This window comes from Pleurodeles waltl, chromosome 12 (genome assembly GCF_031143425.1).
Source record: "Pleurodeles waltl isolate 20211129_DDA chromosome 12, aPleWal1.hap1.20221129, whole genome shotgun sequence".
In the NCBI taxonomy this organism is placed as follows: Eukaryota; Metazoa; Chordata; class Amphibia; order Caudata; family Salamandridae; genus Pleurodeles; species Pleurodeles waltl.
Window position 1 is genome coordinate 400,051,599 of NC_090451.1, and position 72,089 is coordinate 400,123,687.

The following is a 72,089-nucleotide window of genomic DNA, read 5'->3' on the forward strand; positions in this document are numbered from 1 at the left end:
CGTTTCCTGTCGCGGGCGCTAGGCCTACCCACACAAGTGAGGTACCATTTTTATGGAGAGACTTGGGGGAACGCTGGGTGGAAGGAAATTTGTGGCTCCTCTCAGATTCCAGAACTTTCTGCCACCGAAATGAGAGGAAAAAGTGTTTTTTGGCCAAATTTTGATGTTTGCAAAGGATTCTGGGTAACAGAACCTGGTCAGAGCCCCGCAAATCACCCCATCTTGGATTCCCCTAGGGCTTTAGTTTTCAAAAATGCGCTTGTTTGCTAGGTCTCCCCAGGTGCCGGCTGAGCTAGAGGCCAAAATCCACAGGTAGGCACTGTTTTCTATGAAAAAATTTGATGTGTCCACGTTGTGTTTTGGGCCGTTTCCTGTCGTGAGCGCTAGGCCTACCCACACAAGTGAGGTATCATTTTTATCGGGAGACGTCGGGGAACGCTGGGTGGAAGGAAATTTGTGGCTCCTCTCAGATTCCAGAACTTTCTGCCACAGAAATGTGAGGAACACATGTTTTTTTAGCCAAATTTTGAGGTTTGCAAAGGATTCTGGGTAACAGAAACTGGTCCGAGCCACACAAGTCACCCCATCTTGGATTCCCCTAGGTCTCTAGTTTTCAGAAATGCACAGGTTTGGTAGGTTTCCCTAGGTGGCGGCTGAGCTACAGGCCAAAATCTACAGGTAGGCACTTTGCAAAAAACACCTCTGTTTTCCTTCAAAAATTTGGCTGTGTCCACGTTGCGCTTTGGGGCGTATCCTGTCGTGTGCGCTAGGCCTACCCACACAAGTGAGGTATCATTTTCATCGGGAGACGTGGGGGAACGCTGGGTGGAATGAAATTTGTGGCTCCTCTCAGATTCCAGAACTTTCTGCCACAGAAATGTGAGGAACATGTGTTTTTTTAGCCAAATTTTGAGGTTTGCAAAGGATTCTGGGTAACAGAACCTGGTCCGAGCCACACAAGTCACCCCATCTTGGATTCCCCTAGGTCTCTAGTTTTCAGAAATGCACAGGTTTGGTAGGTTTCCCTAGGTGGCGGCTGAGCTACAGGCCAACATCTACAGGTAGGCACTTTGCAAAAAACACCTCTGTTTTCCTTAAAAAATTTGGCTGTGTCCACGTTGCGCTTTGGGGCGTTTCCTGTCGCGGGCGCTAGGCCTACCCGCACAAGTGAGGTATAATTTTTATCGGGAGACGTGGGGGAACGCTGGGTGGAAGGAAATTTGTGGCTCCTCTCAGATTCCAGAACTTTCTGCCACAGAAATGTGAGGAACATGTGTTTTTTTAGCCACTTTTTGAGGTTTGCAAAGGATTCTGGGTAACAGAACCTGCTCCGAGCCACACAAGTCACCCCATCTTGGATTCCCCTAGGTCTCTAGTTTTCAGAAATGCACAGGTTTGGTAGGTTTCCCTAGGTGGCGGCTGAGCTACAGGCCAAAATCTACAGGTAGGCAGTTTGCAAAAAACACCTCTGTTTTCCTTCAAAAATGTGACTGTGTCCACGTTGCGCTTTGGGGTGTTTTCTGTCGCAGGCGCTAGGCCTACCCACACAAGTGAGGTATCATTTTTATCGGGAGACGTGGGGGAACGCTGGGTGGAAGGAAATTTGTGGCTCCTCTCAGATTCCAGAACTTTCTGCCACATAAATGTGAGGAACATGTGGTTTTTTAGCCAAATTTTGAGGTTTGCAAAGGATTCTGGGTAACAGAACCTGGTCCGAGCCACACAAGTCACCCCATCTTGGATTCCCCTAGGTCTCTGGTTTTCAGAAATGCACAGGTTTGGTAGGTTTCCCTAGGTGGCGGCTGAGCTACAGGCCAAAATCTACAGGTAGGCACTTTGCAAAAAACACCTCTGTTTATCTTCAAAAATTTGGCTGTGTCCACGTTGTGCTTTGGGGCGTTTCCTGTCGCGGGCGCTAGGACTACCCACACAAGTGAGGTATCATTTTCATCGGGAGACGTGGGGGAACGCTGGGTGGAAGGAAATGTGTGGCTCCTCTCAGATTCCAGAACTTTCTGCCACAGAAATGTGAGGAACATGTGTTTTTTTAGCCAAATTTTGAGGTTTGCAAAGGATTCTGGGTAACAGAACCTGGTCCGAGCCACACAAGTCACCCCATCTTGGATTCCCCTAGGTCTCTAGTTTTCAGAAATGCCCAGGTTTGGTAGGTTTCCCTAGGTGGCGGCTGAGCTACAGGCCAAAATCTACAGGTAGGCACTTTGCAAAAAACACCTCTGTTTTCCTTCAAAAATTTGGCTGTGTCCACGTTGCGCTTTGGGGCGTTTCCTGTCGCGGGCGCTAGGCCAACCCACACAAGTGAGGTATCATTTTTATCGGGAGACGTGGGGGAACGCTGGGTGGAAGGAAATTTGTGGCTCCTCTCAGATTCCAGAACTTTCTGCCACAGAAATCTGAGGAACATGTGGTTTTTTAGCCAAATTTTGAGGTTTGCAAAGGATTCTGGGTAACAGAACCTGGTCCGAGCCACACAAGTCACCCCATCGTGGATTCCCCTAGGTCTCTAGTTTTCAGAAATGCACAGGTTTGGTAGGTTTCCCTAGGTTGCGGCTGAGCTACAGGCCAAAATCTACAGGTAGGCACTTTGCAAAAAACACCTCTGTTTTCCTTCAAAAATGTGGCTGTGTCCACGTTGCGCTTTGGGGCGTTTCCTGTCGCGGGCGCTAGGCCTACCCACATAAGTGAGGTTTCATTTTTATCGGGAGACGTGGGGGAACGCTGGGTGGAAGGAAATTTGTGGCTCCTCTCAGATTCCAGAACTTTCTGCCACAGAAATGTGAGGAACATGTGTTTTTTTAGCCAAATTTTGAGGTTTGCAAAGGATTCTGGGTAACAGAACCTGGTCCGGCAACACAAGTCACCCCATCTTGGATTCCCCTCGGTCTCTAGTTTTCAGAAATGCACAGGTCTGGTAGGTTTCCCTAGGTGGCGGCTGAGCTACAGGCCAAAATCTACAGGTAGGCACTTTGCAAAAAACCTCTGTTTTCCTTCAAAAATTTGGCTGTGTCCACGTTGCGCTTTGGGCCGTTTCCTGTCGCGGGCGCTAGGCCTACCCACTCAAGTGAGGTATCATTTTTATCGGGAGACGTGGGGGAACACTGGGTGGAAGGAATTTTGTGGCTCCTCTCAGATTCCAGAACTTTCTGCCACAGAAATGTGAGGAACATGTGTTTTTTTAGCCAAATTTTGAAGTTTGCAAAGGATTCTGGGTAACAGAACCTGGTCCGAGCCACACAAGTCACCCCATCTTGGATTCCTCTAGGTCTCTAGTTTTCAGAAATGCACAGGTTTGGTAGGTTTCCCTAGGTGGCGGCTGAGCTACAGGCCAAAATCTACAGGTAGGCACTTTGCAAAAAACACCTCTGTTTTCCTTCAAAAATTTGGCTGTGTCCACGTAGCGCTTTGGGGCGTTTCCTGTCGCGGGCGCTAGGCCTACCCCCACAAGTGAGGTATCATTTTTATCGGGAGACGTGGGGGAACGCTGGGTGGAAGGAAATTTTCGGCTCCTCTCAGATTCCAGAACTTTCTGCCACAGAAATGTGAGGAACATGTGTTTTTTTAGCCAAATTTTGAGGTTTGCAAAGGATTCTGGGTAACAGAACCTGGTCCGAGCCACACAAGTCACCCCATCTTGGATTCCCCTAGGTCTCTAGTTTTCAGAAATGCACAGGTTTGGTAGGTTTCCCTAGGTTGCGGCTGAGCTACAGGCCAAAATCTACAGGTAGGCACTTTGCAAAAAACACCTCTGTTTTCCTTCAAAAATTTGGCTGTGTCCACGTTGCGCTTTGGGGCGTTTCCTGTCGCGGGCGCTAGGCCTACCCACACAAGTGAGGTATCATTTTTATCGGGAGACGTGGGGGAACGTTGGGTGGAAGGAAATTTGTGGCTCCTCTCAGATTCCAGAACTTTCTGCCACAGAAATGTGAGGAACATGTGTTTTTTTAGCCAAATTTTGAGGTTTGCAAAGGATTCTGGGTAACAGAACCTGGTCCGAGCCACACAAGTCACCCCATCTTGGATTCCCCTAGGTCTCTAGTTTTCAGAAATGCACAGGTTTGGTAGGTTTCCCTAGGTTGCGGCTGAGCTACAGGCCAAAATCTACAGGTAGGCACTTTGCAAAAAACACCTCTGTTTTCCTTCAAAAATTTGGCTGTGTCTACGTTGCGCTTTGGGGCGTTTCCTGTCGCGGGCGCTAGGCCTACCCACACAAGTGAGGTATCATTTTTATCGGGAAACGTGGGGGAACGCTGGGTGGAAGGAAATTTGTGGCTCCTCTCAGATTCCAGAACTTTCTGCCACAGAAATGTGAGGAACATGTGTTTTTTTAGCCTCATTTTGAGGTTTGCATAGGATTCTGGGTAACAGAACCTGGTCCGAGCCACACAAGTCACCCCATCTTGGATTCCCCTAGGTCTCTAGTTTTCAGAAATGCACAGGTTTGGTAGGTTTCCCTAGGTGGTGGCTGAGCTAGAGGCCAAAATCTACAGGTAGTCACTTTGCTTAAATCAGCTCTGTTTTCTGTGATGTGTCCACGTTGTGTTTTGGGGCATATCCTGTCGCGGGCGCTCGGCCTACCCACACAAGTGAGGTATCATTTTTATCGGGAGACTTGGGGGAACATAGAATAGCAAAACAAGTGTTATTGCCCCTTGTCTTTCTCTACATTTTTCCCTTCCAAATGTAAGACAGTGTGTAAAAAAGACGTCTATTTGAGAAATGCCCTGTAATTCACATGCTAGTATGGGCACCCCGGAATTCAGAGATGTGCAAATAACCACTGCTTCTCAACACCTTATCTTGTGCCCATTTTTGAAATACAAAGGTTTTCTTGATAGCTATTTTTTTACTCTTAATATTTCAGCAAATGAATTGCTGTATACCCGGCATAGAATGAAAACTCACTGCAGGGTGCAGGTCATTTATTGGCTCTGGGTACCTAGAGTTCTAGATGAACCTACAAGCCCTATATATCCCCGCAACCAGAAGAGTCCACCAGACGTAATGGTATATTGCTTTTGAAAATCTGACATTGCAGGAAAAAGTTACAGAGTAAAACTTAGAGAAAAATTGATGTATTTTTCACTTCAATTTCAATATTTTTCTTTTTCAGTTGTTATTTTCTGTAGGAAACCCTTGTAGGATCTACACAAATTACCCCTTGCTGAATTCAGAATTTTGTCTACTTTTTAGAAATGTTGCGGTTTCTGGGATCCAGCATTGGTTTCATGCCCATTTCTGTCACTGACTGGAAGGAGGCTGAAAGCACAAAAAATCGTAAAAATGGGGTATGTCCCAGTAAAATGCCAAAATTGTGTTGAAAAATTGGGTTTTCTGATTCAAGTCTGCCTGTTCCTGAAAGCTGGGTAGCTGGTGATTGTATCACAGGAAACCCTTTTTTGATGCCCTTTTCAGGGAAAAAACCACAAGCCTTCTTCTGCAGCCCATTTTTCCCATTTTAAAAAAAAAAACGAAATTTTCACTGTTTTTTGGCTAATTTCTTGGCCTCCTTCTGGGGAACCCACAAAGTCTGGGTACCTCTAGAATCCCTAGGATGTTGGAAAAAAAGGACGCAAATTTGACGTGGGTAGCTTATGTGAACAAAAAGTTATGAGGGCCTAAGCGCAAACTGCTCTAAATAGCCAAAAAAAGGCTCGGCACAGGAGGGGGAAAAGGCCTGGCAGCGAAGGGGTTAAAGAACACATAGGGCCGGTTTAAGAGGCCCTAGCACCACCTTAATGCTGCCATAGCATTTTTTTTTTTTTTTGCTAAGGTGGCACTAAAGTGCCTTTTACATGTGCTATATTTGCAAAGTGGCACAATGCATGCATTGCGCCACTCTGTAAATCCTTGCTTCACATTATGCCGGCACCAGGTATAATTTATGTACGGGGGTGTTCCCGCATTGGGGGGTTGAAAAAATGGCGCAAGGAAATCGAAGAGATTTCCTTGCACCATTTTTTCAGCACTTTATTGGCAGCTCAGAGTAGCCTTTAAAAGGTAGAATTCCTTGGAATACAATGGCCCCCCTATTTACTCTGCAGGTGTAGCACCAAAATGTTGGTGTTACGTTTGCAGAGTACATCAGTAGTGTTAGGAATTCTAACGCTATTGCCCCCAACCCTGCCTCATGGAGTACTGTATTTTAAATAAGGCACACACATGGTGGTGGTAAAGGGGCACTAAGGGATCGGGTGAAAGTGAAGCTGGACTGAGTGCAGCGCTAATTTTCTTAAATCAGACTTTTAGTTGTAAGATGTATGTCTTTCGTCAACATTAAATCTGTTGTAAAAGTAACTGGAACTGTAGACATTGCATAGACATCTAGGGCCATATTTATACTTTTTGACGCAAAACTGCGCTAACGCAGTTTTGCGCCAAAAACATTAGTGCCGGCTAACGCCATTCTGAAGCGCCATGCGGGCGCCGTATTTATTCGATGACGTTAGCCGGCGTTAGCCGCCGGCGCTGTCTGGTGTGCGTTGAAAAAAACGACGTACACCAGGCAGCGCCGGCGTAGGGGGAAAATGGCGTATGGGCGTCCACAAATGGTGCAAGTCAGGCTGAGGCAAAAAAATCGCCACAACCCGATTTGCGCCATTTTTTTACGACGCCCATCCCCCAATGAAATGACTCCTGTCTTAGCAAAGACAGGAGTCATGCCCCCTTGCCCAATGGCCATGCCCAGGGGACTTCTGTCCCCTGGGCATGGTCATTGGGCATAGTGGCATGTAGGGGGGCACAAATCAGGCTCACCTATGCCACAAAAAAAAAAGAAAAAAAATACTTACCTGGACTTACCTTAATGTCCCTGGGGTGGGTCCCTCCATCCTTGGGTGTCCTCCTGGGGTGGGCAAGGGTGGCAGGGGGTGTCCCTGGGGGCAGGGGAGGGCACCTCTGGGCTCATTCTGAGCCCACAGGTCCCTTAACGCCTGCCCTGACCCAGGCGCTAAAATCCAGCGCTAATGCAGGTTTTTTAGACCCGCCCACTCCCGGGCGTCATTTTTGCCCAGGAGTATAAATACGACGCATATGCATCGGAGTCATTTTTTAAGACGGGAACGCCTACCTTGCATATCATTAACGCAAGGAAGGTGTTCACGCAAAAAAATTACGCTAACTCCATGAACTTTGGCGCTAGACGCGTCTAACGCCAAAGTATAAATATGGAGTTAGTTTTGCATCTAATTTGCGTAAAAAAAACCGACGCAAATTCGGCGCAAACGGAGTATAAATATGCCCCCTAATTTCATGACTACTTGACTACTCTTTCAGAGGAGAAGTAAGAATTGCAGCATCCTTCAGCTGAGAATGTGGATTCACTTGAGAAACAACTTTGTTAGCTGTCTGAGAGGTCAGAGAACATATGAACAGTATGCTCTTGAGAAATAGGGAATCATTTTGTTTTTTCCACTTCTTCTATGGCTTTGACTTTGTTATTTGAGTTTACTTTTTTAATTTATTTTCATCAGTGTTTTTCAATTTTATTTTACTCATATATGACTGAACGTCTTCTGAATGTAGAACAGGAGTTGAATCCCCAAATATTACACTGACATATTGGCAATTGAGTTTAATTCAGATCTCATCAGGAGCCGAAACTGACAAATCACTATAGTCCTTTCTGTTTGGTTGAATGATTTCTTTACTAGAGGATGAGTTATCAGGAACCAGATAACCATTACTGTTTTTATCCAACAAATTAACAGGGCTGACCTGACCACATAATTAACACCCTGAAAGGACAATTTTTTTATTCTGTGAGATGTAGATACTTAAACAAGTTGCAGTTTGTTGAGGCAACAATTGTAAAAGGTGACAAAGTTGTCTACTTGAAGAAGATTCTGAAAATCCATAACAAGGGGAGAATAAGGATTAGCTGAAGATATAAATTCTCTGGAAATCATTAAGCATTGCTTTAATCTCCTTGGAAATATTGTTTGAAAGAAAATTTTGAATATTTAATGATTCTGATTATGTACATGTAGTCTCAGGGATCTTAGCTCCGGTACAGCTAATTGCACCTGCAGCTGGTAAGACAAGATAAACCGGAGGGGTATCTGAAGGTGATTGATCCTTTGAAGTGAGCCCTTGAGAGCTAGGCATCCTTGTTTTTAACCAATATTTTCCCTTACAGTATCAGCATTAACGGCAGACTTTTCTTCTCAGCCATATTTGGAATCCGACTCCTCAATACTATATGAGAGGATTTCAGAGATGGTAACAGGCTGACATATAGTCGGAGGGATAGAATTCAATTAGACTACCACCCTGATCATATTCACATTTGTAACAGCAGTGTTATCACAACTGATGTTTGACTCTAAATTGATGTTCTTAGACAGGACTGGTTTTAGTAGAAATAGTTAGCAGGAATCATGCAACTCGTTCAGACTTGTTTTCTCAAACAAGGACTGGTTGTCCTTCAATGAAGATGGTTTAATCAAAGATAACTTACTGAAGGTTTGTTGTTTGCTATGCTGACATGGTTAGAATGGGAAGAATGCGTTGCCTTCTGGGATGACAGACCTTGAGACCCAGATGCTCCTTTAGACTCCATAGGGGATCAGATGAGTATATTGAGATTGTGTGCATGTGTGCATAATTAAAAACTGATTGTTGATTGTCCTTTTGATCTAAAATCTGATTCAAACAATAACTGGAAAATTATAACTGTTTGTCAATTACAGGCTTAACCTCAACCGACAGGAAAGCACAGTACGCTATTCTTCAGTCCTAGGCTAGTACTGGGCATGTGAAATACCCTTGCAAAGATGCAGGGAAGATAAACCACCAGTTGTGCTCACTTGGCCACAAAGTCCCCAAACAAGATGTGCTTCACCTCCTAAAAAGGTAGTTTATAGTACAATAGCTTGCAAAATAGTTAAAAAACAGGTTAAAACAGGCTAAAAAAATAACCAAAACCAAGAACAAAATTTTTTAATAGAGCAGGATCCAGGTGTCCATGTGACCAAGTGACCAAGTGACTAGGTATAAAGGCTTCAAAAGCTTAAAGGGAGTTGACTACTCACTTACTAGGCATGAGTGAACACACAGGAAAATGTGTAGAAAAAAACAGAACAAATTACAACAGTTTGGAGAGATGCCAAAGTTACCCTAACAGCCAGGTTAATAATCAAATTTATCTGTTGCTCTACTCTACCTGCTGCCCCTTGCCAGGGCCACCCTCACGTAGGTCAACTTGCTCTCCACATACTGTCTCTGAAGCCCAAACCATCAATATGCTGTTATGTTGAACTCTCCCCCATAAAAACAACTGCAATGCTGCCATCTTCATGACATGCTCACTTCCACTTCTGGGGAGATGTGCTAGGCGAAGAAGCTACAACAGAAGCCGAGGGAAGTCTGACATGACGAGTATGGCAAGAGGTAAGTGTCAGGAAACACAGCAAACACCACAAGTTTCCTCTGCCACTGCTGCTGGCCATCGGCGATAAGCAGGAGCAATAAGAGGACCCGCAGGGCACGATCACTCCTGGATGATGTTTGCTTCCTCGTTCACAGTCTGTGATTGGTACTATGTAATGCATGTAGGGATGTAAGAGGGAGTAGAACTCACAAAAGGGTAGGAATGCCTGTACATCATGCCACACTTCAACTTCTTTCCCATACACTCAAAGAATCAAACTCAGGTTTTTGTAACTTCAGTCCTGCTTTACTTTTTGACAAACCCTCCATATTTTGTGCAATTGTAACTTTATTAATAAAGTGCCAACAAGCTTGCAACAATTCACCAGTTCTCCAAGGAGCAGGATGCCAAGCCTTCTTGGGGTTAGATGCCCATCATTAGAACTACATCAGCCTCAGAGTGCAAAAAACAAGGGCAGTGGGTTCTGTAGCCTGCATAAATGTTAACATCTATCATTCAAGTATCTTCTGTTGTCTAATCATGTTTCTTGTTTCTACCCAAGGTTCAACCTATTCCCCCTCATCTCTCTTTGAAGATGGAAGTAGAATGGCAATAGCAGCTAGTGTTGATTCCAGACTTGATTTTTGTAATTCTATTTATCTCTAAACAATGGATACAGACTTCAAATTATTGACAATCAATTTGGTAAATCCCATTTTGTTCAAACTCCACTGCCTTCTGGTTCTTTTCAAAACTATCTGTTTAGTTCATAAATGCCTTTATGTGGTGCTTAATCTGAGACAGTGGTTGCCAGCGGGGCCCACTGGTACTAATTTTTGTAAATCACAACTCATCTTTTTTCATCCAGTTTTGATCCAGGGAAGAGAGAGAATCACAATAAAGGAGTAAAGAGGGAGGAAGGGAAAGGTGGAAAAACAGTGCCAAAAAGAGAAAGCAGTGAAGAAAAAGAACCTGCAATAGTGAGATAAAGAGTCAGGGAGTTACTGGTGGTGGATTAAAAGATGCATGGGATGACTATGTAGCCTTGGTATTAGGCACCGATCCTTCAACAGTGCTGGCCATGGGCTGCTGAGCAAAACTTTGCGCCCTGTCATCTATTCTTTCACAAATTCTGCATTGCCTGTATGGCACCTCGCCTAGCTTTTTGTATTTCAAATTCAGTAAATACATGTCCTTGTGCATTTTATGCTGATGACAAGCTAATTTTCTTGCTGCTCTGTGTTTCAAAAAGTCCTCTTGGTAGACAATCTTTTGCAGTCTTCTCTCACAATATTTGGAACAATCTCCTGCTGAGTTGAAGTCCATCACCACCTACCTCCTTTTCAGCAAAAGACTTGACATTTTTCACTTTAACTTTCCCAGCCCCTACCATCTCCCTATTACTTTCAGCATCAAGAGACCTTAGGATGTTAGTTTGCTTTATAGATATTCCTCAGAACATCTTTAGATTTTGTCCTTGCTTAAAAACAAGGTAGACCACGCCCGATGTTCGTAAGGCATCTGAGAAGCTCCTATTCAGTATACCTAGACCACTTCTGCAACTTGCTTTACATGCCTCATGCCTCATAAGCTAAGACTTAAACCACAGCATCCTAGCAGTCAAGTCAATAAGGTGGGTTCAGCTACTGTAAACCTTCACCCCACCTCCCAGTCAGACACTGATACACTCATGAACAATTCCCCAGTTTCAATCAATCAATCAGGGATTAGTAAAGCACACTACTCACCTGTGAGGGTCTTAAGGCGCTGAGGAGGGGAGGGGAGTGGAGGTGGGGTGGAGGTGCTGCTACTGCTTTACCCTGCTCACCCTAATATTTTAAATACAGATGGCAAACACAACACAGCATGCCTCAACATGTTTGACTGTCTTGTTTCTGGCAAGCGGTGTAGCCATATTAGTGCAGCAACTGCAGAGCTAACAGGGCCCTGGGTAGGAGCGACCTGTTGCATCTCAGTCAAGACTGTCAACTTACACTGCTTCATTATGGTTAACAGTCTAGTTATGCCACTGTTTTTGGTCTGCTGCAGATTAGCAGACAAATCTCTTTTACTCGGATTGTATATTTATAAGGAGACCAGATTTATACCTTAACTACTGCCTGCCAAATGCACAAAACTTGCCCACTGATTACCACATAAGCATTGCCTTCAACAGGTAACTAACACTGGAAGTTAAGGATTAGTGATATTTTTGGGCAACCCCCATCACCACAAGAAGATTCCACAACTAGACTACTGACCCATGAAACACCATCAGGGTCCATAAACCCATGACAGCCACACCTTACCACCGCTCAGTTGAGCAATAACTGCAATGTTAACAGCCATCTGAGCTCTATGGTGGTACCCTGACAAAAAGACATTATTACTTCAAGGACTTGTATAGCTAAAGCATTCTCTAATCTACTTGAAAATTCTGTCTCCCACAGCACGCCAAGCTGTTAAGTTATGCACTGTTCACCTAACATACCATAACAAATAAACATGCACAGTTTGCAACAGGTTGCTTGACACTTGGGGGCATATTTATGAAAAGTGGAGCTGCACCTAATAGAGCACCACTTTTCTTGCGCCCCTTAGAGCACCCCTAAAGACACCATGGCTCTTATTTATACTTTTTGGTGCAAAACTGAACTAAAGCAGTTTTGCACCAAAACGTTTAGCACCGGCTTACACCATTTCTGTGTACCAGCCGTGCACCATATTTATGGAATGGTGGAAGCCTGTGCAAAGGGTAGGCTAGAGTAAAAAAAAAAATGACTTTAGTCGGGTGGGGGTGGAGGTATAGAAGAAGGGGGTTTAGCACCAAAAACTGACTTTAGGCAGGTTAGAGTAAAAAACAAAATGACTATAACAAGATTAGTGTCATTTTATGGTGCTAAACCTACCATGCCACAAGACTCCTGCCTTAGAAAAGGCAGGATTCATGCCCACTACCCAAATGGCCAGCACAGGGGACAAGGGTCCCCTGGGCATGGCCATTGCACCCTGTGCCATGTATGGGGGCCATTACAGGGCCCCCTATGGCACTTAAAAAAATAAATTACAATACTTACCTGTACTTATCTGTACTTGCCTTGGATGGGGTCCCCCATCCTCCGCAGTTCCTCTGGTGTGGGTAGGGGTGCCCCTGGGGCCTGGGGAGGACACCTGCTGGCTTATTCCATGGTGTTCCACCATGAAAATAAGCCCACAGGTCCCCTAATGCCTGCCCTGACCCAGGAGTTGAAAAAAAAGGGGCAAAGCAAGCTTTGCACCATTTTTTGACCCCTCCTCCCTCCCACGCACCATTTTTGCACGGAGTATAAATATGACCTTAAGGCCATAGAGTCATTTTTTGCACGGAAACTCCTACCTTGCATCTCATTAAGGCAAGGAAGGTTTCCACTTCCAAAAAAATGACTTAAACTCCATGCATTTGGTGCTAGACGGGTCTAGCACCAAAGTATAAATATGGAGTTAGTTTTGCACTGAATTAGAGTAAAAAAAATTATGCGAATTCGGTGCAAACAGAGTATAAATTTTCCCCATGTGTTCGCCATATTTACCATTCAGGGCACCATGGCGATAGGGGGACTAGCATCAAAATTTTTGACGCTCGTCCGGTGCTTTGCAGAACTAGCATCAAAAATTTTGACGCTAATCCTGCAAAGCACCCAGAGGCCCATTGAATATAATGGGAGCCTCTTTTTAGCACCTACAAAGAACAGGCGTTAAAAATACAGATAAAAATGGAGCAAAGAAATTTCATTGATTCCTCTGAGCCATTTTTACGGCCCCCTTAGCGCCGGAACGCACTCCTTGCATACATTATGCCTGGCACAGTCATAATGTGGCATAAGAGGTTACAAAGTGGCACAATGCATGCATTGTGCCACTTTGTAAATATGATGCTGTGTTATTTCCACCATAACGCCACATAAGCGTTAAAAAAAATGACGCTAATGTGGTGCAAGGTGGCGCTAGGGCCTTCATACATATGGCCCTTGGTGCATAACCCTTTGCAGTTTATACGATCACACCCTGGATTCAGCTATCATAAATCTGAAACTGCATTAATAGCAGCCAAGCTCTGTAAACATACCCGTAAGATAATGTTGACGCATCAGGGATACAATGAATAACAGAGAAAATGACAAAACCATTCCCTTTCTGTATTATATATGATGCTGTACTGAACTTTTCGGAGTACTTGCTATCTGCTCTTGCATTCTTTTAAAGGATATAAATAATGTACCTGAGAGGCGGCATAATAAATGATACCTGTGAGAACGATTTACAGTGCGTTTGTTTTATTCAGGGAGTCTGTGGAAACGTGCTTGATAGATATCAGCCGAATAATGGAGAACTTTTCTCGCTCTCATCAGTTTGTGGAAATGTTCGCAAATGTGTCAAAAGATTGATTGTTACCTTGTACCATATACAACTCTGGCAAGAAGCTGTCAGATGCATCGGCCCAACATTCAATGACATGCCGTGTTTGACGTAGACAGAAAATCTGCCTGATGCCAATTACACACAGAGTGCCTCTTCGCACGTGCTTCCAGAACTCACAGCAGTTCAGATCTGCATTTAATATCTCTGAAATGTTTATTTTGACACAAAAACATATGTAAAACGAGAAAACATGAGTATAGTATCAAATAGTCCCCTTAAAAAAACTGAACATTGCATTAACTTTGGGATAAACTGCTATAGACAAGCCCCCTACTCGCACAAGTAAAAAACTAGAATTTGAATACATACCGAATAAATGAACTACAAGAAGCAATCAAAGATAGATATAGGAGTGCTGGGTGAAATATTCCCGCCCACCTCCTGTTTGACAGACTACGCCGCCTTTATTTTGAGAAGTGACGAGATTAGAAGATGCTGCGCCGATTATCGTAGGTGTGTACACGGTGCAGAAAGAGCTAGTTTCGTTTTTACAGTAGGACTGAGGCAGGACTAAAGTTTGTGCCCTAACATTGAGCACTTGTAAGGAGCTATGAAGCTTAGGCCCAGATGTAAGAGGGCCTATCGCCTCTTTTTTAATGACGCCAATGTGGCCCACCAAGGCCAATTTCCCTGCACCATGTTTACAAAGTGGCACAATGCACACATTGCGTCACTTTTGTAACCCCTTGCGCCACATTATGCCTGTGCCGGGCATAATATATGCAAATAGGGGCCTTCCCCCGTAAGGGGGCCCCAAAAATGGCGCAGTGGAATCTAAGAGATTGCATGGTGCCATTTTTAGCAGGGGCATACCATTGTTTTCAATGGGCCCCTATGTACTCTGCAGGATTAGTGCCAAAATGCTTGCACTAGTCCTGCACAGTACATCAATAGCGTTAAACGTTGTGACACTATTGTCCCTATCATGTGCCATGGTGTGCTGTACATTAAATACAGCGTACACATGGTGGCGGTAGAGGGGCAATAAGGTGTGCAAGAAGGGAAACACCCGGAACAACGACTCCGAAACAACAAAGTCGTGAAAAACAAAAGCGAAACACAAGTTTCACGACTTCCTGGTTTTGGTACCATAACCACGCATGTCTGAACAACGTACATGCATGATTAAGATACAGAAAAAGAGAGTCAGAGTCGAGGTGAAGGACAAGGTAAGTTGGGCTGGGACTGGGGCTGTTTTTTGGGGGTGTGGGGTATGGTGGGGGGCTCGGAGTGATTAGGGTTTAGGGGGGGCAATGTTTAGGTTTAAGGGGTGGGTTGGGGTGTTTAGGTTTTAGTGGTGGGGGTGGGGACTCGGGGTATTTTTAGTTTTTGGGGTGGGGTGGGGGACTGGGGTGATTAGGGTTTAGGGGGGAGGGAGGTGGGAACCATGCTGATTGATAATGCCTTTACCAGGAATGCGTTTACAATGGTAAAATTGTTGTAAACGCATTCATGGTAAAGGCATTTGTGGTTAGAATGAGGTCGTTGTTCCAACCTCGTTGTTGAGCCACGGGTGCTTGAAGCAGCCGTGGTTCTGACATATAGCCGTGCAAGAATAGTGCCATTGTTTATTATTGGAGTTGTTTGCTCAGGAATATTGAACCGGTTGTGCTGCTAATGGCCAGAGCTGCCAAATTAGGAAATGGGAAAGTGCGTTTGAGTTTGGATGTTGGCTCAACATCCTGTGATTCTAGGCAAACTCCCTTTTCTCCCTGTGCCTAAAATACAAAAAAAATGCATTCTTATGTAATGTAACTATAAAGTGCTCAAATACCTTCAGGTCTAGTTCCAATGTAGAAAACTGAAAAAATTAAAGCAAAGGCAGCTACATTGAGAGCAGTAAAATATCTGTAGTCTCCTGCGAAGAGGCAAACCCATAACACTTACCATGAGCCCTGGCAATTCTTAGAGTTACCTCTGAGGAAGGTTATTAGCATCAATTCATCTACCTTTGGGAGGTGACATGCCTTACGTGTTGAGGGTTTTGAAGCTGCCAGCCCCCTTTTGTCATTCACATTATTGGCAGCTGAGCATAAAGGAAGGGGTGTACTTAACAATGATTAGTTTTTTGTCACTTTTACCCAGTGTAAGTTGCTAAACTTACTCAGGGCCGGAGCTCGTAACTTGTCCTCTATGACTTTATTCAAATCATCCAGGTTTCCCTCATTTAGCTACGTCTGGAAGTCTAACAGGTAGTTTCACAGCAGGGAGATGAGTGCAGCACGAAAGGGCCCATGTATATAAATAATAATATTACAGCAGGGAGATGACTGCAGCACGAAAGGGCCCATGTAGATAAAGAATATTACTTTGCTAAACATCCCATCACAGATTCATCCAGTATGTTTTAAACACACACAGCTCAAAGGTAAAATAATGCAATACTAAGGTAAAAAAATTCAGGAGTTACCCACTGAAGTATAGCCAGGGAGGCACCGATGTGCCATGGTGGACAACCCCACAAAACTCCAACACCTGCCCGACACCTGTCCATCATTGACTGGGCCACAGACCCACTCTTTGGATTAGAGATAGTAAGATCTCTTGGCCATATTTATTTCATACACAACATAACTTTTGTCAGACATTAAAATTTTGTCCAGTAACCACATTATTTACATATTGCTTACAAGTGAAAACCTAACAACAGAGATGCTAGTACATGGGAGTCACCTCACAATAAACTAGTTTGTTTCTGTGCAACCAACAACATAACTGTTCCTGAGTGAGATCAGGACTGGCTTCATAACCCTTCCTCTTAAACCCCACGTCCAGAGGATGGGACCCTCCTTATGAGAGGTACCAACCTCCCTTCTCCCATATCAGGAGCTCTGCTGCAAGGGGCCCGGCAACCCCTAGGACATCTACCTCGGGCACCCCCTGCACTGAAGTTCTTCATCCCCCAAAGGGCCTGTGCTCGTTTCTGCCAACTGTCCCTGCATGGGTGGTTTATAGGTAAGAAGAGTCTGTTAGCAACTGCCCCCAGTACCTGCGGCACAGCAATCACATTCTGACTTGCTGCCAGCCCCCCTTTGAGGGGCCAGTGATGCTGATGTTGTTTATAGATAAAAAAGGAAATATGCTGTAAGGCCCCCAAGTGCCCCCACCAATCATGACCTCACCCACCACATGCCAGCAGTGTTCCCCATCTTAAAACCTTTATGAATTGTATTGCAATACAGCAATGGTTGCTCACCTCAAAACCCTCCCATGTGGTCTTTATTATGTGGGCATGACCACTCAGAAAGTGAAGACTAGGATATGAGAACATCAGAGTAACTTGTGATGTGGTAGAGCAACCACTAAGATCTCTATTCACTACATAGAAAAAAGACATGCAGGCGGTCATTCCGAGTTTGGCGGTCATTACAGAAGACTGCCGTGCAAGAGGATGCCAAAAGACAACCAGTGATGGCGGTGTGAAGACCGCCGCATTAGGAGTCACCCCTGTCTACAGCACTACCAAAAAAAAAACACACATACCCAGAACCCTTTGCAACCAGAAACTTTGTCAGACCGAGGCAAGAGCACGCTGAAAGGAGGTACTGCAACTAGCTATCACAGTTACCATCACACTGAACACGCATCAAACAACACACCACTGCTCACAAACACCACTGAGCTCACGCACAAACCACTACCCAAACTCACACAAACAAACCGCACACACAGCATCCCTGCACAACATACACCCCCACCCACAACCTAACCACCATGGCACCACAAAAAAAAACACAATTCACAGACGAGGAGCTGAGGGTAATTGTTGACAAAATCGTCAGAGTGGGGCCTCGACTGTTTGGAGTACAGATCCAGCAGACATCCATTGCCTGGAAGATTGACTTATGTCAGAGGATAGTCGTCAGGGTGAATTCAGTGGGGAACCATCAACACACAAGGGTGGACATTAGGAAGAGGTGGAACGACCTATGGGGCAAGTTACGGTCAATGGCTTCCAGGCACTAAATTGCCATCATGAGGAATGGTGGGGGGCCCCCACTGCCTCCCCCAGAATTGTCATTGAGGGAGGAGAAGGTCCTGGCCATTTTACATCCAGAAGGGCCGACAGGAATACCTAGTGGACTGGACAGTGGTAAGTCAACTGCACTTCCCGGCCAACATGTACTTGTGCATAGCATATACCCCCACCACCCTCTTACCCCCTCATTCCACCCATACCTGCACAAGTCTACCATGGACCCAATACCCACCCTTGCATGCCACAGCCCCCTACTTATACCATTCCCTCACAGGCCCACTATTGCATGGATACCCCACACTGCAGCAAGTACCACAACTACCACAATGTAACAGTCCCTACCCGTGCATGACTGCTACATCCTCTTCACATCTCTTCAATTGTACATTGAACCATGTCACTCCCCATCACCAATAAGTATAAGGAATGCACATCAGTACATGGCAATGACAGTAGTAAGACAAACACTTACTATTCTCCAAAATGGGACCATTGCAACATTCCACTGATGGTAACACAGGCAGTGGACTAGTAACTGTCAATGCCATTACTGCCCTCCAAATCCAGTCAATAATGGCATACAACCATGTGTGTCACTGCTACAATACCATCATCTGACACAATACCTCTTATTACACAGGTCTCCCAAGTACTGCCACGCAGCAGAGGAGCCCAGTGACAGAAAGCCCAGGCCTGGAAGCAGGTCCAATAGGGGAGGACTCCCCTGGAAGTCTGGATATGGACGATAAACCTGGTCCATCAGGCATGAGTGGTCAGTCCACCACCACCAGCCCCACCCTACCCACCACTGAAACAACCTCCCCTGTGTGAGCCAATGCACAGCAGAGCCCACCTTCCCATACCTGTGTCCCAAGTTCACAATAAACATCACTGTGCCCCACAGGACAGGGGCAGGAGTCAACAGTGCAAACCGAAGACAATGACAGTCCTGTTGTCAGTGGGAGGGGGCACACTGCACCAGGGGCACAGGCACAGGTGGCAAGGACCAGTGGGATGGCAATTATGGGCCAAGGGCCGAGGAAGGTACACAACACAACTGGCTAGGAGGCCGTCCCAGGACAAGATGGGCCAGATACTCACCACCTTGTAAGACACCCAAAGGCTGCAGGGGGAATAACACCAGGAGGCCATGCAGCAGTGGCAGGCACTCAATGCCACCATGGCCTCAAAACTAGGGGAGTTCAAGGAATTGAACAATATCCTGCGGATATCCCCACCCAACAGCAGGCCCCATCCAGTAGTCAGGCAACACCACTGCCACCAACATCAGCACCTTGTTACTGGAATGGAGGCCCAGCAGGAGGACCCATAAGCCAACAGCACCCCTACCCCGGCAGCTGAAGGACCCGCCAAAAAAAAAGATCACCCATCCAGACATCCTGCAGGACCTGAGGCCAAGACCAATGCCCCCACCAGGAAGGGATCCCTCTTCTGACATGTCACCCTTGTGTGCCACTGTTACACCCTGTTGGCTGTCCAAAACCAAGTTCACATCATACCAGGCAAATGGATACAGAACCTGTGAGACAAACAGCTGTACCACCCACTCTGATCAGCACCAAGACCATTACCCCACTCTCCTGGACTGTGAAGTCATACACTTAAGAAACAGAAATTAACACAAGTCATGGTGCACGTTTCTTCATTGTATGTAGTGGCAATCCTGTTTCCAAACAGCAAATATATACACATGTCGGCACCACAACAATGTTGAAGTGACAGATGTAGTAGGACATATGGCATTGACGTATATTGTGTATGTCTCTGTGTGGCCTTCACTGTCTGTGCGAGAAATGTGTGTGATACGTGGGAATGTATGACTGTCATTAACTCCCCTCTGTGCTAGGCTTACTTACGGTTGTCGTCTTCATCGTTGTCGGTGGCCCTGAAGGTGTGTGGCGAGATACAATCCTGGGAAGACTAGCAGTTTGTTTGCCATGGTGGCCATGGACGTGTCTCTGTGCCTGGAGGTGGGTGTCTCCTTTTGTACTTTGTTTCCAACAGGTTTTTCATAGCAGCCAGCCCGCCCCGGATATCCTGGTGGTGTGGGGACTCAGAATATGGTGGGCGGCACATTTGCTTCTGCCAGCATGAAGTTGGCTTCCACCCTTGGATGCTGCTCATCGGCGGTGCTGGCAGTGAGTTGTCTGTGTTCGTTGGGTTCACCGCCTTAATCGTTATATGGCGGTCTGCACCACCACCCTGGTGGCGGTCATGAGACCGCCACCAGCGTAGTGGTCAGATTACCGCCAAACTTGGAATGAGGGCCACAGTGTCCTATTACAAATGGGTGGTCTTGAAACACGTACCAGAGACAGCAAATTGTGACAAGATACTTTTAGAGAACGAACATAATGGTTTTTCAAACTTAACACCCTTAACTTGGGCCTGAATGACAATATACAATGGGGTAATTTCACTGGATTCTAATTACCAGCCTCCTGGCACCTGGAGTTCATTTTATTCTTATCCATACAAGTAGTACATCCCATTAGTAGTTAGCGAGTGGCCTAACAAACACCTTAAAACAATGTGTGTTTCACAAACTAATGATGTTAGACTATTATACTGAGCATTTCCATATATACATTTTCTGTAACCTAATAAAGCTTTTTTTATATGGAAGCAACACCTTGGTCTATGAAGAAAATCATATTTTTCCTTGTTCCTTTATTTTTTATTACCAACGACTGCAAATAACTAATCTCCTTTTTAGCCACAAAATTTTATGGCAGGGCACAATGGGAAACAATGGTTGTTTATGTTTAAATTAAGCCAATAATGAGATGTGATGATAACTATACATCATACTTATGTAACAGTACCAACCCAGTGGGGAGTGAACCAATAGAGCAAGAAAACTGTGATTTGCTCATCCTGATCTCTTTCTCACTTGCCAGAACAAATTGCCCGTCTTTGTTGTATGGAACGCGGTAGTACTCGAGGAACCAGGAAATGGTCTTGCTCATGGCTGCCATTTTGAATAGGTGTGAGATCTAGTCTTCTGGAACGTGGAAGTATGCATGTAGGTAACATGTTCAGCTGGCAAGCACGGAACCTTGTCTCCTTTGCTGAAGGATAAAAGCTTAGAAAAGTCAGCAGCACATCAAGATGTGGACCCAGATGCTTTGGTGTAGGTGATTTCACCCTGACAAGACCTTGATGTTGTGAGTACGGCATAGCTGAAGTAGAGGACATGATAGAAGATGAACAAAATTCCTTTTTCTACTGATTTTTTGCATGTATTGTTATCCTTAGAGTGTGACTATAGGCTTGTTAGGCCACTGGAGGATCCCTGTGGCAAAGCCTTTATTTCTTTACATGTATATACCTGTCTTTGATTATGTATTGATTTGTACCAATATGTGTTATGTTTACCTGTTGCCACAGAGTTTTTATAAACTCACAGGTTTCTCACAATTTTGTCCCTGGAAGTGTTCGCTGTAAACACTATGACAACCCAGTGTTTATTTCCACTTGGGTTGCCCTCTGAGTGGGGTGTTGTCGGACAGGGATTATCTCTACCACAGATCACTCTGACTTATTTTTCCCTAATATTGATTTTAGCTATGAAAAAAATCCCTTACAACTCAGTATAACTTTTCTTTACCAATGGGTGAAATGTTTTTTGTAGCATACAGAGTGTGCCCAGTGTCTAGATGTTGTTGTTGAAATAATAACATGTTTTAGGAGAGGGATTAGGGATTTTTTACCTTGGTCCTGATAAAAGCCACAGGGAAGACCGGCCATTAACATGTTGACCAATAGAAACAAGGGTCATTGAAACCACCCATTGCTAACATATCTTCCCCTTTTTAATCATACTGCTTAAAGACTCAAATAAAATTAATACTCTCTTATCAGGCATGTTTTTCTAATCTTCGATTAAAAAATCCTCCAAAACTCTAATACCATCATTATTTGGTGGTACCATTTAGTGCTACAGTGTAACTCATTGTTAGCAGAATGCCCCGTTCCAGAATGGAATGGAAAGAAACCCTATAATGTAGCATGCCACATAGGGGTAATCCTGGTGGGTGAGGGTTTACATTTAAAAGCCAAGTGGTCCTTACCTATAGGGAATAAGAAATAGAAAAACAAAACAAATGGGACCATAACAGGTTTTTGGTACACAGCAGGGCAGTCAGTGTGCTTTTGCCATAGGCCTGCATGTGGCCTTTGTTCAACAGTGCCTCCTTGCTTGCTGTTGTTGTTTTACCATATGGCAGGCGGCCATATTGTGTAGCCAGTGTGTTTTTGCCATAGGCCTGCATGTGTTCTTTGTTCTCAATGCCTGAGTCTTTGCTTGTTGTTCGACCATTTGGTTGGCAGCCATTTTCTGTAAGAAGTGTGTGCTTTTTCCATGGACCTGCATGTGTTCTTGTTCTCCAGTGCCTATTCCTTGCTTGCTGTTGTTTATTTTGTTTGACCATGTAGCCAGCTGTCATTTTGTGTAGCCAGTCAGAGTGATTTACTTTTGCTATAGGCCTGCATGGGTTCTTTGTTTTTCAATGCCTCCTTGCTTGCTGTTGTTGTTGTTTGACAATGTGGCCAACAGCCATTTTGTGGAGGCAGTTAATGTGCTTTTGCCATAGGCCTGCATGTGTTCTTTTATATCAGTTTAATTAATATGCTTGATGATCATTGTTATATATGTATGAACAATGTTTGTTAATGCATTTTCTTCATTTTCACCTGCAACTCCTTGCCTCCCAAATCCCAATGGGTTCCTCATAGCCCCTAGCACATCAGCAACTATTTTTTAAATTGATTTAATTTTCTATTTATTTGTATTATTTATTTATTTCCTTATATTTAATTTATTGTTTAATTTAGTAAATGATCTTTCAATTATTTATTTTTAAATCTAATTTGAATGTTTTAATTTTTTTTGTTAATTTTCCATCGATCTCTGTCTGCCATAGGTGTGTGTCACACACCAGCATTCATTTTTTTTAAGGATTGTCATTACTCATTTTCCCCTGCAATTCCTGCCTAGCATAAGCACACAGCTTCCCACACATGAGTCTTCATTTTGAAAGGATTATCCACCGGCATTTATTTATTATGGATTATTCAATTTTTCCCCGGCTCCCCTGCCTGCCATAGGTGCACACCAACATTTATTTTTTAAAGGTCAACTTTCCCCTGAATCCCTCTGACTGCCACAGGTGCCTCCCCTTAGATGCACCTAAAGAAAATCCTCACATCTGTATGTTGTTATCTTGATTGAAAATGAAATATTATGTTATGATGGTATGGTTTGACTTTGGAATGGATACACTAACCAGACTAAATTATATTTTCTGTACTATAATTAGTTAACAATAAACTGCAAAAATGTCTCATTTCACTAAATGTTTTTCTTGCTATTTACTGCCTGACAGAAGGCCGGCACAAAGTGACACAACCACAACACGTGAGTCATTCAATCTCTTCTGTTTGTGCACTGCCAACTGACAGAGCTTGAAGATGGCCCCAAAGAAAGGTACTGCCAAGAAAGTGGCCAGTAAGGAGGAGAAGACATTTTTTAGAAAACATTTGCCTGGGGCGCACCATCCTCTGGCCAGCTAACTGAGAGTAGCAATCCACATCAACTGCACCACCCCAACCTAAGCCCAAAGCCATATCTCTCAGTGAGGCAGCCACTGCAATCATGGCAATGAGCAGTGAGTCTGAATTGTAGTTGTGTCAGCTACAAACTAGTGCCCAATCATTGCAGAAAACTGAGCAAAGTGAACAACAGGAGGAGCCGCAGCCAGCAACAGGAGTAGAAGGAGAACAGGAGGTTGAGCTCACTGCTGATCAAGATGTACCTGTTCTGGACCATTGGCTTTCTGATCTCCAGCAAGAAAAAGAAAAATAAAGGATACTGTACCATCTTCTCCAAGCTGCCCTTCTGATGTTTTGGACATGGATTGCACCCCAGCTAAGTCTGAGACTCACCACAAGGGACAATGGAAAAGGAAAGTTCCTGAAAGCCTTAGAAATATGTAAGGTACGAAGAAGAATGAGCCAGTTATTGTCATGGAAGCTGGCTCAAAGGGCACCGACATTGCCCCTTCTATTCAACCTGCTCTGAGGGATGTGGCACTGGTACCACTACCACCACCAGCTTTCATATCTGTAAGGCCCTTGCTGACATCTGTGTCCACCATTACCTCAATTGAAGTACGCACTGCAAGATGCAATTGTAGACACACCCATCTACCTTCAGTTCTTCAGGCACTGGCAGTGGCACCAGTAGCCCACCAACAAAGATCGCCTCCCTATTTTGGGTCTTCTTTACAATTAGCAAGCAGGAGGATAACATTGCAATATGTCCCATTTGCCATGCGAGTGTTTGTCAAGGTAAGCCTGGTTCACACTACGATACTAGAGGCCGAAAGTTCCACATAAAAAATTATCACGCAATCCGGTGGGAGGAGCACCTTCAAAAAATTGCTGTAGGTTGTGGTGGTGAGGAGAGAGGAGAATCAGCTCCTATCACAGTGGTAAGTGAAGGTGATTGGCAAGAATAGGGTGACAACTTTATGCAACGCAGCTCTGTCCCCAGCAGTGTTCCAGTATCACTCTCCTCAGCAACCTCAAAATGGCGCAATAGTCAGACTGAGACACCACTGCCCCAAGACGAACCATGAGGATACCAACTCCTAGTTCTAGGATTCTCCTACGTCAGTGGCACCAGAAAAGGAAAAAATCCAGACTACTATTACAAGCATGTTTAGGCAGGAGGAGCCCTATAAACGGATTCACCCAATGGCATGTTTGTACAATGGGAAGCTGGCTAAAATGTTAGCACTGGACCTTCTCCCTTTTCCTTTTTGGAAGGAGTAGGATTTTTTGAATTTGTAGTGCCTCCTGTCCAAAATGGAAGGTTTCCAATAAGACCCATTTTGCTAGAGTTGCTGTTGCTGCACTCCATCATGAGGTGCTGCAATTGGTTGGACAAGCTTTGCAGCACAGTGCTGTTCACACTGTCCAACTGAAGAGAGCCATGTGGACAAGTTGTCAAGCAACTGATTACATGTGGATCACTGCATGCTGGATCTCTTTTGTGGGGGTTAGGCAACAGCTATCTACGGATCTCTGAGTTCAAAAGACTTTAACAATTAAGTGTTTGAATGACTGTGACCCAAAGGTCTCAGAATTGGATCTTTTGCCACGGACAAAGACAGTAGTTGAGGCCATGGCAGATAGTGGCTATTTTTGGGTCCTGTGTTTGGCGCACTGCATCAACCTGTTTATTCAGCAACATACTGATATCTGCAGAAAAATCTACTCTGATTTCAGCAATTCTTTCAAAGCCGGCATCAGTTGAGGATCATTCAATGTGCTAATAGAGTAACAGTTAAAGCCCTTATACAGGAGGTGCCAACATTTTCAAACTCAACCTATTACATGTCGTAACATCATTTTGAGCAGTACAAGCCAATCCTTGACTATGTCATTCAAAGAGGAGTAAATGAAATTGGGAGAAGCATGACCATGGATGTGGACAAATGAAGCCCAGTCAAATGACTGACAGAGATGCTACTTCCTTTTGAGTTTTCACATGGGAAGTCAGAAATTAGGACAGTTCAATGGGCCAAACTATTCTGTTGTTGCATCTGCTACAGGACAACTTAAAATAAGGTGTCTAAAAGGTTTGCAGGTGTGAACGAAAATGCGGATGTCCATGCCTTGGTAGAGAGCTTAATCCTTTGCTTGGCTGTTAATACAAGGCTGCAAAGAGATATCATGTCATCCAAAGAGTAATCTGTACCACAATACTTGATTCACTGTACCAAAAAATATGATCCATGTTATTCCTTTTTCACAAGGGGATGTTTCACAATACAAGACCTGGATTGTTCAGCAAGCCAGAGACCTAGAAAAAGAATGGCTGGAAATTACAATCCCACTCCTGGGCAGACTTTCTGGGGTGCTGTCTTCACCTTCCAGAAAGAGCAGTCCTGTTGTCTCAAAACAGCCAACACCAGCAACAAGAACACCAGCAACAACCACAGCAGCAGGAATGAAGAGTTGGGCTCAACCTCTGCATTGGATTGGTTTCAAGTGGCTGGTGTTAGGTTCAGTGCAGAGGCAAAAGCTAAAGAAGTCGAGCAAGTGACAGCACCAATGACCATTCAGATGATGTTCCAGGACTATCTGGATGACCCAAGAGAGGCTTATGTAGATCAAAACCCATTGGTGTATTGGTATGGGAAATGCGCCAATGGCCAGAGCTCAGCAGGCTGGCAATAAGGTATCTGGCTTGTCCGGTAGCCAGAGTGTCTGCCGTGCATGTGTTCAGTTCGACTGGTGCTATTGTCACAGTGCGAAAGACCAGTCTTGCCTCAAAACATGGCACAATTGGCCATGATCAAAATGAACCAACACTTCACACCACAAAATTACACTGATCTTGAAATACCACAAGAGGAGGAGGAGGAGGATGAGAATGATTGGTCAGACTCAAGTGTCTTAGGTGACCAACTTCTGGGTGCACCACCTGAGTTTGGGGATGAATGCTACTTCACTGAGTAGGCCACCCTAGAATTTTTTAATTGTTTATCCTCAAGCTGGTTTTCCAGCCTCACCATTTTTAGGCACATTTATGGCTGGATTAGACCTGGACTAGTTTGTATGGAAGAAGCCTCCCCATTCCCTTCAGAACATTAGAGACAATGCCTGCCTCCCTCCCTCCCATGTTTATCCTTTTTCATCACATAGCAGGGCCATCCCAGAAGATTATTTGATTTACAAGACTGCAAAATTCCAATGTGCTGCTTGCATGAAGGAGGAGATTCAATTGTGTACTTATCACCATGCTGGGATTGGAACAGGTAACTACTGCACCAAAGAATGCTGTATTATTACGTGATTGTGAGTGATTTCTGATGATTCATGTGGTGGCAGACAGTGAGGGAGGGTGATTAGCTAATTTGCAAACTTGATTTCAATGATATGCAAAGTTTTGGGGCCTGATGGGTGATCATTTGTTCTGAAGGTGATTGGCCCTTTCACACTTGGCAAGATTTACTTGCAGGGTCAACTCCTTTTTTCTGGTTCTACAGAGACCAGACCAGTCATTTTGGTGAACAAACACAAATGTATACAAATACTTGTTTATCTTCTTGTTTTTTACCAACAGTGCACAATATGCTTCGGTTGGGATGGAGTTGAACTGATTCATTACTTGGAGTCTGGAGGAGGACGGAAGGACTCAGGGCGAGACAACCTCAACAGCCAGTTGAAGTAAGTTATCAACCTCAAAGGGAAACCTTGATGATGATGACTCTAAGGCGTACTCAGCTCTGTGGACTTAAGAGAGTTTAGTGGTTCTGGAAAATGCTGTCAGGAGGTCAAAGTTCTCGGGATCTGCACGATGCTGAACAGGGTCCCACTTCCAGGCAACACCAAAGTCAGATGCTGTAATAGCGCTGAACTTTCGAGTGGCCCAGCCGGGGGAAGGGTTAATCGGGAAGGAACAGCAAGGAGGGAGATCTGAAAAGGAATGGGTTAATTTTAGTATATACAAAATAACATTCACTATTCCTCAGAGAGTATTTGTTTTCAGAAGTGACATCAGCAGCACACCTTGTACCAAAAACTAAGCATTAAACATTTAGCTGAATATTTCACCCAAATAACTTCTTGCATGGACTTGAAATTCAGTACCAAGAAATTCCTCAAATTATTCTCTACTACAAGAAAAATCTAATATTAGTCTCTTTCCTTTAAGAGAACAGTTCCTGTTTTTAAAAGGAAATACACCATGTCATCTTTAAAACATAATATAAATGAAAGAATCAACACTTTTAGAATTCTTTGAACATGAAAATAAAGAAACGATTATTGGCATTAGCTTTCTTTCAAAAAAATGTGTCCAAAGAATATTTGCTGTCGTAGAGTTCCCAGAGAAAATAAATATTCAAAGACACATTGTTGCACATCACTGTAGCGTAGCGTTTCCTCTTTTTAAAACAATGAATAAACGCTGGATTTCCAAAGTGCCAAAATATCAAAGAAATTCCTCTCCGTCGTGTGCTGAACACGCGCTAAACAGATTTATGCTCAGCTGTCACTCTAGGGTCTAAAAAAAAGAAACTCCTTACCGTCGCGAGCCGTCCGCTCGCTAAATAAACAACTTCCTGGCAATTAGGTTCAGCCGTCTTTAAAAAAAGGAATTCCTTACCGCCGTGAGCCGTCCGCTCGTTAAACCGAAAGATCTCTGGAAATTAGAGTCAGCTGACTCCAAAAAGGGAACTCATCAACGCCGCGAGCCGATTGCTCCCAAATACCAGAACCCAGTCAGCTGTTCACCAGGAACACAGCAGCTCCGTAGACGCTCAGAATAGGAAGCGTCAGTTGAACGGGTGTGGCAGGTATTTATAGCCTGACAACACCCAAACATGATTGGATTAAACGGAAGTCTGGGACTTGAAGTTTCCACTGTATTCTAGAGTCTTCCATGATGCTGATCCTCAATAGCTTTTCACGTTTTGAGCACAATGATACCACCAATGACCTGTTCTGCTAAAGTACTGTCTTTTACCACATACAATGTGTGTTTTCATTACTACATTAGCACAATAGCGCCCACATGCTCTCGTGGTCCTGACAGTACATCCCCTCCCCGAACGTGGGCGCGGACCTGGTTTATTGGGGTAACGAAGATGAAATTGACGTATTAAACGTGGAGCATGAATTTGTGAAGCAGGTTCCCATGAGTCCTCTTCAGAACCATATCCTTTCCAGGATATTAAATACCACAAGGAATTACCCTTAAATTTGGAATCCCTAATGGCTTGTACTTCATATTCCCATTGGTCTTGAACAAGAACTGGAGGTGGACGTGTTCTATGTTGAGTAATGGCAGGTTTCAGTAAAGAGGTGTGGAACACAGGATGAATTCGCAAAGATGGGGGTAATTTAAATTTGTATGTCACTGGATTAATACGCTGAAGAATTTCATACGGCCCAATGAATTTTGGATGAAATGCTTTCTTGTCTTTAAAATTTAAATTCTTTGTAGATAACCAGACCATATCTTTTCTTTTGTATTCAGGACCAGATTGATGTTTCTTGTCATATTGTTGTTTATATTTTATTTTGGCATGTTGAAGATTTTGTTGAAGTTGCAAATGAATCTTTTTTAACTGGGATATCATTCCTTGTACTGCTGGCATCGTGTCAGTAGAACTTGGAAGATCAACTTGTAGAATTCGAGGGTGTTGACCGCAGAGGCCATAGAATGGAGTGTTTTTTGTTGAGGAATGACAAGAATTATTGTATGCCAATTCTGCAAGCCATAGAAGCGAAGGCCAAGAAGAGAGATCTTCTTCTGCGTAACATCGCAGATATTGTTTTAATGTTTGATTTAACCTTTCAGTCTGGCCGTCAGTTTGTGGATGATAACTTGTAGATAGATTGGATTTAATATGTAAAGCCTGACACCATTTCTGCCAGAAATGAGCCGAAAACTGCGAACCTCTGTCAGATAGTATAACTTTTGGGAGACCATGAAGCCGCACAATATTTTGTAGAATTAGATTAACCAGGATACTTGATGTGGGAAGTCCTTTGCACGCAATAAAATGTGCATATTTAGTTAAACTGTCTATAACTACTAATATTGTGTTTACCTGGTTAATTTCAGGGAGACCTGTGATAAAGTCCATCGAAATATGTTCCCACGGCGAATTAGGAGTTGGCAGAGGTATTAATAATCCCTTAGGTTTCACATGAGAACCTTTGCAACGGGCACAAATATCACATGACTCTATCATTTGCTTGACATCTTTAATCAAAGTGGGCCACCAAAAATATATTTTCAGAAGTTCAAACGTTTTTTGGGGTCCGGGATGGCCTGCTACTGGATGAGTATGCAACCATTGGAAAGCTGTGCTTTGTAACTCCTTTGTGGGTAAAAAAATGGTTGATTTATAGAATGGTAAACCTTGTTGTATTGAATAGTCAGTGCCTTTTTCCAACCAGATTGACCATTCCATACTGTTGAAATGTGCACAAACAGAATCCAGAAATTCGTCAGCAGCTATTAAACATATAACCTTAGAAGGATTAATAATTGACATTGGTTGAGACTTTTCATGTACTAAAGTTGAGTCTCGTCTGGTTAAAGCATCCGCTTTTCTATTGTCACTACCTGGTCTGAAGGTAACAACAAAGTCGAATTCAGCAAAAAATAACATCCACCGCAATTGTCTAGGGGTCAGTACTCGAGCTGAACTCATGAATTGTAAATTCCGATGATCGGTATAGACTGTGATTCGATGGATTGTTCCAGAAAGATAGTGTCTCCATTCTTTGAATGCTGCACGTATTGCCAATAGTTCTTTTTCTGCAATAGTATAATTTTGTTCCGCTGTATTACGTTTTTTAGACATGTAAGCTACAGGATGTAATTGTCCTGTAGTAGGATGTCTTTGTGAAAGAATGGCTCCAATGGCTACGTCCAAAGCGTCTGCTTCCACTATAAATGGATCTGAACTTCCTGGATGAGCTAGAATAGGGGCTGTGGTAAAAGCTTGTTTTAACATCTGGAATGCTTCTTCCGTTTGTGATGACCAATGAAAAGAGGTATTTTTGCGAAGTAGTCTTGTAATGGGGGCTACCTTCTGGGAAAAATTATCAATAAAACGCCGATATAAATTGGCAAATCCCAGAAAACACTGAACATCTCTGACAGATTTAGGTGTGGGCCAATCTTTCACAGCTTGAATTTTTCGGTCGGTCATTTGCATACCTTTAGGTGTTAAAGTAACACCCAAAAATTCTACTTCTTCTGTATGAAATTCGCATTTGCTGAGTTTATAATAAAGATTATGTTTTCGTAAAGTTTGTAATACCTTCCGCACATGTTCTTCATGATCTTCTTTTGCACTGGAATAGATTAAAATATCATCTATGTAAACTATGACAAATAAATCTAGATATTCTCTTAAGACATCATTAAGAAAATATTGAAATGCAGCAGGAGCATTGCAAAGACCGAAGGGCATAATTTGATATTCAAACAAGCCATAGCGAGTTTTGAATGCCGTTTTCCATTCATCTCCTTCTCGTATGCGAACCAAATGATAAGCCCCCCGAAGGTCAAGTTTCGTATATATGACAGCTTCCTTGACTTGATCCAATAACACGGGAATTAGGGGCAAAGGATATTTGTTTTTTATAGTAATCTTGTTCAAATCTCTATAATCAATGCACGGTCTTAAATCTCCATTATCTTTGGGAACGAAGAACAGAGGAGAGGCTGCTGGAGAGCGTGAGGGTCGAATCAACTTATTTGCTAAACATTGATCAAGATATTCCCGTAAATGTTGATTTTCTTTTTCGGATAGAGCATATATTCTACAATTAGGGATTGCAGATCCGGGCACCAAATCAATTTGGCAATCATACGGTCGATGGGGTGGTAGTGTACCAGCTGCTTGTTCGCTAAAAACATCTGCAAATGTGGCATATCGAGATGGTAAATCTATTACTTTTTCTGCTGCCGTAGCAATCTGTTGAATACAAGATTGATTAGAAAGACAAACTCTTGAACAGAGAGATGATGAGAATGTCACTGTGTTTTCTTTCCAATCTATAAGAGGGTTATGTAACCTTAGCCAAGGCATTCCTAAAATAAAGCTGTACTGTGGGGCTTTAATGACATCGAACTGTATTTGTTCAAAATGGTGTTTACCATTAGAATTGGAACATCTCATTTGAATTGGAGAGGTATGAGTAGTAATTGGACCCCCAGCGAGTTCACTGCCATCCACCGCTTGTACACTTTCAGGTATTGCCTTCTTTTGACATGCAAGAAGTAGACGATTTGCAGTTTGAAAGTCCACAAAATTTCCTGTAGCTCCTGAATCTATCAATGCAAAAGCTTCTTGCCATTTATCCTTTATCAAGAGCTGTATTGAAATACGGAAATGTCTATTCTGTTGACTTGAACGAGAATGTACAGAAGGGATTGTAAGAATACCCAAGGGATCCCCTTCTCCATCTCTTGGGTTTTTTAGTTTTCCTTGATATTTTCTATAGAGGCCACTTGACTCTTAATGTTTACCAAAGAATCAGTTTTGTTTTTTGGCTTTGCCAAACAATCCCTTACGAAATGTCCCTTCTTTCCACAATATAAACACAAACCTCGACGTCGTCTTTGTTCTTTTTCTTCTTTCGTTAAAGGTTGTCTAAGTGTTCCAATTTCCATTGGTTCATTAGTAACATCTGAGGAGATAGAGGAAGTAACAGGACGATATTTATCTTGACGCCAAGAGTTGCGATCTGGTCTTTTTTTATCTCCCTTTCTTTCAGAAAGTCTATGATCAAGTCTCAAAGTTAGATTTATTAAATCTGTACATGATTTAGGTTGAGGATCGATTTGAGCAAGCACATCCTTTAATTCTTCCTTAAGACCTTGGTAATAAAGTGCAGCTCTCTTTTCTTCTGGCCAAGCTATTTCAACCACCAAACGATTAAATTGAGAGTGATAGGAAATAAGATCCTTGTTTCCTTGTTTTAGTTCCAATAATTCTTTATCAGCAGACATAGTAACTGCTCGTCGATCGAACACCTTTTCAAATTCGTCCACAAATCGACACCAATTATACAATAGAGGACTATCTTGTCGTACCAGGGGAACCGCCCAATTAGCTGCATCTCCTGACAAGTATGAAATCAAAAAGGCAATCCTAGACTGTGGATCTGGGAAGGCAGCTGGACGACAAGTGAAATGTAACTCCACTTGAGTAAGGAATATTTGAACCTTGTTAACATCCCCAGAAAATCTTTCAGGAGCAGCCAACGATATTTGCGTAGGGACATTTACCGATACATTGGTGGGAGATGGAGGTAACCGCGGTAAAGGTGTCCCTCCAGGACCATCTACCTTAGCTTGTAATTGAGTGACTTTGTTAACTAAGGCTGTTGTATCATTCCTAGATTCCTGTAACTCTTTCTGTAATGGTGTTAATGCCTGCATTATTGAATCTAAATTAGCCATCTTTTCAGCAGTCGTGCAGATCAGGAGAAGAGAAAACTCGTGGGCTTCCTATTCTGTCAGGAGGTCCAAGTTCTCGGGATCTGCACGATGCTGAACAGGGTCCCACTTCCAGGCAACACCAAAGTCAGATGCTGTAATAGCGCTGAACTTTCGAGTGGCCCAGCCGGGGGAAGGGTTAATCGGGAAGGAACAGCAAGGAGGGAGATCTGAAAAGGAATGGGTTAATTTTAGTATATACAAAATAACATTCACTATTCCTCAGAGAGTATTTGTTTTCAGAAGTGACATCAGCAGCACACCTTGTACCAAAAACTAAGCATTAAACATTTAGCTGAATATTTCACCCAAATAACTTCTTGCATGGACTTGAAATTCAGTACCAAGAAATTCCTCAAATTATTCTCTACTACAAGAAAAATCAAATATTAGTCTCTTTCCTTTAAGAGAACAGTTCCTGTTTTTAAAAGGAAATACACCATGTCATCTTTAAAACATAATATAAATGAAAGAATCAACACTTTTAGAATTCTTTGAACATGAAAATAAAGAAACGATTATTGGCATTAGCTTTCTTTCAAAAAAATGTGTCCAAAGAATATTTGCTGTCGTAGAGTTCCCAGAGAAAATCAATATTCAAAGACACATTGTTGCACATCACTGTAGCGTAGCGTTTCCTCTTTTTAAAACAATGAATAAACGCTGGATTTCCAAAGTGCCAAAATATCAAAGAAATTCCTCTCCGTCGCGTGCTGAACACGCGCTAAACAGATTTATGCTCAGCTGTCACTCTAGGGTCTAAAAAAAGAAACTCCTTACCGTCGCGAGCCGTCCGCTCGCTAAATAAACAGCTTCCTGGCAATTAGGTTCAGCCGTCTTTAAAAAAAGGAATTCCTTACCGCCGCAAGCCGTCCGCTCGTTAAACCGAAAGATCTCTGGAAATTAGAGTCAGCTGACTCCAAAAAGGGAACTCATCAACGCCGCGAGCCGATTGCTCGCAAATACCAGAACCCAGTCAGCTGTTCACCAGGAACACAGCAGCTCCGTAGACGCTCAGAATAGGAAGTGTCAGTTGAACGGGTGTGGCAGGTATTTATAGCCTGACCACACCCAAACATGATTGGATTAAAGGGAAGTCTGGGACTTGAAGTTTCCACTGTATTCTAGAGTCTTCCATGATGCTGATCCTCAATACCTTTTCATGTTTTGAGCACAATGATACCACCAATGACCTGTTCTGCTAAAGTACTGTCTTTTACCACATACAATGTGTGTTTTCATTACTACATTAGCACAATAGCACCCACATGCTCTCGTGGTCCTGACAATGCTGCTGAGTGTTTGTACTGGCTCACATGTTAAATGCTTCGTGGTCAGGGGGGGTTGTTGTCTGTAACTAGAGACAAACTTGTGATGCCACATCATCCCATGTTGCACCCACTCAACTAGATGTTATGATGACAGTTGTGAGATTGATCAGCCCGGTAAATGCACTACTTGTCTGTAATTGGTTGTAAATTGTTCTCACTCCTCAGTAAATCAATTGCACACAAGTCATAAAATGATTGCAGCAATGTATGCTCTTGATTTGCCTTTCAGTCTTCTTGGTATGCTCCTTATGAAGCACTCCTTCTACTTGACTGTACAATATCATTTCTGTTCTACAATCCACAGGCTTCCTCTTCTCCTGCATGAAAGACTAAAGCTCCATAACACCCCTGCTTAACTTACAGGACTAGTTCAGCCAGGCACCCAAGATGGACATTCTGAAATTCAATTTAGCAATACAGTATCATTTTCCTCTTGACAGTAATAATTTTAGAACTGTGTGGGTTCACTTCAATCCTCCATGATTTGTATTTTTCAAACCTAGATAACAGAACATTTAGGTACATAATAGCTTGGGTCTCTGGGGCTGAAGGACTGGTTGAAATGCATTTAACTGAAGTGTTTCATTCCTTCATTTCCTTCCACAACAGACTGATGATGATGTACTCCTTATCACCCTGATGAATATTGATAATGTGTAGTCATCTTTGTCACACCTTTCCCATCCATTGATCAAACCCCTAATCCTCTTCCCCCAGGCTGTGAGATTTATTGAGGTCTGACTTAATTTGCACCATAAATGGATCACACACTTGGTGAGTTGGATGTGGTGAAAGCAACACCAACTCACTATGAGATCTTCTATTTCCTGGGCTATAGCCCACACCAGCCCCACTTACCCACCTATGCAGAAAAGAGATCCATATTTTAGTTATAAAACATCATTTATCAATATAATTCAGGCCTTGTGTTGCATAAAAATGTGACCATGTGCACACCTGACTCCACTTCTTCTGACTTGAGGATTTTGGAACTTTACATTTAATTAAATACTAGCTCCTCATTGCTCAGAAGGAGGTACGATTGCCAGTTTTTGTATATTATCAGGTATTCTTTTATGTGTCATGGCGGTAGTAGTCTGGTCCCAGTCTATGTAAAGCTATGATGTAAATATAATCCACTAACTCTGTGTTTTTCTTTCAATGTAGTTGCCTGTGATGGATAGTGCTTTGAATGAATCCTGCAGATTGGAGCTCACCTAAGTGGGACCTCCCTTGTGATACCTTCCCTGTTATTGCACTATCAGGCTACTACCACTACCATTAAGAAGGTACCTTGGGAAAACCTGCAGTAAGGTTTTGGAAGATTGAGAGAGGTGGCAGCCATCATTTCATCTATTCAGGTAAGAATACTATGAAGTGAAGTCAACTGGTTGAGTGAGCAAGTAATTAACTTCTACCTCAGTTAAGTAATTTCTTGTTTTTTTAGTCTGTTGTAGGCAATAGAGGCGCTTCCTGTGTAATGGTCAGTATGGTTACAGAGGATAGTGGGACAAGGGTAAATCTCACTACAACTAACTGGTATACACTTTGATAAGCAGATTTTAAAAATGCAGGCTGCTAGAAAAGGCAGCAGTGCAGGGTAAAAGTAAAACACAACAAAACTACTTCAGGCCTGATGTATCAGAATAACTTTTCCTTTTACTTTTAACAGCAAAAACACCCTCTCCACCCACAACAGGCCCACCACTCTCTCCGAACAGATAAATATTGCCCTAACCAATGTCCAAAAAAGAGTCTAAACCAAAGTCCAAAATCACCCCAACTGCACTTGCCAATTCCCACTCTTCACTCACAGCATAAGCTCTCCCACCAAAACCAAAAATAGAAAAGGGCCCAGAAGATGGCATTATTGATTCAGGTCTAGAGTTGTTCCTGTTGTTTCATGAGGCGCAACATTTTATGGGGAAACAGTGCCAGCTACGGTATTGTAACTGGCAGTCTGGGCTTGGGGGGCAGCAGTGGTGGTTCCTGTGACTGCCAGCTGCTGACAGTGCTGGCGAAGTTGTTGCCGGGAGGATGGAGTTGCTGGCAGATGGCTGGAAGAACTAGGGCCCGGGGCAGTGGCAGATGCCGCCACCTCATCCTCTTCCTCCTCAAGAGCCACCAGCCAACAGTATCCAGCCTGGATGGCCTCCAACCTTTCCCCTTGCAGCCAAACTGCTATTGCCTGCTATTTAGGTGATGGTGGTGAACAAGCAGGAGTAGCCATAGCAAGAAAGAAAAAAAAAAAGACAAATTATAAACACTTGTTTAAAATTATATAGTGACACACTGGCATTACAATGTTGGTCCCCTTGGCCAATGGAACTTGGTGTGATTAGAAAAGAGACAGAGACATTTGTTACCCACAAATCCCTCACATAAAAGAGCTCACTGGCTGAAAGGAATTGAGGCAGAATAACACCAGATTAAAAAAAAAGAGAGTTTTTTACATTTACAGTATTTCCATGTAAAAAATTAAACAGACAGATTGAGTGGAAAGTGAATAATAAATTACCTCTCATTAATGAGTAAGATGTTGTGTACTATGGAATACAAGTTCTTCTGTTGTGCTAAGTTAATGGCGGTATGTGAGCTAGCACATCAGGTACTTTGCTACTCTCTGCAATCTGCAGCTGGGGCAGCTGTAAAGGACAATTTGCTTACTTTAATTCCAATGGCCCCGCTCTTCTCCAAATGCCTTTCATTTCTACCCTGACTCCAAAGAGGCAAATAAATAATACTATGTCACACGTTACACATAAAATGCAATTATCCTGTCTGCTGTAAGTATATGGTGGGAAAAATGATGCAATGTAATACAGGGAAAGGGAAGAAATGTAGATTTTAGTTGGCACATTTGTCACAGACTATCCCATTCGCAAAACTAAAAATCAGGCAATTAGTTCCACTTTATTAATTGGCCACGCCATCCACCACAAATTATTTTCAACAAATACATTCACTTGGCAGTAAGGAAAGGAATATTAGCTTACTCTACTGCACTGTAAGTTAGAAGAATTAGGCCGGGTAGGTAGAGGTTTTGCTATAGAATAGTGGGGTGTCACTGATCATCAGCAGTTCAGTTCGGTTCAATCTTTATTCAGCACACAAATGTAGTCATAAAAATACAAGAAAGAAAAACAACTGCAATACATACAGTACAATGCACAACATATAAAATGTAAGAAGGATAAATAATAACACTTAATAAAAAGAATAGCACATTATTCATCCCCTAATCTATTAGTTATAATGGCAATAGTTATTTCCTCATTCACATCCCTCCTCAAATATAAAGTGTAGTGTTAAAGCAGACAAATGGATTTTCAAGTGCAAGAATGTAACTAATTGCTACCTTATAATTCCTGACACCTTGTGCAATAAAAATAGGTTAAAAATTATTCTCAAAGCTTCATAGAAACCACAAAATAAGATAACGTGCAATGTGCTTTGTGCTGATACATTGTCTCCGGGACAAGGGGGTCAAGGGTGTTGGTCACGTCCTCACATCAGGGAAAGCAACTAAGTAATGTATAGAACCCATCCACAATCTAGTTAGAACAAAACAATGCTGAAGATCTACCACCTATGTCAGATAGGGTTGACATCGGTCATAAAGTGCATTTGACAAGTAAGAGACAACCACTTGCTTCATCATATCTATACAAACCCTGTGTACCTGTTGGTGTCTTAATAAAGTTGTCTTAATAATACCTTTTACCAAAGTATATCATTTTTGAAGGCCATTCTTAATAGATATGTTAAAAACACAATTAAAAATGTCGTCAATATAATAAAGCCATGGCATTCTAAATGTGTGGTCCAGTGCTAAACTATCTAAAATGATGGCTTCAGTAAAACCAGTTTCTGGTTTAGGCCAGATGGAATGCTGCAGAAGTAAGGGTTTCATTGCTAAAATATCTTCCACAAAGTCAAGTCCAACCTCCTTATGAACCGTAAATGAGGGTGTAGAAGCTGGAGCACACAAAAGTCACCTAGGAAGGAATGTTCTTCTATCTGCAGTGAACTGCACGGGGCATAGCCCCACAAACGCCCTCCATAGGTGACCATGGCCAACCCTTTTGCCTTATACATTTTCAGCCTTTCCATACCGGGACGGGAACCAATTTTGTATGAAGACACCTTCACAGATTTGGCTCAACCAAAGTTGAAAATTTGAGATTAATTGACCCCATGACCCTGTACTACTAAATAAAATTCTAACGTAGCTAAAAGTCTTCACATTTATAAGTGGTGAACCCCCAATGAAAAATGTCCTACATTTCTTAGGCTTCCTTCCACAAACCATAGTATATGTCTTTGCCTTGTTGATCTTCATACCCTTAGACTTCATAAAACTCGCCATGGTGTCCATCAGCCTCTGCATGCTGATTGGTGTCCTTGACAATAATACAGCATCATCTGCATATAATAATACTGGAACTGGCCGACCCGGTGCCATGGGACATTGGCCTGCAGAAACCGAAGGGCATCATGTATTCTCTTGATAAAAAGCACTAAAACTTTAAACGGAGGGGAACGTTCCCTGCTCGGCCATGGCCAACCATTGAAGATAGATTCTTATATAGTCACATAAGAATATTCACTATTTCAATCGGGCACTCAAGGATGTTAAAGTATTCATAAGGATTTAGTGATCAACCAAGTCAAAGGTGCTACTAAGATCAGCAAAACATAAATATAAATTCCTCTCCATGACTTAGGTGAATTTCCCTAATAGCAGCTCAAAGTTAATGCACTGTTCCAATGTGACTAAGCATTTCCTGAACCAGTACTGGACCACTGATATATTGGAGGTATTCTCTGCAAATTTCTCCAACCTACATAAAAGCACCTTGCCCATAAGTGTTATTGAGAAATCGATAAGGGAAATGGGTCCAATGCATTTAGGATTCAATTTATCACCTTTTTTCGAAATATAGGGACTATAATTGAAGCACACCAAGTATCGGGATAGAGTCTTCCGCAGCCACATTCAACACCTTGTTAAAATAGGGGCCCACAACTCCTTTTGGGATTTAAACTCATTGACGGGTACCCCTTCTGGTCCTGGGCCCTTCCCACCAGCACTAGTAACAATAGCAAAGAGTACCTCCATCATGGTAACACAAAATGGGTATTAGTTCTTATAGTAGTTCCCCTGGCCAGTCATTATATTCACATCCTTCTTCAAGGAGTCAAAAATGTCAAAATAATGAGTTACCCATGCCTCATAAGATACATAATAATTAGGCTTGAGTATCAAATCATCTTTTAAGAAGGTTGCTTTAACAATAGACCAAAAATGTTTACATCCTTTGTCTCAGCAGCTTTCACAAGATTAAACAAGACTTCCTTCTGAAGCTCCTTTTTCCTGATGGATATTACCCATTTATAATTATTACGTAAGATTTTAATAACCAAATGGTCTTTAGGTGAACTGTGTAATGCATCCCTCAGCAGTCTAAATGCATGTGTCTTCATGACTAAACCAGCCCCACATAGTACCCTTCCCATAATGAAAGGGTCATATAAGTAATCAATTTGATTACCCAATAATAGTTTTAAAGACATCCAAGTTATTATGGTCTACTAGTTCACCAAGACAGTAATTAAAATCAGCTCGGTTTGTAATCAGTAATTCTTGTAAAATTCTATCTGGATTAATCCCGATACATTTAATTCTTAAAACATTCAGCCTAATTGGGGCAATATTTCTACCAGAAGTAGCCCCCACAGACTCATGCTCGAGCAATAACACAGAAAGCACCACAGGTTTATGATCACTAACCACTGTAGGCACAATGGCTATGGACCTTATCAGATTCCTTGCATAACAGGAGACCAGTGCATGGTCAATAATGGTGTGGGAATCTCTACCAATAAAAGGGGGATATACAGAAATCATTGTTTACATCACAACTTCCCAATAGGATACAATTATATTTTAAAATTAAGGTATTTGAAGCTGACCCATATTCAGTATTACAAAAATGAAGGATTCCATCCCATGTGACATCAGTTAGTTCAGACACCGTTCTGGCAGAATAAGGGATATTAAAATCCCCAGCCCATAAAATCATATACCTAGAATGAACTAGTTTTAGTAGTGCCTCAATTCCAGCACCTAGAGAATGGACTACATTGATTCTAGTAGCATCAAAAACATTATTGAAGTAATTGACTACAATCAGTTCTGGTCCCCATTATGGAGTCAGCGAAAGAAGCAATGCATGAGATGAAACAGGTACTACCTTCCTTATTGCAACTGATAGCAAGTTTGACACCAAAATCTGTAAGCCCCCTTTTGCATGCCCAGTGGGGAAGGGAGTAGCATCCAAAAAAATCGACATTAACTCTTCTATGTGAGTTGGGTTGATACACCAATTCTCTTGTAGACAAATAATACCAGAGTATCAGGTAATGTTAAACCAATCCAGAGAGTCAAGTTTGCTTTGGAGCCCACAAACGTTCCAAGATGCAAAATGGTAGGACGTCTTCTGCCCACCACATCCTTGCTCCAAACACACATTAGATGGGTGTGGCTCTTCTCTGTTGATCAATGCAACATCCAGGGGCTGAGAAGACACAATATTCTCATTTATTCTATGATTATAGCTTCCTATATAAGTTGACGGCAAGCATCTACTGCAAGGACCACCCCCTGGTGGACTATCCTATTGATGACAATAAGGGCCTATAGTACCACCAGATGACATAGAAGAGACTAAAATCTGAGTGTCTACTCATCTGTCATTGTCCTACAAGGAGCCCAAAACATAGAACCTGTTTGATAACGGGACATTAGGAGAAGAAGAACAGGAGTTATAATGTCTTTGCAACCAATGACCAGAGTGATGGGGGATCTGATTAACATGCCTGTAAAAGAAACTCCAGGGGAGAAGTGCAATGTTATCACTGGTGAGGGTAAATGACCCTGCTGTTGCCAACACCACTCTCGCTTGAATTGGCTGTCTAAAGTTAATAATGATATAGACTCCCTTAAGCGATCTTTCTGCAAGGCCAATCCATCCCACTCATCATCAGTATGTGGCTAGCTTTAGCTATTGGGAAAATACATTTAGTATGCAACCAGTAAAGAACTTTGTTCTGCAATGGATCAGAGGTTTCAGTTACACCAGGGGGCAGAGACAGTACATTCACCATTACTTCTATGTATGCACAGTAAGCCAGGGGTACAATAATTATTTTATTTGAGGCCCCGGTTCACATTGTTCCTCTCTTGGTCTGAAGTTGAAAGGGTGGGCATCTCCTCACATATTAATTACACAGCTTTGTATTATTGGATCTGAGTGACCATGCCGTGGCTCCAACTGCCTCACACGGACTAAGTCCTCCCTCACTGGCTGCTTTGGACCTGCATCAGATACATCAGGTATGTCAGGTGCTCTAACGTCTGGAGTTGCCCTAGTGGAGGAGCAAAATTTGTATTGTTTACGACCTTGCACCGTAACATGTCCTAAGCCCAGGTCTCCATTATTATTAACAGTTACAGAATAATCCGTATAGGCAGGCTCCAAAGAAGGTAATATAGAATTCAAGTTTTCAGGGCATTTTACCTGACCCCCAGGATAACACAAACTGATCATATGTAAAGAGTCTTTAATCAGGCCCAGTCATTTATTGATGGGTGCTAACAGACTCCCCAACAGTCCCTTCAAGCAGTCGAAGAACTCAGTATGTCAAAGGCCCTTGGTCACAATAGGACAGGGGTCAGAGATAGTAATGACATTAATAAGACTTTGCTTCTCATTCCCTTTCTTTGAGCCTTGATGCCTATTCCATTTAGCTACAGGTGGATACACTGGGGGAGAAATTGTTTTCACACTATTGTTGGCTTGAATATCATCACCACACAGTTAATCAGCATTGTGATCAGTGTGCTCATCTGAAGGGATAAACCCCATATGCTCATTAATAAATGCTGCTCCATTGGAGGCTTAATTAGAAACATCTGGAGGCCCAGTCTTGGGGAGTAATTCGGGAGCTGTTAGTGACCTAGGATTTGAAACAAAAGTAGCAGATAGCTGTCGCTCTATGTGTGCATTCTCTTTATCAATAGCTCCAACCACCTTCCTGATAAAAGCATCAAGTGTATTTGGGGTGTTGCCACCCTTTGTTGGTGAATACGTTTCCCCATCATCTAACAGAGCAAACGTCACAGTGCCCTCAATTGGTCAATAGATAGATGATAAACTTAGCAATAAATCATACCTTATGAGGAATAATTAAGGAGGGAGGCCAAGCCCAGCCTCTTCCGGGTTTTGACAGGCAAAGACGGGCCGTATGCGTTCCACTCTGTGGGGGCCGAGAGTCCTTAAGTAAGCGTCTCCGGGTGCAATGGAGCCTGGGATGTAAAGTGCCCCTCCATTCCACTCACTGTTCCCTGCTGTGGGGGCTGAAAGTCCTCAAGTAAGTGCCTCCAAGTACAATGGAACCTGGGATGTAAAGTGCCCCTCTGCCGCGCTCACTGTCCTACACTGCGAGGGCCAAGGGTCCTCAGGTAAGCACCTCCGGGCGCAATGGAGCCTGGAAAATAAAGTGCCCCTCCGCCGCGCTCATCTTCCAGTGCTGCGGAGGAAGAGAGTCCCTAAGTAAGCGCCTCCAGGTGCAATAGAGCCTGGTATGTAAAGTCTCCCTCCGCCTTGCTCACAGTCTTCATCATCATGTGCCTAATCTATGGTTTAGTCAGCCTGGTATGTACAGTCCCCCTCAGCCTTGCTCACCATCATCATCATCATGTGCCTAAGCTTTGGATTAGTCAATCGCTGTAGTTGACAAATGTAGAAAGGGAAAAATTTGAGCAGGCATAAATGTTTGTTATGTTATGTTATGTCATGGTATGTTACATAAATTTTTAACATGCTCATACACAAAACGGTTCCTAAGCACTAGAGTAGCTGATCTATTACGGCTCCAAAAGTCTACTGATAGGTTTGCTTGAAGAGCAAAGTCTTCAGTAGCTGTCTGAATCTCCCATAATTGGGATTAATCCTGATATCAAAAGGCAGGGAGACCCTGATGCAAGGAGCCATCACTGTGAAACAACCTCCACCTATTCATTTCCTTTTGAATTTGGAAGTCACTAGAAAGTGTGAATAAGTAGACCTTAGAAGTCTGACTGGGAAGTAGTTATAGATATGGGATTTAACAAAGGCTGGGCTTATGATATGCAAGGCTATAAAGACTATGCTGCAAGATTTAAACACAGATCTTTTAACCACTGGGAGCCAGTGAAAGTCTTTTGTAGCTTGAGAGGTATGGCATGCTGCTTGATTTTGAAACAGCTTGAGCTTGCGAGTGAGATATTTAGGGAGACCCAGATACAGTGAGTTGGCATAGTCAATTCTAGACAGTACCATGGCAATGATGATGTGGACCAAGGCCTCCACAGTAAGAAATGTTTTTATCTTCTTAATTCTGCGAAGATGGAAGAAGCAGGAAGAAACCGCAGCACAATCTGTGGTAAATCCATTATGTAAGCCAAGAAATATATGAATCACTTGGCCAGGAAATTGTGGCAGATGCCAAGAATTTTAAAATTTTATTGTTAGGCTGGGACAAAATGTAGGAAAGAATAAATTAGTTGCATGTAACCATTAGGCAAATTTTTCCACTTGCCTTAGCTATTGGCATCAACTGGTGTAACATATTGACTCTTGGTACCAGCATTTGGTTAATTGATTTCCAACCTTCATTTGCACCTGCATCTGCAAGGGGTCACATCCTGTTTTCTCTCACGTTTCCATTGGAACTTTCCAGCTCTTCCACATGAACGGCATGCCCTTCTGGAACAGTCTTTCCATCAGGTATATAAACCTCATTAGACCTCAGAAATAGTGTTTGGCCTCATTCTAGTCTTGTGCAAGCATCTTCCCTGCACTCACCTTCTGAGTCACCCAAACCTCTAGCACTCTTCCAAGCCTTCCTGTGATCCTGACTCCTTCGAAGTCTTCAGTGTCTTAATGTCCTGAGCTACGATTCAACCTCCTCTTGAAGCTTGTTGCTCCGCAGTCTTCAGCCTACCTCTGAATTCCTGCAGAAGGACCTATTTCTAGGAGAAGTACTGTTTCTCAGGTTGTTGCGCACTAATCCATAGTTCAGTTTTGAGCATTGTCCATGACCGAGTTCCTTTGAGGAGATATCTTGGATTTCTTGGAATATGAACTAACTGAGTGCCTATATTTTGACAGTCTTAGAGCTCCTAAAACTTTACCTTATGGGCACTCTAAGTTTTTTCTGACTCATATCTAATGGTCTTCATGTTTGTACTCTTGAAAAGACTTTTAGCACATAATTGTGATTCTTGTTCTTTTGAATTGATCTTTAATATATTGGACATTTAGTGGAGTGCCAGAAAACTCTGGGTTTTTCCTCTTTGAATTTGAATCTGCTATCAAGCCTAATTCACAATGAAGACTTTAAGTGTTATTGTTGTAAATAACTGTTTAAACACCAGATGCTCAGGACTGTTAGTAAACTACTCTTCTTGTTGTTTCTATTGCACCACACCCGCATCCACACACTAAGGTCCAGTGAGTACAGATCCTCCCAGGCAGTGCCCTAACGCAGCAGAGCAGATCCAGTGATGCAAGTCCATCTTTTTATCCAAAACCCCCTTCCCTTAGGAGGCCCTGGTTGAATTAAGGTTGTTTCATTAGCTGTCCCAGGTGGGATTTGAGGTTTAGCATTGTCTCTGCAGTCAGAACCAGGTGAGTGCATGACACTGGGACGGAAGGGAAACCCACCTTGTTTTCTGTATACAATGCATAGAAACCTTCATAAATGATGCATTAACTGAAGCAGGCACACACCGCACAGCCCACACTGCAGTGCTGACTCAAACCATGCTGCAGTTTAGTCATAGGCAGCGAAATGCCATGCGAAGGGAGATGATAAAATCATGAAGGGCAGGATACATATCTGCCTCACCTAAAAATACAGTAACTATACTAGTAATTTTGATCAAGCAATCAATGTGACTTACCACCGCCTGTCCCTGCCACCGCTGGTACTTTCCCTCCAAATGCCTCCATGTCTGGTGTTGCTGCTGGCCTCAGCACTGGTGGTCCATGTAGCTAGAAAAAACATTACCTATTTAGATGTGATGCCAGATTCCTAGTATCTTCTATCAAAGATATCACTGTTAGTCAAGCCAACCAAAAGCTTTTCATAATAGAGGAGCAGAGCTATGATGACTCTGAGTCATTGAAGTGCTTGAAGGAATGGAATAAATTTGTCGATGAATGACATGGTCTTGGTTGGCAAATGCAATGGGACCTCATAGTGCTTTCCTGCCATGATGCCTGTCATGGAAACTGCTGGTTTAAAGTTAATGATAACACAACACAACATTGGTGGGCTCCACCGTGACCATGGGCACTCCCTTGTTTTACTGTTTGATCATGAGCAAGAAAAAGAAAGCCTTCTCAACAAACATGCGTGGATCAAAATAGCTTACTTGGACCTGCAAACTTCAAAGTAAAGTGTCTAAAATCTGCAGCATACTTTAGCCCACAGCAACTGATGCTTCCTTAGGGTGTACCTCATCCCAGGCCTAATACCTACTGCCAGCATGGTGGGAAGGTGGCACTGCACATAAAAAATAAGTGCTGCTGCCTCTACCTCAGAAAAAATGGGTGGGATTGCATTCCTTGGTGGCACAGCTTCCACTGACATAGTGCTTTGTGGGAAAAAGAACTATGATAGGAAAAGTAGGAGAAGAAGAATGGAAGAACTAGGGAAGTGAAGGGAAAACCAAACAAAATAGTGCAAGAAGTCATTGAAAATGAAAAAAAGATAAAAACATAAAAATTACAAGGACACACACTGATAACATAAAGGTAAATCAAGGGTGAATGAGTGATCTAGAGAGAGAGGATTGGAATCGATAGATTGGATTGAACAACCAGGCCCAGCAACATGCACAGATCATAAAGCAGGTAAAAGAAAACTGTTGTGCCCATGCAGACCACGTGGTGCAATCTGAGCATTCTTCTGTCCGTTCTCGGAGTTATGTGGAATCTCGCGGAGTTTTTCTGGAAATTCCACTAAGCAAAACTCGGTGATTCCTGCTGAGGCCTACTCCCAGATTCTCATGTCCTGGTGGACTTCACTTGACAACCTAGAATGTCTTAATTTCAGGCTGGTCAGGGTCTGCACAATTTACTTGTAAAATGGGTGGCCCATAGGGTATGATGTACATAGCAACATTCAACAGCCCCACCAACACTTGAAACTGGTGCTGTGTCTCTTTCTTGGCCCCCAAATGTTCCTCCAATGCCTTTGTAAATGCCTTGACTATCTCCTGAGGAAGCATAGACACTCCTGTTTTGGAATCCAATTCTATCCGAAGGAGTTCAACTGTTGTAGCTGGCACACATATCTTTGACTGCACTAGCAGGGTTCCAAAGACCCCCATCAGTTCCTCCAAAGCTTCCAAAGCCTTCCCACATTCCGCTGTGCCTGGGGAACCTAGAAACAAGAAATGTAGTACTCACTGGTGACCCGATCCCTGCTAGAATACACACTTCAGGAAGGTGCTAAACCTTTTGAAGTAAGCACAGGAGACCAAATAGCCCATGGGCACCCATTTGTTGAAAAACAAAGCACCCTCAAATAAGAAGCCCAGTAAATGGGAATCATCAGAGTGAACCTGTAGCAGTCTAAAGGCAGATTCTATATCCACCTTTGCTAAAAGATGTCCCTGTTACCAACTCCTGGAGCATTGCAATTGCCTGATCTACTGAGGCATACTTGACTGAGCACAGAGCCTATCAATAGCTTCATTGATTGCCTGACTTCTAGGAGCTGACAAGTTATAGATCAAGTGGTACGCCCCTGGTTCTTTTTTTGGGACTAACCCTAAAGGGGAACACACAAAATTCTCCAGTGGAATGGACTCGAATGGGCCTGCCACCCTCCCCAGATTCAGTTCCTTCAAACTCTTATTTCTGGGAATGCTATGATCAACAGTAGTGACTGCTGATTTTTGCAACAGGTTACCACCATACAGCCTTCAGCTGGGATCTTGAAACTGTCTTTAAATCCCTCATACAATGGCTGTGCCACCATTGTGATGCTGTAAACATTCCACTATGTAGCCATTCTCTGTCAGTTAACCTAGGAGTGGGCCTTGACTAATAGGTGGTGTTCAATCTGGTTTTTTTGAACCCCTATCTGTTTACTTTTTAGCACTTTGAGTCTGGATGTGATGGCAGGCCACAGAAGGAACAGCAACACTTTAATTTACATGCCATTGGGGCTCTGGAACAGGACCTCATGACCCCTTCTTTTCTCCTCTTCATGTGAATACTTGCCCTCAAGACTGCCCGAAAGGGTTGATATGGAGCAGCTTCAGGCTTTTGCACCTTCATGAAGAGAAGGCAAGTGTTCTTGTCCATCTTGTCAATCTGATCCCATGCTAGAGTGAGTCTAGTAGCCTTTATCCTTCTAAACTCCTGGTCATAATCCCTGTAAGCGTTCCCCCCAAAACTCATCATGTGCATACTATCCTATTCTGATAGCATACCATTTGTGCACCGAGGGTTGGGAATCACTCAGCTATGATCGTCTGAAAAATTGTGAATCCCTTGACCCAATTCAATAATGTTTCCTCAACCTTCTTCCTGTAAGGCCAATGCCTACAGTCCCTAAAATACAAGCACTCCTTACACCATTTGCTCTGCTCCTGCTAGGGTCTATCTGAAATCAATTTGTATGTATCTACATAATTGCCCCTTCAAATCTTCTCCTTCACCTTATTCTGCATGTGCCTGCCCAGCTGATCATGCTCTGAATGCAAATCAATTGTTCGGCAATGGTGCAACCGTACTTGCTGGTGTAGAATTCTGAGGAAGAGGAAGGGCCCCAACTGCTGACGGTACTGCGTGTGCCTACTGCCTGTGTGTAGAATGCTAGCAACCACTGGCCCTTGCGCTACCTAAGTGACCATGGCTGACCCAGCGAGCCACTGCTGCAGCTGTGCTATTTCTTGTACACCTGCTCCATCTAAATAAGATACCAGCTGCTTGGCTTTTTCAGCATTATCACTCTCCGCTACTTCTTCCAATGCACCCCCCAGAAGTGGTGCAGTTACCATCCCTAACTTTGATAGCCATGGCAACACAGTAGTCAAATTTGTGACTAAATCTGGTTGTCCACAACACCTGCTGACGTGACCCTAATCGCCATGCAAACTATTCCATTCTGAGCAATACTGTTGTTAGCCGCAGCCAGTAGCACTGTGGTGAACTAGTCTGTCCAATACCACCACCTACACTGCCCACCGGCACAACTTTAGGGGTAGCATGTGCACCTTTCACCCATACACTACCTGCTCCTTGCCCCTATTACGTTTCTTAACTGGTGGGAATGCCACTCTTGGGGGAGCTACTGGCCTCCTGGACATTTCCACTGGCACTGGTTGCACCAGTGCCTGCCCCTGTGGTGTCTGCGGGCACAAAAGAGCCAAAATCGTGTCCAAAGCATGAATCCTGCACATCAATACCTTCATATCCACACCAGTATGTGAGCACTTGACACTTTTCTCAGCACCACAAGGCATCCCAGAACAATATCTAGCTATGTACAGCACTTTATGACAAAACTTTGCCCTACAGCACCATTGTTGCTCCACTAAAAGCTCAGTAAAATGGCCTACCTACCAGGTCTGACAGCCTGAAGCAGTGAGAGACATAGCAAAGTTACCTGTTGGGCTAGGGAATGAATGTGAAATGAAGAGATGGATAATAAACAAGAAACAAGGACTCATCCCACACCTCTCCCAGAGGGAAAGTGAGTCAGGGGCTGTCAGCAGCTCTGCAGCTCCCTTGATTGTGTGGTGTGGGGCAGGGGTCTTTTTTCCTCAGTGCATGGGCAGCGAAGAAAGCGTTCTGTCCTGTCAGCAAGCAGGGAAACAGACAAGCTCACCACTGTGTGGCCACTTTTAAGGCCTGTGAATACTTCTTGCCCCAGAAGCACTTTACTGCTTTCAGGGTGGCCCGCCTCCCCCCTGGTCTGACCTCAATGGCCCAGGGCAAGTGCCACAAAAAGATCTTGGCCCTCAGCTCAACCGCCCTACCATTGACTCTCCCGAATCAGTAGAGTTTCTTTGTGTTTCCCTCCTAGCTTCTTCAAAAGTTTGGGAGGTATGTTACTGGTACTCATCTAACCCATAAATCAAAATTCCAAGCACTGCATGATGTGGCTAGTCAGGTGGAGATCTCTGAATATGACATGCCAGTGGAGTGAAAGCCAGTACCTTCTCTTGTATGGCTAGCAGACTGCCTGTGAAATGCTAAATGAGTTCCTAGGACCAGTTGGCAGAGGACAACTGAATAGTGAATTTTACCCGAAAGTTGGTACTAAGAAGCTGTGGTCATCTTTTACACCTATTAAATAGGGGCATTATAACTGTGCCTTATTTTCTAGTTAGTGGTGAGGTCCCACTTCCAACAACTTGTTTTGGTGGGTGGCATTTAAGTGAGGGAGATGGAGGAGCATGAAGGCATTGCTTCTTAAATACTAGGTAAGTTTTGGGTCTTCAAAGTCCTCCTCAATATTCTTTCCCCAAAACAGACTGCAAAAAAACATTTGTGTGTTTCTTAGTATAAAAGTTGTGAGCAACCTACTCATTCTCAAGAAGTGATGGATTAGGGACCTTTATCAGTGTGAGTGAGCTGATGATAGTTATTTAATCAACCCATGTACTGATCTGTTACCACATTTTTAAAGCACTAGATATATGGTCCCAGCCTTAGCCCTGCCAGTCTGATCAAAAACTGGTAAGGTGCCTGGAGCCTGCACACATGAAAAGGTGATTTTTTTGGGTCACATGCCTTGTTATAGACAAAGGGGCCCTCCAAACAGTAGATTTGTATAATGATGACATGTTCACCCAAAGTCAACAAAATTCTTCATGGAGAGAGTTTCATCAACTTCCTCCAACTGTTTCTCAAGCCTCTGTTATGTTAATGTTCAAAAACGTACTCCATGAAGATGATACAAGCATTCAAACATACATACATTCTAGCAATAGATGCTTACACAAATTTCAGGATTTACTTTCTTTACTCTATACAACACATGCCCCCCCCCAAAAACAAGCAAACACAATTTGGATGAGAAAGCATAAAATGTAGCTTAAGCAAACAAGACAATGATTTGACAATCACATTGATGCAAGCTCAATAGGAGCATATACAAGAATAAAAGCAAATATATTTTTCTAAATGGGAAGGAATCCTCATCTTACTTCTTGGTCTTGTCATAGTATTTTCCCTGGAAAAGCAATATACAACTGAGCATTATACAATTGATCTTTAGATAATTGATTATTAAAATGTTTTCTCTCCTTGTCACTTTCACTTGTACAGAAGAAGGTCGAATTGGAAATGGCATTAGCATTTAAAAGCAATTCATCACTACAATCTGTTGCTTTTAGGCTTTATGACATTTGATCTTCAAACTGATGTATGTCTGATGCCACACATTGATCTGACAGTTTTGAGTCAAAGCATTCAGAATCCTGATTTTTACACTCTGATTGGCTCTTCTTCTTAGCTTCTACATTTACATTAGACCTCTATAGGTATATCAATCCTTCATTCCCAATTGAGCACACTTCTAGCTCTGTATTCGTCATGCTACTTTTAATATCATTCTTCCTACTTCAGAATGTCCCACCTTGCACTTGTGTAAAACTCTTGGTCACTCTGATCACACGTGTTCTTAAAATGTGTTTCAGCTACCTCAAAGTGTTTGCAAGTTCTCACATCACCCACTTTAAAGTCTTTGATTATCTCACCGTCTGCTGCATTCTTCCTTTGTTCTACACTCACTAATTTTCTCACAATAAACGTCATCATCACACTTCTCATGCACATCTTGAATGAACTAGGTATGAATTTGGTAACAGGGTTCCTATGACGTAGCAACCAGAACTGACTCACCCAAGTAATGGGGCACAGAAATAAATGGTAAAACTAAAGTATGCCTTTTAAAACTTCTTTGATATTCAATCCAGATGTAACTGCTAGATGAACAGTTTCTCTCTCAACTAAGCCATTGCTTTCAGAGCGACATAAAGCAACAGTTAACTGATTATTATTAAACCTGCTTAATACCAATATCCATCAAGTGTTTCTTCATTTGATAGGAAAGAAAACTGGACGCCATTGTCTAAAATACAAATATGTTGGCAACCCTCTAGGGCTAATACATGCTCCAAAAATGTAATCGCTGCCTTTCTGGTGGCTTCCCTTATTAAGGAATAGTGAGCCTATTTGGAGTGGTAGTCCACCAATACAACACTTATTTATTTTACCACAAGGCAGTCTTTGAATACGACTAGTTATATCTATAATCAGTTTTTCCCAAGCATTTCGAGGAAATTCCAGTGGACTAAGCTGGGAATTCCAAGCAATCACAATTTCTTTCACATTTTGACATATTTGACATCCAATGTGTGACTCCATCACAAAATAAAAAGATGGACAGAGTGTTGAAACAGATTTTTCTTTAATTTTTGAAATACTAACTTTGCAGAGCTAATCTGAATGGCATTCTGAGGTAGCAATCAGCTCCAAAAGGTCTCAAAATGTAGTTAATTATCTTAACTCTGCACTTAACTCAATTTGGTGATCCACTAATATTTGGTCAATTGTGAAGAGGTATTGAGCATTCCCCAATGACACACATATTTCCAATATTTTAAATAAGGGATGGCAATTGACAAAAATAGCCTTGCTAAGAGACCTGAGTTCTGCACAAAACCTGATATCACCACATTTTTTCATAGCTACTGCAACGGTGAGACCCACTCTGAGGAACCAAAATGTTAAATTACACTTTCCATTTCTCTTGTGTTTAAGTGGTTCAACAATTATGGTGAAAGACTCAAGGGCACGTTTCTATCTTTATGCCAACCAAGAATAGCTGTATCTTTGAAGATGATCTTTTAAGTGAACCTTTAAACACATTGCAATGGTACCTAAAATATGTCCTTGTGTGAATCAAGAATTTCTTGTAACTCCCAATTGCCAAGTGTCACAAGAGACCAGGCCTTCTGTTAAAGTAAGCCTCAGCAAGGCCTACTAGTGCAAGGGGTTTACCCTTCTCTGCTCAAAGTCCTCAGACCATATAGGAAGAAGTTGGCACAGAAACTGAAATAAAAGACAAAGTTTATTAAACCTCATGCGGTGGTACTACAGTTCAAACAGCACCCTTCGGTAATGTTTGAAGTAGCACACTGTATTGAGAGAGCATGGTCCTTTTATACCCACGCAGGGGCTGAAAGGAGGTGGTACAATTATAGAAGCAATACTTGCATACATGTAAGATCATGTGGAAATGCCCAGTCGACAGGTAGGAGGGGCTAACAGTTTCAAGGACTAGTTGACACATTACTGTCTGTTACTGATTACTAACAGCTGCAGATCTTACTGGGCATGTGCGAAAGTGGGAGATGCTAAATATAACTTGTCACTAGGCAGATTTTCAAGAGTAGTTAACAGAAAGGTAGGACAGAGCACATGGTGAGCACATGGCAGCATGTGGCAGAGAAAATGGCTGCCATGAATACAAAATGGATTCCGCAAAATGTTCACAATAGTTGATAAATACAAGATGTCTTCTGCTAATGCTTAATCTAATCGCTGCTAAACTACAACACTTCCATCACAGAATATAATAACCTTTGATTGCCAAGAACATTTTTGTGCAAATTGCTCTGTTCCCAAATCTAAACTTTTGCCAGAAGAACTCCAACATGTTAATTTAGATTACGTCTAAAGCCAAATTATTCACATCAGTTGTAACGAAAGAAGTTCTTAACTACTTGCCCTGGACCAATTTATACAATATAATTGAGATAGATGATCCTGAGTTAGCAAGGATCAACAAAGTTTTGTCACCTATAACAATTTCACAAACTGGAAAACCATTTTTGTTTCCAGTCTGCACTGACACTAATAACTTTAAAATGTCCAAAAGATTCTGTTACCACTTTTCTAAGCAGACATGTAACCTCTATCTTCTTTAGGGAGCTTTTAAGGAGCTTTACAATTTTTTTGAGAATTGTCCAATTTTCTTACTAGTGTTACAGGCTGTATTTCTCACAGGGCAGCTTGACAAATTTGTAACATGAAATCTTGAACCACATCTGAAGCAGTACCCTTGCCTTTGTGCAAACATTTTGATTTTATTGTCTTCCTGGCTCTGAATTTGTTTGCTTTCACTTTCTAAACTTACAGCTAAAGAGTCTAAAGATATCTGAAGTTTACTCGGATATTTGAAAGCAATTGCCGAGCTTTCCACAACCTTAGCTTTGTCTAATGTTTCAGATAGCGTAGAGATTTTACTGCATGAGCTTTTTTGTTTTACCATACCCACAACAATCTGATTCGGAAGGTGTTGATGGATAGAACCCACAAAATCGCAAGAAGATGCCAAGACACAAGGTCCTGCTATGAAATTACCCACAAATTCATGATCAAGTTGTCATCTTGTAAAAAATGTATGCCTTTCAAGTATGTTTGATTCCTTTAAAAATTATTTGGTTAGACGTTCACTAAGTCTTTGTATTCATCCCACATTCCAAAACTGCCATTTTAGTTTCCACTTCATGCAGATGATAAAAAATGCTGTGCTCTTCTGCTCCCAGGTGACTGCATAGTAAGTCAACCTTCCTTTTAATGTCAAATCTTTTCCAATCAATGGCTATAATATGCCTTTTGAACCCTCTTAACCATTGTTTCCATCTGACGGAATGGCCAAGAAACCAATGGTGCACTCACTCCTTGAATTTTGATTTCATGCAGGTAGGAAGGCAAGGTAGCAGAATATAATCTTCTGTTAGCTGACGTTCAACATGTGTCAATAAGTTATTGAACCTGATGCCATGAGTAAACTGTAGAATTAGTACACTTGGTGCGTTTTTGTGAAACTGCCCTTGAGAAATCACCATTTTGTACTTAGATGTTGCACACCTCCAATATCCTTTGCACAAAAGGGCCCAAATGTTGTGTTCAAAAACAAAATATAATGTCAGATAGAAAGCTGTAGAAATGTCATAGTAACTGAGAAGTTTCCTTCAAATGCAGATGGTGAATTCTTACAGTATGACAGACAGCTGGTAGCGTGATTCAACAGAGGCCTTAAGTTAGGCCACTGTTTAAAATTGTCTGTAACACACTTCAAAATTTGGCATCCCTAAGGTAGGTCTCTCTTGACTTCCTCATCACATGCTTGATGTGTGCGTTGAAATCAATGTTGAAGTGGCTGCTGCTACCAATGCCTGACCCTTATGTCAGAGGAAACTGAGGGCCCGATTTTGATTTCTCCATCACAACGGTGCAGATACCCTGTCCGCCAAAATATACATCCCATAAGAATGAATGGGATTTACGTTTTGTGAGATGGGATATCCATCACCATTGTGATGGAGTAACCCATCCGCTGAAATCTAAGTCAGGCCCTTCATCTTGCATGATTGCAGCACACATCAGGATATCATATAGAAAATCAGGAGAGCTACTGGGCACAAATAATATGTTCCAATAGCTGCTCCCACAAGTTTCCCTTATTCTTGTTTCCATTGAGGTCTACCATCTTGAGTGCTGGGATAGATTACAATAAATTCTGAAACGTGAGTTCTTTAGTCGTCGACAATTGTAATGATAACCTGGGTAACTGATGAAGGTTTTTTCTTTATTAGCTTCATGTGGCAGCAAATGAATAAAAGCCATCTATGTGGGAAAACACTCCACGCATGGAGCTCCATCGGCTTCCTGTAACTGTCAACATTTTTTTCCAAACTTCCATTATGGTAATGTTTGAATGCTTTCTCCAAAAAGATGATGCAAGCATACAAACATGCACACATTGCATCAATATATTTTTTATGTATTTTTATTTAGAGTGTTTTATAAAGCGCGAACATGACCAAGGGTATTAGAGGGGTGTACATAAGGAAAGCAGATGCACAAAAAACAGATAAATCAAAAAGACAGAAAGTCAAGTAAGATATGGCATGTTATTAGGCCACCAGATAGAATCTTCAGGGTGGTTTTCTGAGATTGTTCAGAAGACGTACAGTTCTAGGTACCCGGGGAGCAGAGATTGCTTGGTGCTCTCCTGGGAAGGATGTATGGATAACACTGTCATTGTTGTGCATATTGAGCTCAGGATATAGGCTCACCTAGAAATTATGAGAGGAATCTATTCATTATGAGAAGAATCTATTCTTTAGGATCGATTTCAGCTCTTTTTTTAAAAAATTAGGTCAATGGGTTTGATCGCACCGCAAGTGGTAGGGAGTTCCAGATCCTTGGAGAAGCTCCTGAAAAGGAGCGTGACTAGGTTTTATACTTACTGAATCTCAGGGGTTCAAGTCTTAGAGAGTTTGCATTTCTGAAGGAGCGGCTCCCTTCTGAGATTCAAATCTTTTCTGCCAGGTAGCTTGGTTTGTTAAAATGTAAGGCTCTGTGACTGAGGCAAGCAATTTCCAGTTGAGTTCTGGCTTTGAGATGGAGGCAGTTTAGATGCCTATGTGATGGGGTCAAAGCGTCTAATGCCTGTTATCAATTTCACTGCTGCATTGAGAGTCACTTTGAGTGGAGCTGTACTTGCCTTGGGGAGACCTGAGAGGGTTGGGGAACTAGATTCTTGTCTGCAGCCCACTAATGACTGTACTGCTTGTTTGAAGTCTGAGGGAGACAAGAACGATTTCACTTTCTTCAATAGATTAAGGTTGAATGATGCACTCCACGTTGTTGCACTGATATGTGCTAGCATGTTCAAATTCTTGTCTAGTGTTATTATAAGGGATTTAGTGGAATCAATAATGGTAGGTTTGCAGTTCACGGTGTCTAGGTGATTCAGCCAATCGTGGACACATGAGTGGCTGTTCTGAGGGGAAAAAACTAGGAATTCTGTTTTCAGAGATTTCACTTTGAGGTTGTTTTGAGATCGCCAGGACTGCATTTTGACTAGAGTGTTATTTAGTTGGATGACGTCTTCTAGGGAGTATATCTTTAAGTATAGTTGTGCGCCATCTGAGTTCATGTGGTATGCAAAGTTCGATTGTTTGAGGATTTCTGTTAGGGGCTCCATTTATAGGTTAAAGAGTGTGGGGGAAATGATCAACCCGTGTGGTACTCCGCATCTCACTGGTGAGACATCTGAGAATGAACTGCCTAGTTTGATTAGTTGTGAGTGGTTCTGCAGGGAGGATGCAAAGCAGGTAGCAATTTTAATAGGTTGTCGTTATTGACCATGTCAAATGCCGATGAGAGGTCTAGGAGGATGAGTAGGCAGGAGTCGTTGTTTTCTAGCATTTTAAAGGTGTCATCCGTGATGTGAACAATGGGTGATTCGGTGCTGTGCCTTGGCCTAAATCCTGATTGAAATTTGTTGAGTAGATTAAATTGGTCAGTGTGCTGACCCAGTTAGTTATGCACACGTGTTTCCAACAATATGGCCCGAAATGGGATATATTCATCACCAGATGAAATTTGCTCAGGTTTGTAGGATCGGCTCCTACTTTTTTCAAGAAGGGTGTCACTTGCACAGTCTAAAGGCAGTCAGGGATGATGCTATGTTTTAGCAAAGAGTTAACAATCTTAGTCAGTATAGGTGAGAAAAGGTGACTGAGTTCCTTCAGTATTGTGGAGGCAATAGGTTTGTTGAAATGGGATGTTGGTTTCTTGGTTAGTAAGGTTCTCTGGACCTCCTCCTCAGATAGTGTTCTGAACTCACTCCAGGCTGCTTGATTTTTGGTCATGGATGTGTGGTTCATCGTATCATCCCCCACTGGGCTTGTAGATTCACCATTGGAATGGTGATAGTTGTCCATGGTTGTTCTCAGCCTTTCTTTGTTGGTTACAATTTCTTTCTCAAGTTCAAGTATTTTGTTGTTGAAGAATGAAGAGAAAGCTTCACATTTTTCACATGAGTTCTTGCTGATCTTGGTTACAATGTTCGCCTAAGTTTATTGGTTGATCATTACAAACCGCCTTCTTCTGGGATTACGTTGTTCACATAGTTTGATTAGAAGCAATGCCATGGGTGCCTGTCTCTGCATTCGCTCGCCGTGTCTCAGAGTCCTCATTTCCTCATTTAGGTTTTGATTGTACGGAGGTTGGGAGGGTTTGTTTGTTTCTCTAGCGAGTCTCAGTGGGGCTGCTGCCTCCATTATGTTTGATAATGTTTGGTTGTAGAGCTCGGTTAATTCAAGAGCATAAAGGGTAGTAGTTGGAGGGGTGAGGTTTTCCTTGCAAAGTGCAGTCAATATCACGCGCTCCATGTTTTTGGTGTCTCTGACCCAGCATTTCTGTTTATTATTATGCCCTTTAGTTGTTTGTGTGCATGCATTTAGGTGAAATAAGATTATCAGACCAGTCCTTGGGTGTGTTTGAGTCATTTGTCTGCGCTCCTACACTGGATATGTTTAGGTCAAGCATTGAACCCTTGTTGTGTGTTGGGCTAGTGCATGATTGGACTATGTTTTGGTCAGTGATAAATTGTTTAAGGATAGAAACCTGTGTTTCTTGCTTGTCGTTTCAGTGCGGGTTGAATCTCTGAGAAAAATGGCATTGGGATATGCATGGAGTGTATTGTAATTGTTTCCATTATACATTCAATAAACAGCTAGTTGTCACCAGGTGGGTGGTAGAAGAGGTGTATTTTGCATAGTGATTTCTTCGCTATGGAGATTTCAGCACCCATGTACTCATGTGATGTGAGACCATCTTAGGGAACATTTTGACTAATAGTGAATTTTTATGGATCATTGCAATCCCTCGTTCTTGTCGTTATTGTTGGTCCAGGTGTTGAATGCTGTATTTTGGAGGAACAAGTATGTCGAACATGGGTGTGGACCATTGGTTTAGCCTAGCCTCTGTCAAGAAAAAAATGTCTAAATTGTGGTGTATGATAGTTTTGGCGATGTATGTAGCATATTTGATCACTGGTCTGCAGTTTAGTAGCATGCATTTTGGTGTCAGTTTTGAGAGACATTGGGGATTAAGATTTAATGTTGGCGTGATCTCATTTTGTTTCTTGTGTTTTATGCTACAAATTAAATCTCAAGGCCTTTGTCTTCGAGGCTTTGATGTCTGTTGTGGATAGATGACTATGAGCTCACCTAGGTAAAAAAATAGATGGCCAAGGGTGGGTGACATAGCTTAAGGCTGAATGAGAGATGTTGTTAGCCTTGGGGGATGACACATCTTGTACAAATGACTTAGGGACTGATTTAAGAGACTCTGGCGCCACCTTAGTGTCGCCATAGTGTAATTTTTTTTATGCTTAGAGGGCCCTAAAGTGGCTTACCTGCACCATGATGCAGTGTATTTTTAAATATGGGGCACACATGGTGGCGGTAGAGGGGCGCTAAGGGGTGCAAGGAAAGTGGCACTGCAGTGGTGCAGCACCACTTTTCTTAAATCAGCCCCTTAATCTCTTGGACAGCTAGTGAGGTTTCCTTGATGTTATCGTTTGCTATGTTTAATCCTTTAATTAAGTTATCAATTTTATGTTCCAGTTTGCTTAGCTGGGTATTCCAGTAGGTATTCAGATTGTGTCTGCTAATCATTTCACTTTTCACAGATTCTATGCAGTGTGATTCAGTCCGTAAGTCAACTCTATAGATTGATCTGGGTGTGTGCACTATCAATATTGAGTTGCCTGGGTTTAGTCTTTGCCTTATTGTAAGTAACCTTGTGTGCTCATTCAGTGTCTGGTTTCGGTCATTGTATTGGGTCTTTACCGGAGATTCAATTTTGGTATGCTTTCATCTTGGTATCTCCTGCTATCCTGAGCTAGGAGAGCAACCAGTGCAGCTACTACGAGAAGTTAAGTGTGTCTTTGTATTATAATGGTTATATCTATTTGGGTGTCAATAAGTGTCTTTGTTCTGAAGGGATGCTGTTTTTTCTCCTTTCTGTTATCCCTGACTTGTTTATAGTGATCCCATCTACTTTCCATTCTTCTTCATTGGTCGGTGTAAACATACGAGGAGGCCTCAGAGAGGTGGTAACCAGATTGCGAGGGGCTGGTGTTTGACTAGGATACTGCTTTTTTTTTGTCATTGTTGTAGAATTGTCAAGTTTCTGATGGTAGGGGTAAGTGGGTCTGTAGAAGTCACCTAGGTTGAGGTTTTGGTTGTTTCTGTCAAATTTGGTTGCATTGTAATCGGTAAGCATTGTGGTATGGAAAGGTCAATTTTGGTTTGATTTGGGTCTTGTTCTGGTGTGCTTTCACATCTGTGAGGTTGTTGATTAGTCTGTTTGTTTTGGGATGTGTCCAGGGATGGAGGCGCTCTCATGTGTGTTCTCAGTTTAGGGAACCATTGATCGAAGATTTCAAGATTAGGGTAAGATGCTTGCACCAGTATGATGCCAGTCTTGTAGATTGATATTGTTACTTCTGCTTCAAATAGGTGAGAGCAAGAAATCAACAGTTTGAAGCCATGCAGAATTTTGGTGGATTTAGATACCCGTAAAGAAGATGAGGCCTGATTTTATTGTTCCTTTCTTTAGGCAGAGGTAGAAGTCATAGATGAGTGTTTCATGGTAGGCTTTTAAGAGTCTGTGTTTGAACTGTTTTGCTTCATTCTAGGAGAGATTTGGAGGGTAAATTATTTTGATGGAGTTTGGACCGTATTTTGAAAAGCATCTTATTGGGGAATCGATTCTCTATTGAGCCATCTCAGTGATAGAGGTTGCTTGGTATTGACGTCTTGTGTAACGAAGATAATAGGTTATCTATAGGTCAACTTCTATGTTCGTTTGGGGAATAGCTGTATATCTTATAAAGACTCATTAGCTGTTTACCTTATAAATACTAATTACAAGGGAGATATCCCAGGATGTCTGTTGGGCAGAATTCTTCACCATGGAAGATATGTAATATAGTATGATTCAATACTATAGAGTAGGGATCAGCCACACTAGATAGTTAACAGAAAATAGGGTTGATCTTCCAAGAGCAAGTTTGTACCCACCTTCCCCAGAATACCCAGAGTTCTGAGCTGGCAGATTTTGATAAGCAAAAACTCTGTGTACGTGTAACAATCCCTTACCATTACAAGATGGTTCCTTCAAGGCTAGGGAAGTCCTAACGTGTGCTTACAGTCCTATTTTACTGTCCCTGATTAAGGGTGGCACAAGATTCCAGTCCTCTGTCAGTTTCAATGTGGGCTGTTGGTGAGTTGATGGCCCTACTATGCTTTCGATGAGTAGACATGCCATCAGCCTTAAGTCCTATGTCAGTTTCTCTGCTGGAGAAGGGGTGGCAAATTATCAAAGCCCAGCTCACCTGAGTCCTTGTTCAGTTCTGATGGAGGTTGAAGACAATCCGACCCCACCCTGAAACTGCTTGTTCCAGCACACTAGTTTTTAAAACAGTGCACCAAGAACAGAAGCTCAAGGGAAGGGGGGAAGTGGATAAAATAAAATAAAGAGACAACACCGTTCTTGCGTTTCCACTGTTGAAGTGCTGCACAAATCTGCGGCCCTCTCTGACTTCTGTAGAAACTGGTGCCTAATGAAACATAAACAAAAAACAGATAAGTACATCCTATTCCTAACTGGGTTCCTGACTATCCCTTTATTTATTAGAAATTTTCTTCTAAAAGTACCTCTTGGATCCTGGTCTCTAGTTTCCAGGTTTGGAATGTGTTACTGCTCTGGGATGTGCTTTCTATTACTCTAAAGCTTCTAAAACATTAAACAAATACCGTTATCAGAATTACCAATATCAAACATTCATCTTAATATAACTAAAGCCTAAATTGCCAATAGCAGACTCACTTTTCCCATATTTCCAGAATCTTTTATAAAACAAATACTGTACTTTTACGTCGAAATACAGCATGTAATTTGTGCAAGTCCTTGATTTACTGTTTGCCTTGCTGTTAATGGTTTCCACGGTTCGATTCTTAAAAGTTTCATAAAAAAATGTTTGCTTCACAAAGTTCCGCAAAGTATTCTTGTAACAAAGAGTTTGAATCACAATGTTCGTGAAAGGTATCTTGTTTCAAATTGTCTATACACGAATCCAGAAATTGTTGTCAAAGTTCTTTCAGGTAATAAAAGTTTTGCACTTACTTGTTGCTGGCAAGAGATACTGATCAGTCTAACCTTGTCTTCTTTCTCTTTTGCAGGTTGCTTGTAGGAGAGAGGCTGAGGCAAGGAGGAACCGGAAACCGGAAGAAGGAAGAGCCAGCAGCTGCGCCCATTGAAGCCAATGAAAGTCTGTAGAGAGCAGGAGTGCCAGCGCCGAGGGATCTGTCCTCAGGTAAGCGGGAGGTAGACGAGCACAAGCACTGGGTGAGGCTCGGGGGCTGCCTTTTATAGACAGGGCTGGGTGTGGTCCTCACATGCTGCACATGTTCTTGAAAGGTGTGCAGAGCTGGGTGTGGTTTGAAGAGCTGGGTGTGGTCCTCACATGCTGCACATGTTCTTGAAAGGTGTGCAGAGTTTCAGTTATTATGCAAATGAGTTAAATTAACACATGGCCTAGAGAGGAGTGTTTTAAAGAAGCCTTGGTAAAAGCAAGGCCCAATGTGTAAACAAAACAGCACATTAAACAACATACACAGAAGCCTAGGGGTGGGGGAGGGGGAAGGTGAGATAACAAGAAAGGCTTTCAATAGTAAGTTTAAAAGGGAGCTATTACAGAACCCACTAGTGCAGTGAGAGGGGACATGCTCTTTGCTGTGCACAAACCCTAACAGAAATTTACGGAGAAAGAAGAAGGATTTTCCTTTGTATGAGGACAGAGAGGAGAAAGATTTACCCAAAATTAAGGTTGTAATCTCCTAGAGAGACCCTCCATAGAGAGAGTCCTCAAAAACTCATAGTCAAAAAGTCCAGCTCCTGCCTCGGAGCCCCCATGCAACAGGCTCTCACAACAGCTGTGGCTAGGTGCCACCAATCACAACCATGGGCGCAATGGTGCGGGGAAGCAGAACATGCAGTGTTGGCAAGGGGGCCTGCAAGACGCAGGATGCAGGTCCTCCGCCTCGATCAATATATGTTTGTTACAAATTACAGACATTTCTTACATTACTGGATATTACACATGATGAGTGCTGCGAAAATCTATGAGGGATCCCAATTTCAAGGCTTCGATTTCAGCAGGTTTAAGTTGTTACCAACTCACATTTATCAAAATGTCTATATTGTCAAGACAAACTGAAAGCACCAAGAATTGATTGGATAGCAACCCACTGCCAGATACAACAGGGTTTAATATTTTATCCCACTTAAAGAGAATTCATGAATTGTAGGAGTCATATACATGGTGGAGGTTGTAATGATATAAAGGAATGCAGCACAGCATGAGAGAGATTGCTGGGGAAGAAACGTGGCCTGATATCACTGTTCATTCCCTGATGACAAATCTTAGGTTTTGCTATTTTGTGAACCCTAGGGGAGCTCTTACAATGTTCACTCTGCCGCCCACTAAAATGCAGTTGCCTACCATGTGAAAGCAGTTGGGTCTAATTCAAAACAAGCGTTAAAAGGAATAATCTAAAAAGTTAATTTGAAGTAAGCCTCACAGATGTGCCCTAAGAGGAAGCTTTAGGTTAATCATGCAAATGTTACATAGGTATATATAGGTAAATGAGGAGAAAGCTTCTAGTTCATGTAACCACACCTGTAAGGATACAGATACAAGTTTACTTAATGTGCAAAAGAACAATATTAAAGAATTGTTGCAGATTTTGAAGTACTAAGAATAGAACTACAAATGAAGAGAGATGCTATTGGAAATGTGCATTTCTTATATCAAAAGAAATGCTACAATCAACTTTACCATGTCAAACTCTTTGATTTTGGACCGAGGCTTGGAATATTACAAAAATCAATTGTAGACATTTGAAGGGCCAAGATTAGAACACCAAAGACAACTTCTGAAGATCATTTGACATTTTAATAGAAGACAGGTGCCAAACTTTTCAATTACCTATCTTCAGCTTACAAGATAGGTCTGTGTGTTAAATCACCATATAAAGACATTGATGTTCAACCCAGAAGTGATAGACTTGAACAGCAACACATCTTACTCAACCTTTCAGCCTTTGAGTTAAAACTGTGAGTGTACTTCAGATGAGTAATAAAAACACCAGTAATTTAAAGAGTACTTCTCAATATAAATGTTTCTAACCAAGTGTTAGACATTGAGTTTCTGATTAGCAGAGGAATGCACCCTTTCGAGGCAAGAATCACAATTGTAGTCAAGGTAAGGTAGATTCACATTAAATGTTAACCTGTGCTCACCCTCTGGTAGCTTGTCACAGAGCAGTGAGGCTTCACTTAAAAGGCAGTGTGTAAAGTAGTTGTGCAACATAACACACAGTAACACAGGGAAAACACAGCAAAAAGACTCCACACCAGGTAGAAAACAAATATGATGATTTTATAAATAAATCAAGACCAAAAAGACACAAATCCAATAAGTGGTAATCAAGATATTATCTGGTTATCTGGCTCCCTGGCAGGGGCAAATTGAAGAGTTCAGGCTCACTGCGATGAAAGGCAGGCCAGAAAAAAGCAGCAATGCGGGCTCGCTAAATACAGTACCTTGATCCTGGTCGCAACAGCAAGCTGTGAGGTGCAACTCAGTGACGCATCAATGTCAATTCTGCAGTCGAGGTGATGTGGCAATTTTCTTCATGCAGTGGTGGCGATGCGTCAGTTCTGAAGAAGAGGCGCCGAGCCGAGAAGCGCTGGTTCTGTAGACGATGTGCTGGGTTTCTCCACGCAGTTTAGAGGATGTATTGATCTTCCCACACTTCAGCGGTGGCAATGTGGTGGTTCCGATGCATCGGTTCATTAGACGAAACACTGGTTAAGAGTGAGATGTGCCAATCCTGCTACAGCAACAACGATGCATTGGTTCTGCTTCAAGCCGATTCCAATGGGCCACGCACAAGAGTAGGTGGTGAGACTTTGGTATCCCTGAGTCGCAAGCAGCAGGAGGCAAGCCGACAAGCCTTTGGAAATCACTCTGGATTCCCGGCAGTATCCAGGTCCCCCTCAGCGAAGTCGACAGCAGCAAGCAGCAGGGCAGCAGAGCTGAAAAGCAGTTCTTCCAAAGCAGAAATTCAGCATTGTGACAGTCCATGGAGCAGCACAACAGTCCTGACAGAGGTTCTTTGCAGTCCAGAAGTGTCTTGATTTGGTGGGGTCAGAGACCCAGTACTTATATACAGCTGTGCCTTTGAAGTGGGGGTGACTTCAAAGAAGGGTCCTTTCTTCCTAGCCCTGGTTCCTGGTTCAGTACAGGGGGTAATCAGCCCTTTGTGTAGGGACAGGACACTGCCCTGTCAGGTGTGTCACCTTCTCCCTCCAAACCTGCCCAGGATGAGCCATCATGATGCAGATGGACACTCAACCACACCTAACCTTCCTTTGTGTGGGGATGCCTAGAGGAAATGTACAAAGTCAAGCTCTGACCTACCTCAGACATGTATTGGAGAACAGCTACAGGCATACAGAGTTTTAAAAGCAGAGAAACACCAACTTTCTAAAAGTGATATTTCTACAATAGTAATGTTAAAATCCAACTTTGCCAGAAAAGAGGATTTATCATTACAATTACAATGATATGAAACATGACAGACCTACTCCTTGTCAACCAGGAATTGTATTTTAAGAGTATAATAAGGAATTCCGAATGTTAACCTATGAGAAGAATAGGCCTCGCAGTAGTGAAAAACAAATATAGATGTTTTTCACTACCAGGACTTGCAAAATTGAAAAGTACATGCCCTACCTTTTACTTACACAGCATCCTGCTCTATGGGCTACCTAGGGTCTACCTTAGGGGTGAAATATATAATACAACAGGAGGTTTAAGGATTGGCAAGAGGTTTTAAATGCCAAGTCATGGCAGTGACATTGCACACACAGGCCCTGAGGTGACAGGCCTGAGATATGTTCAAAGGGCTACTCGTGTAAGTGGCACAATTAGTACTGCAGGTCCACTAGTAGCATTTAATTCACAGGTCCTGGCAGCCGCGGCCCGGCCATTGGGGAGGAGGGGCCACACCTCCCCACCTTTTTCCCCCTCAAGAAGAGTTTCTGTCAGGCTGAGCAAAGGTCAGACACTCTTCATCTTCAGGTCAGGCAGCCAGGAGCTAGACATGCGTGATTTGCGCAGGCTCCCGGCTGCCTGCGCTGAACTTTGCTGGGCTGAAGAGGTGACAGCTCCTATGGGCGTGACTGCCTCAGCTCAGCAAAGTTGCCTCAAGGCCCTTCCCCTCGGTGATGAGAGGAAGCGTCACCCACTGACTCCGATCTGGGCGCTTCAGGTTTAAGCCCTGAAGCACGCAGGGTGAGTGTCAATCAGTGACACCTCGTCACAGACTGGGGTGGGGTCGAAGTCTCACTGACCCCATATGACACTATGATGAAGTTTGGACTGCTTGCTTCCCTCATTGGCTGACCAAGTCAGCCAATGAGGGAAGGCAGCAGTCCCATCCCTCCTGGGACCTCCAACGTAGAGCTGAAGGGTAGTGTGTGTGTTTTTTAAATGAATGTTTGGTGTGTGCATGTTTGTAAAATTTGATAATGAGTGCTGTGAATGGATGTGTGTGTGCACGTGTGGTTGTGTGTGCGTACGTGTGTTTGTGTGAATGAATGAATGAGTGTGAGTGTGCATGTGTGTCCCGCCCCCTTCCCTCCTAAATTTACCAGCCGCCACTGAGTCCTGGGCACAGACCGTATTTTCTACTAGGGACTTACAGATAAATTAAATATCCCAATTGTGCATATAACAAAGTAAACACGTTTTAGGGGAAAAGCACATGCACTTTAGCACTGGTCAGCAATGGTGAAGTGCTCAGGGTCCTACAGCCAACAAAAATGAATTCAGGAAAAAGTGGAGGGGAAAGGCAAGAAATCTGGGGGTCACCTTTCAAAGAGAACCATTTGCCAACACCTGGCCATAGAAAACACATTGAGCCAGATGTTTGAAACATTTTAGCATTTACAGTCCCCGAGGTTCACTAAACTTGTGGATTTGCTAAAGCAAGAAAATTGTTCCCTTCATACTAAACCCATTTTAGGCATTGATAAACCGTTTATGACTCTTAAAATGGGTTCAGATATGTTGTGCAAATCGCTATATGGAAAGGATGTTTTCTGGGCATCATTCCCAACAAATATCTATTTGGCACCCCATGTAGCAATGATTTGTGACTGAAATTCAGGTTGCAAACCATTGATAAGTTAATGACTCTTAAGTTGTATTGGTAACTTTTTAGAAAAAAGGAAGGGGTCCCTAATGGACTGCTTTCCTTTTGCGAATTGAGGACACGTTTATGGGGGCTTAGACAGTGGGCACAAAACACTGCCAACTCTCAAACAAACTTTTCAAAAGAGAAAACATATTTTGGAGTACCATTCAATTGTGATATTGTAAAATCTGCTACCTACAGCTATAGGAAACATCAGAAGTGCAGTATCAATTGCTAAATAAAAGCAAGCTACTGTCTATCGTAGTACATTAAAGAATGTTTTATCTACAAGACGTCAATCAGAGAATTATTGAGCCATAGAAATTGAAAGGGGCCATATGAGCCATCATGGACAATAATGGCTGTTCATGTTGTATTTTAGGACTTTTGGAGATTAGCTTTATATCACCTTACATGATACGCGTTTCCTGTTATTAAATATAAAAGGAATTGGTTGTTTTCTAGTTTTACAAAAAGCCTGTTTTAGTATCTATGACTTATTCTTGAAATTGCCATGGTTATTACCTATTTAGAGTAGTGATGTGTCCTTGCAGGGAATCGTCTATGAAGATTGGATATACAAAGATTAGAAGCGATTCGTTTACTAAACCCCTCCAGGCCTTTAATTAGTTTAGAAGCTATTTATTCAACTTTCCATGTTTGGTAATGCTTGTTACATATTTAGTGGTCAGAACGATATTCTAAATGTGGTCCTACCGTGACACCAAAGCCCCAATATGAGCAGGTTATAATCTTGAGGCCACGATAAATCCCCAATTACATTCAGTGTGCATCTTGGTTTGTAGTTTTATGCTTCAGAACAAACAGTAAACTAGCATCAGTTTTTGCCACTTCTAATTACAGGATAGCCTGAATATGCTGGCACACCACATTAAGATTATACTGTACAACATGCAGAAAAAAGTCTTCAAATGACTCTTTGAATGACAGCTTAGATCTTTTCATGTCAGATGACACCAACAGTGAGCTGGGATAAAATGATCAAATAGAAGGTACAGCAATATTAAAGAAATGTTATGCTCAAAGAATTTTTTCATGTCTGCCTGATTTTTTTCCTCAAAACTATGACATGAAAAGATGAAAACAGTTAAATGAGACCCAGAAATTGTGGTGACTTTCATTCCAATGTTTAATCACTGAGACAGATATAGGTGTCAGCTCTGGCAGGTGGCGAGCTCTCCACAGTAATTTAACTCTTTAAAAGCTCCCAAGGGGAAAGTGCACGCAGAAAAGCGAAGGGCAGACGGCTTCAAAGTTTTTTGCTTTTGGAGGGGTGCTCTTAAACATACAGATTGCCATTTAAAAAAGACTAATGCCCTAATTCCAGGGTGATCTGAAATTCCAAATTACCTAAATCGCAGGGGTAGGGATGCGAAAGTTGTGCCGCATTCAGCGATTTCAGCCTAGGAATGGCCATCTACATGAAAATCACAGCAATCCAAGCAAACGTTCACAGGTAAATCCAGAATCTTGGATTTTTTCAGCAGAGATATGCTGACAAGTTTGGCCTGGTGATAGTTTCACAAGATACACCTGAGGTAATTCCACATGTGGAAATACTGCATTTAAATTACTGTACTAGTCAGAATTCCTGATTTAGGTGAAATACCTGCATTCCTGCTAATTGAAAATTCTGAGTAATTCAGACTGAGGACACAATGAAGCACATGTAGAAAGAGGAAACAATGTGGAGAAATAAACATATTTCTCTTTGTTGCGCCTCTGGTGGATAAGCATACAATTGTAATGCATTCCAAGGTATATGCGCATTGGTAAACCTGGGAATGTGTCAGAATGCATGGGGTGATGCATGGGAACACCCACGCTCCACCCATGGTACGACTCCCTACCGCATTGTAACTCAAGGCAGCGATTTGCGCTGTCTTGCTTTACTGTAGATTTATCAAGCTAAGCAGGGCCACGCAAGTTTGCCTTGCGTGGGTTGATAAATCTCATGTGGTGCCAGGACGATGAAAAACCTCAATAAATATGCACCTCAGGTTCTGTGATTTAACTCCGGGCAGCATCAATCTCTGCGTAAAACATTTCTTCCTATCTTGCAGACCAAGCTGTTTCTTTAAAACATCAAAGAGACTGCGTAGCACAAAGTGTCAGTTATTGTAAGGCAAAATAAATAGCCTTTTTAGTGACAGTGTCTGTGGGAGCAGCGGCGGTTTGTACCATTTTTAATGTGGGGGGGCGAGTGAACTACTACACTACTACTTCACAAACAAAATAAAAAATAAACACCCGCTTCCTCCAAAACCCCAAGTAAACCACCCCTCCATTCTAAAGCCCAAATAACAATAACTATAACACAAACACTTCACTTACATGCACTACACCTACATGCACTACATACATACATTACACACATACATTACACAAACATTACACATTGAAAAAAAAAGGCACTTTCCCCCCAGGGCTGTGCATCCTTCTCCGTGTGCTTCTGCTCTCTGATGCCGGAAGAGCTCCTCTAACCAATCCAGACTCTGCTCTCATGCTGTTAACAAGAATGAAAGAAGCACCTTGATTGGATGGGGTGTCCTGTCTGGACACTCCTTCAGGCACTAAAGGCCTGTATCTGGCCTCCACCCATCTGTCTTAGACAGATGAATACAGAGCTTCAAAGTGCATTTGTCACTTTGGCCAGTGCAAAACAGCTGGCCAAAGTAACATGTGCTCTTTGGAGCATCCCTGCCAGGCACTACTCCAGTCCTCTGCTACAGGCAGCAGAGAACACGCCCAGCATGTTTCTGGGCTGGTGCGTTTTGCGGGGGAAAAAGATAAAATGGCAATAAAATCTTTTCATTGCCTTTCTATTTTTTCTTGTGCAGCTCGCAGTGGGTGGGGGGTGACGCTCCCACACCCTGGAGAATCAATCAATCATTAAAATTATAAAGCGCGCTATGTAACCGTTAGAGTTTCAAGGCGCTGAGGGGGGGGGGGCAGCTGCTATTGGTCGAATAGCCAGGTCTTGCGGAGTCTCCTGAAGGTGAGGAGGTCCTGGGTCTGGCGCAGGGGGGTCGGGAGGGAGTTCCAGGTCTTGGCGGCGAGGTAGGAGAAGGATCTGCCGCCGGAGGTCTTGCGTTGGAATCGGGGAACGATGGCGAGGGCGAGGTTGTCAGAGCGGAGTTGGCGGGAGGGGACGTAGAAGTTGAGTCTGTTGTTCAGGTAGTCGGGTCCGGCGTTGTGTAGTGCTTTGTGCGCTTGGGTGAGGAGTTTAAAGGTGATCCTCTTGTCCACGGGGAGCCAGTGGAGGTCCTTCAGGTGGTGGGAGATGTGGCATCGGCGGGGTATGTCGAGGATCAGGCGGGCGGATGCGTTCTGGATGTGTTGGAGTCGTTGGATGTCTTTTGCTGGGATGCCTGTGTAGAGTGCATTGCCGTAGACAAGTCTGCTACTGACGAGGGCCTGGGTCACCGTTTTTCTGGTTTCCGTCAGGATCCACTTGTAGATTCTACGGAGCATGCGAAGGGTGTTGAAGCAGGAGGAGGAGACTGCGTTGACCTGCTTGGACATGGTGAGGGCAGAGTTGAGGATGAAGCCGAGGTTGCATGCGTGGTTGGCTGGAGTAGGGGGGGGGGGGGTGTCCCAGCACGGTGGGCCACCAGGAGCCGTCCCAGGCCGAGGGGGAGCGTCCGAGGATGAGGACTTCCGTCTTGTCGGAGTTTAATTTCAGGCGGCTGTTTCTCATCCACTCGGTGATGGATTTCAATCCCTCATGGAGGTTGGCTTTGGCGGTGTGTGGGTCATTGGTGAGGGAGAGGATGAGCTGGGTGTCGTCGGCGTAGGAGAGGATGCTGAGGTTGTGCTGACGGGCCAGTTGTGCGAGGGGTGCCATGTAGACGTTGAACAGCGTTGGGCTTAGCGAGGAGCCTTGGGGGACGCCGCAGATGAAGTTGGTGGCTTCGGAGCGGAAGGGTGAGAGTCGGACTCTCTGGGTTCTGCCGGAGAGGAATGAGGAGATCCAGTTGAGGGCTTTGTCTTGTATTCCGGCTTCGTGGAGACGAGTTAGTAGGACGCGCAGCGCCAGCCATTAAGAAGGGAGGGGGGAGGGAGGAGCAGCTGGGAGGCGGGAGGGAGCGGCGAATGGGGGCGCGAGGGGGGTGGGGCCGCAGGGAGGCAGGGGAAGCGGCAAGGGGGAGCGCCTAAGGGGCTAAGGGCCTAAGGTAAAGGGCCTAAGGTAAAAAAGGCACAAAAGTGAACGATAAGCACAAGTCAAAAACAGTCACAAATACGGTAAAAAGGCACAAAGTACAAGCGGAAAACAGCAATCAGAAGGGGCACAAATGGGGGCAAGAGCGCAATGAGGCAAGGCGCTGAAAAGTAAAAACACTTACAGATACGGCAAAAGCGGCAGATTGCACACGGGTCTAGCGAAGCTTACCAGAGCCCACTAGACACCAGGGATGAGGCGCAGGAGGATGCCTGCGGGTGGAGGAAGGCCTCGAACATGCTAGCAGCAGCGTGGGCGGGGGTCAGGGGCACGAGACAGCAAGGTGGTGCTGCGGACGTGGGGGGCGAGCTCTAGACCAAAAACAGGTCCACTGTGTGTTAGGACAGTAATAATCAATGCAGTCCTTCAACCTTTCACTAATGCGCTGTCCCAAAACAGATACAAGTTTGCAATTGAATTAGGCACAACATATTTCCTTTTGTATGGTTCACTGGCCTGTTCTGTGCAAAGTGTGATAGTGCACCATATTTCGACTGTTATCAAGTTGTTTAAAGACCTTTTGCAGTGTCAAAACCCTGCAATTTACAAAATCACAGGATTTGCTGCACCAAAAATTCTTTTTGCAAAGTATTAACACATTCTATGACTGAGGAAGGCTTTCTGAGTCATAAAAGGGATTTTGGGAACCTGAGTTGCAAAGAGGAGGAGGCATGAAAGGGGCACTGCCACCTTATTTCTGATTCAGAAAGGGTTTTATCAATGGCTTGTGACTGAAACTATGGATGCAAACCATTGATCCAGTACTAATTCCTGAGCTGGGCTATGAACTGATTTACAAATGAGAACTGTCCCTTTAGGGCACCTTCTCCTTTCACAATAGAGTCAGTGGCCTCTTGAGAGAGCATACAGTGGTCCAGAGGACTACTGCCTGCTCTCCCAGATTTCTTCCCAAATGGGAAAACGTTTTTAAGCAGCACAAAGGTGGCTCATAGTATTGACATATGAAATAAATTACGTTGACACAATTAACAAGGTATGTATTTGTGACCTATTAGGACATTTATTACCTATTAGGCAAACAGGTTATTTCCACCCCACAGTGTATGTTAGGGTCATATGTACAGTCTTAACTGTGTTAACCAGGGATCCCAGATCTATCAATTCCCTGGAGCTTTTCACAAATCAGTAGGGAATTCCTGTTATTTCACCATGTCACATTTGGCCAACAGCAACACCAGGCCAATCAATGTTCTCATATTCTTGGGGAAGCCCTCCTCCCAGGTATATCCAGTACTGCAATTTCAGAGAAAAGGATGATGGGAAGCTGAACCACTTCCGCCAGAGTTTGTGATATGGAGATCCAATATCTGTTGAATATCCCACATGACCTGATTAT